Consider the following 72089-nt stretch of genomic DNA (forward strand, 5'->3'; position numbering starts at 1 on the left):
ACCACACTCTGTGCTCTCTTGTCCCTGCAGCTGTTGCCTGATTTTGTTTTCCCCCTTAGGGATATTTTCAGGGAATTAGGGAAGGATATTTTCACATTCACAGGTTCTTACCATAATCCATAATTCCCATGATCTGCTGAATGTTTTCTATTTTACATTATTTTGTCTAGGACAAAAAAAAAAAAAAAAAAAAAAAACTTTCTGGGTCTCTCTGTTGTTTCCCCTTCTAGATATGTTGATCTTAACTGAACCATAAAACAATTGTAAAAAGAATTGCCAGCCTCTAGATATAAAGGATGTCCAATAGGGCTGAGAGAGTCAATCAAGTATAGAATGTAATCTGGTCTTTGGTTCTCTCCAGGTCAAGGAGTGAAATAGTAGTAAAGAAACAATGGTACAAAGAAACTGGAAAGACATTGCTTCTGAGGATTGAAAAAAGTGTTACCATAAAAACGCAGGATAGGGCATGACATAAATAATCATGCTTTTTTTTTTTTTTTTTCTTTTGAGACAGGGCCTTGCTCTGTAGCCAGGCTGGAGTGTAGTGGCGCGATCTTGGCTGACTGCAACCTCCGCCTCCTGGGTTCATGCCATTCTTCTGCCTCAGCCTCTCAAGTAGTTGGAATTACAAGTGCACACCACTACACTTGACTAATTTTTTGTATTTTTAGTAGAGACAGGGTTTTCCTGTGTTAGCCAGGATTGTCTCAATCTCCTGACTTCGTGATTTACCCACTTCGGCCTCCCAGGCATGAGCCACCGTGCCTGGCCCTATCATGCTTATTTTCTTTATCATCTTGGAGAAGGCACATTTTTATGCTATAATCTCCAGAAATTTTTCATTTTCCCAAATTGAAACTCCATTCCCGTTACACACTAAATCCCTATTTCCTTCTATTTACTCCCTGGCAATCACCATTCTACTTACTCCCTGGCAATCACCATTCTACTTTTCTCTATGGATTTGACTGTTCTAGGCATCTCATGTAAGTGTAATATTGTATAGTTTTTCATTTTGTGGCTGGCTTATTTCACTTAGCATGATGCTTTCAAGGTTCATCCTTGTGGCACATATCAGGATTCTTTCCCTTTTAAAGCAGAATTTTATCCCATTATGTGTATACCATATTTTGTTTATTCATTCATCCATTGATGAACACTCATTTCATCCATCTTCTGGCTATTATGAATAATGCTGCAGTGAGCATGGGTGTACAATTATCTTTTTGAGGCCCTCCTTTTAATTCTTTTAGATATATATCCAGAAGTGGAATTACTTAATCATATAGTAATTCTATTTTATTTATTTATTTTTTGAGGAACTGCAATACAGTTTTCCATAATGAATACACCATTTTATATTCCCATCAACAATGCACGGTGTTCTAATTTCTCTACATTCTTATCAACACTTGTTATTTTCTGTATTTTAAAAATATACTGTCTATCCTAAAAGATGAAGTGATGTGAAGTGGTTTCATATTGTAGTTTTGATTTGCATCTACCTAAGTGATTAGAGATGTTGAAAATCTTTTCATACTCTTAACTCCATTTGTATATCTGTTTTGAAGAAATGTCTTTTCAAGTCCATTGCTCATATTTTATTGTACTGATTTTTGTTGTTGAATTGGAGGATATTTTATGTAGTCTATATAATTATCTCCTAATTTTCTCTCATTCCTTGGGTTACCTTTGCAGTCTGTTGATAATATACTTTAGTAAACAATACTTTTTATTTTGATTAAGCACACTTTATCTTGCTTTTTTTAAATTGCCTGTGCTTTTGGTTTCATATCCAAGAAATCCTATTGCCAAATGCAATGCTCTGAAGCTTTCCCCTATGTTTTCTTCTAACAATTTTATAGTCCTTATATTTAAGCCTTTGATATATTTTGAATTAATTTTTATATATGGTGTAAGATAAGCGTCCAGATTGATTCTTTTGCATGTGGCTAACCAGTTTTCCCACATCATTTTTCGAAAAGAATGTCTTCTCCCCATTGAATGGTCTTGGTTACCTTGTCAAAAATCATTTGATCCCATGTGCAGAACCTTATTTCTGGACTTGACTCTCTATGTATTTTTTAATGCCAGCATCACACTGTTTTGATTACTGTAGCTTTATGGTGAGCTTTGAAATGAGAAAGTGTGAGACCTCCAACTTTTCAAAAATGTTTTCACTGCTTTTGGTTCCTTGAGATTTTATTTGAGTCTTAGAATACAATTTTTTCCTGCAGAAAACATGTTGAGATTTCGATAGAGATTGTATTGAATATATAGATTGCTTTGTAGAGTATTGATCCTATAATTTTGTTTTTGAATGGTTTCTATTTCATAGTGCCTTTGAGATTTATGCATGCTGCTCCATGTATCAACAGCTTCTTCTCTCCATTGTTGAGCAGTATTGAATAATATTGGATGTGCCAATTTTTTTCGCAGCCACTTTCAAGATTTTTACAAATATTTTTTGCCCCTAGATTATGATGTGTCTTTGCATAATTTCTTTTGTCTTGTTTTGAGTCTGCCAGACTTCATCAACCAGTACTTTTGTCATTTTCATTATATGTGGATAGTTTTCAGCCATTATTGCTTCAATTATTTTTTTCTACTCTAATCTCTTTTACCTATCCTGTGTCTCTACAGATACATCTTAGAATTACTGATCTTACTGATGGGTTTCTGAGTATACATTTTTTTTCACAATCATTTTTCTCTCTGTTCTTCAGATTAGGTAATTTCAGTTGATCTCTTTCAACTTCACTCTTTGATCTCCATTCAGCTACTGAGTCCATCCTGTGAGTTTTTATTTCAAACATTGTATTTTCAGTTATAAAATACCCAGTTGGTTCTTTTTTAATGATTTATAGTTCTCTTATACAAACTATATATTCAAAGATCAGATGGTTGTAGATGTGTGGCATTGCCTCCAAGGTCTTTGTTCTGTTCCATTCTTCTATATCTCTGTTTTGGTACCAGTACCATGCTGTTTTGATTACGTGGTACTGGTACCATGTAGCTTTGTAGTATAGTTTTAAACCAGGTAGCGTGATACGTCCAGTTTTGTTCTTTTTGCTTAGGATTGTCTTGGCTATGCAGGCTCTCTTTTGGTTCCTATGAAGTTTAAGGTGTTTTTTTCCAGTTCTGTGAAGAATGTCATTTGTAGCTTGATGGGGATAGCGTTGAATCGGTAAATTACTTTGGGCAGTATGGCCATTTTCATGATACTGATTCTTCCTAACCATGAGCATGGAATGTTTCTCTATCTGTTTATGTCCTCTCTTATTTCCTTGAGCAGTGATTTGTGGTTCTCCTTGAAGAGGTCCTTTACGTCCTTTGTTAGATGTATTCTTAGGTATTTTATTTTCTTTGTAGCAATTGTGAATGGGAGTTTGCTCATGATTTGGCTCTCTGTCAGTCTGTTATTGGTGTATAGAAATGCTTTTGACTTCTGCACATTGATTTTTGTATCCTGAGACTTTGTTGAATTTGCTTATCAGTTTAAGGAGATTTTGGGGTGAGAAGATAGGGTGTTCTAAATATACAATCATGTCATCTGAAAATAGAGATATTTGACTTCCTCTTTTCCTAATTGAATATCCTTAATTTTTTTTTTCTTGCCTAATTGCTCTGGGTAGAATTTCCAATAGGAGTAGTGACAGAGGGCATCCTTGTCTAGTGCCAGATTTCAAAGGGAATGCTTTCAGTTTTTGCCCATTCATTATGATATTGGCTGTATGTTTGTCATAAATAGCTTTTATTATTTTGAGATATGTTTCTTTGATACCTAGTTTATTGAGACTTTTTACAAGCAATGGGGAAAGGACTCCCTGTTTAATAAATGACATTGGGAAAACTGGCTAGCAGTGTACAGTAAGCAGAAACTGAACTCCTTCCTTACGCTTAAATTAACTACAGATGGATTAAAGACTTAAACATAAGACCTAACACCATAAAAACCCTACAAGAAAACCTAGGCAAAACCATTTAGGACATAGGCATAGGCAAGTACTTCATGACAAACAACAAAAGCATTGGCAACAAAAGCCAAAATAGACAAATGGGACCTAATTAAACTCCAGAGCTATGTACAGCAAAGGAAACAATCATTAGAGTGAACCGGCAACCAACAGAATGGGAAAACATTTTTGCAGTCTACCCATCTGACAAAGGTCTAATATCCAGAATCTACAAAGAACTAAAACAGATTTACAAGAAAAAAACCAACAAAACCATCCAAAAGTGTTAGAAGGATATGAACAGACGCTTTACAAAAGAAGACATATATAAGACCAACAGACACACGAAAAAATGCTCATCATCACTGATTATTAGAGAAATGCAAATCAAAAACACGTTGAGATACCACCTCACACCAGTTAGAATAGCGATTATTACAAAATCTGGAGACAACAGATGCTGGAGAGGATGTGGATAAATAGGAATGCTCTTACACTGTTGGTGGTAGTGTAAACTAGTTCAACCATTGTGGAAAACAGTATGGCACTTCCTCAAGGACCTAGAAATAGTAATTCCATTTGACCCAGCAATCCCATTACTGGGTATTTACCCAAATGATTATAAATTATTCTGTTATAAAGACACATACACACATATGTTTATAGCGGCACTCTTTACAACAGCACAGACCTGGAACCAATTCAAATGCCCATCGATGATAGACAGGACAAGGAAAATGTGGCACATCTACACCATGGAATACTATGCAGCCATAAAAAAAATGATGTGTTCCTGTCCTTTGTAGGGACATGAATAAATCTGGAAACCACCATTCTCAGCAAACTGACACAAGAACAGAAAATCAAACAGTGCATGTTCTCACTCATAGGCAAGTGTTGAACAATGAGAACACATGCACACAGGGAGGGGAGCATCACACACTGGGGTCTGTTGGGGGAGCAAGGGAGGGACAGCAGAGTAGTGCGGAGGTCGGGGAGTGATAACATGGGGAGAAATGCCAGATGTAGGTGATGGAGGGATGGAGGCAGCAAACCACATTGCCTTGTGTGTACCTATGCAACAATCCTGCATGATCTTCATATGTACCCTAGAACCTAAAGTATTATTAAAAAAAACCAAACTCTATTTTCCTTTGAACTACCTTTCCATTTATTTCAAATAGGTTTGCTTTTACCTCATAGAGTGGAATTGTAATAGTTACTTTAAAGTCATTGTCTGATATTTCCAATATATGAGTTATCTCCTATATTCTTAAATTTTGAAAAAAATTGGATTGTGTCTGGGCCATTTAAGATAACATGTTGTTTGATCCTTGAGTCTTGTTATAAATCTGTGAAGAATACTTTTTTTTGTTGTGCTTGTTTTCATAGAAGTTTACCCTGGTTAAATTTAGAGTGGAATTTCTATTTTTCTTTTGTGGTTGGTTTGTCCAACCCATACGCACCTCAGTAGTGAGTCCAAGAATCATGTATGTTCATGTAAAGAATTAGGGAATGTTACTTTTTAGCTTTTTTCTTTTTGGGATGCTGACCACATATTACGGTCTGTACTGACTCCTTTTCTTGAATCCTTTGCCAGAAATGTGAAGTTACATTCTGAATTTGACTTTCTGCACCACTTCTCTGCTCATTTACACTATGAATGGGTCCTGCTGTTGAGTAAAGTCTTTAGAAAAAAGAGAAGTGAAAAACAAAAATGAAGTATTCAACTACTTATGAGTCATTCTCCAAGTTTTGATTTCTCTTCACAATATGCCTGCTTTTGTTAAATTTTTAGCCTTCTAGAAGTTGCATTTTTTTCAGAGTTTTTAGTTGTGATCAATGTAAGAGATAATCTGTAGTGGGCTTACCTTGCCATTGAACTGTGGCATATCATTTTATTTGCCTAGCATTATCTTTCAAAGAACAGAAGTTTTTAATTTTGATGAAGTTCAATTTACCAATTTCTGTAGCACAAACTTTATGTCCCCTGCCTAAGACGTTTTTGTTTAACCCAAGATCACAAATACTTTTTTTTGTATTTTCTTCTAGATATTGTAATTTTTTAATTGTACTTTAGGTTCTGGGGTACATGTGCAGATCATGCAGTATTGTTGCATAGGTATATACAAGGCAATGTGGTTTGCTGCCTCCATCCCCTTGTCACCTATATCTGGCATTTCTCCCCATGTTATCCCTCCCCGATCTCCCTACCCACCACTGTCCCTCTCCTAGTCTCCCCCAACAGATCCCAGTGTGTGATGCTCCCCTCCCTGTGTCCACGTGTTCTCTTTGTTCAACACCCGCCTGTAAGTGAGAACATGCGATATTTGATTTTCTGTTCTTATGTCAGTTTGCTGAGAATGATGGTTTCCAGATTCATCCATGTCCCTGCAAAGGACATGATGAACTCATCATTTTTTATGGCTGCATAGTATTCCATGGTGTATATGTGCCACATTTTTCTTGTCCACTCTATCATTGATGGGCATTTGGGTTGGTTCTAGGTTTTTGCTATTGTAAACAGTGCTGCAATGAACATTCGTGTGCATGTGTCTTTATAATAGAATGATTTATAATTCTTTGGATATGTACCCAGTAATGGGATTGCTGGGTCAAATGCAATTTCTATTTCTAGGACCTTGATGAAGCACCACATTGTCTTCCACAGTACTTGAACTAATTTACACTCCTACCATCACTGTAAAAGTGTTACTGTTTCTCCACATGCTCTCCAGCAGCTGTTGTCTCTAGATTTTTTAATTTAAGTTGACATTTAGAACTGTGATAACGTCAGGTTGATTTTCCATAAGGTCTGGGTTGTGGGTTAACATGTTTTTAATTTTCCATATGGATGTAAATTTGTTTAAAAGACTCCTTTTTTTAATAAATTGTGGTTAACTTAGCATCTTTGTTGAAAATCAGTTGATGATATATTTATACCTAACGTTGGTCTTTGTAATGTTTTTCATTCATCTATTTGATATCTTTGCTCTAATATTACGCCACCTCAATTACTGTAGTTTCATTGTAGGTCTGATATTAGATATTTTGAGTCCTTTAGTTCTTTTTTTTATTTTTAATTTTTGTGAGTACCTAGTAGGTGTATATATTTCTGGAGTATGTGGAATGTTTTGATACAGGGATGCAATGTGTAATATTTTTTAAATAATTGTTTATGCTGTTGGGTTATTTTTATTTCCATATATGTTTTAATGTTAATTTCTATTTTAAAAAAAAGCCTGCTAGAATATTCACTGCAATTTTATTGAAACTATGGGTCAAATTAGGGAAAATTGAGATCTCAAACATAGAGCTCTTCAATCTAGGAATATTGCATATCACTCCATTTACTTATTTCATTTCGATTTTTCTTATAAATATTTTGTAGTCTTTACCATATAAATATATTGCATGTTTGGTTAGATTCATCTGTAACTATTTTATATTTATTCTAGAGTTGTACATTGTAAATTTCATTTCCAATTGTTTTTTGCTAGTGTTGGTAATACAACTGTTTTATTTGTAGAAAATATGTTTGTATTAAAAATGCTAAATATTCTATTAAAAAGGTAATATAACAAAAGAATTCATCATGACTGCATGATTTATCTATTTTTTTTCATTTTTTTGAGATACTTTTAAATGTAATGACCTATTTTTACTTATTTTTTCTTTCTGTACAATAAAATTTTGTTTCACTCTGTCCTGTCTTACATTGTGTTTCCAGAGAAGTCAGAGAACGTTCTTGTCATTCCTCCCCTGTATGTAATGGTTTTCCTTTTTCTGATTGCTTCTAAGTTTTTCTTTTTAATTTTTTTCTTTATTTTTAGGAATTTGATTATGATGTGCGCTAGTATGCTTCCTTGTAGTGCCTTAATGAGTTTCTTGGATCTGTGGGCTTATATTGTTCTCCAAATCTGAAATTTTTTCATTATTAAAAAATATATTTTTCTAACCCTCTTACCCCTTCTTATAAACCAGTTACACATATTTTTTCCAACTTGATATTTTCCCATAGGCCACTTCATGTTTTTACATAGATTATTTATGTAGTTTTTATTTCCAATTGTTTTTCCTACTTGTGATTCAGTTTGGATATCTTCTATTGCCCTGCTTTCAATTTCGTGAACACTTTCTTCTTCAGTGCTTAATTTACTGCTAAATGCAGTCAGTGATGTTTTACTTCCTAAGATGTCTTTTTCATTTCTCAACATTCAGTCTTTTTACATTTCCAATTCTCTTCTGTTTGTCAGTGTTTATTCTCTATTTTGTTTCTGAGTTTCTTTAAATATTTAAATACGTTAAAATGGCTAATTTAAAATATTGTCTGCTAATTTAATTTTCTCTCTTTTTTTAATCTCTTGTCTATTATCCTTGCTATAGGTTACATTTGCTTGTCTTTTTTATGTGTAATACAGTTTGATTGTATGTTTATCTTTATAGATGTTATGTTTTTGTTGAGATGCTGTTGTATTTCTGCATAGATTATTCAATTTTATTTCAATATTTTGTTTATTTACTTGAAGGGCAGTTTCATCCTTTCAAGCCTTGTTGTTAAACTCTGTTAGGACAGATATAGCATCCTTTAGCATGGCCTTTCTAGGTTTTCTACTGAATGTCCTGGGTTTTAATACTTAACACGCTGATTTTAAGGAACTCTGATATCTCACAACCCTGTGCAAGCTTGAGGTGTTATTCATTTCTCAGTTCCCTTGTAGTTCATTATGTGGTAGTGCTTTTGATCTGTAGTCATGGTATTTGGCTTAATGCATTCCCACTAAAGTATTCTGTTACAGACTCAAGGCAGGGTCTCTGTGTAGTTTCTTTGAGCTGCTTCTCTGCACAGCACCCTTCTCTTTGACATCATCTTACAAATTTGAGCTGCTTAGTAGCCCCAAACTCAATCTCTTGTCTCCTTATATAGTAAAATCCTTAGGAACAATTTGAGTTTTCCCTGCAGTTCAGAAAGTGACCCCAAGAAGAAAGTTAATGATGCTACTATGGCTCACCTTATTTGTTGTTTTGTCTGTCAGACCTTAAAGCAATTAACTACAGCTAGTGTTCGACTTATGACCATGATTGGCTCCAACAGACCGGTCATGACACAATTTGGTCGTAAGTTGAGTAGGCTATATGTACAGTACTGTGAAATGATGTTATAAAAATCTTTAAGTCATATTTTATCATAATTTTCTTTCATTATTGTTATATATCATAATTTTCTTTGTTCATTTTATGCCATTTGTGTCATCTCTACACCATTTTGTTTCTTATTTTTACATTTGTCAGGTTTAAGTAAAACACTGCATTACCAGTACAACTGGTTTAATATTTGCAAAACATACAAAATTACAAAATACAGGTGCATACAAAAATACAAAATACAGGTGCATACAAAAATACAAAATACAGATGTAAAAAATACCATAGGAAACATTTTCCCAGTTGCAAAACATTTTCCCAATTGCAAAACATTTCAAAATATATAAACATGTACGAAACATTTTATTGGCTGCTGGTGCTTGGCTGCGGATCGTTGATGTCGTCATCTGAGGCAGTAGTTGGGGTTACCGGAGTTGGTTTTTTCATAAACATGGTGAGCTTTGTCTGAATTGTATGTTTCTTTTTTTCTTCATAAATTTCACGATATGGATGAAACACATCATGCGCCATCCGTTCAATCCTTGCAAATCATTCAATGTTTGGGTCCGTTGCTTCGAAATGTATAAGAAGTTTATTGGGAGGGGTTTGATGAAAAATATCCAAGACGCAAAAGGCAAATTGCTATACTGATTCTGGGCTAACAGTTGAAATGGTGCACGCGGAGATGGTAGTGCTGCCGGAAGCTGGTCCGCACTGTCGTATGCCCAGCTGGGCAACGTTTGCTTTGCCAGACACAGAGCAGTCGTGGCTAGCGATTGTGGTCATAAAGTCGAATGGTCGTAAGTTGCATAGGTTGTAAGTCAAGCAATACCTGTACCATGAACCAATATCTGGAAATAATTCTTTTATAAATGATTGCCCGTTTTTTATTTATTGACCTAGAGACAATTCACTCTCAGATTTCTTTTATGGATAAAAAACAAAATTTAATAGTCATTGACTTATTTTTAAATTACATTATCAAAATTAGAAATTATTCTAAAACATAATTTTAGATGGCACAAATGGAAACATGCTCATGATGGATAGAATCAATATTGTAAAAATTACTGTGATGTCAAAAGCAGTCTACAAATTCAATGCAATTCCCTTCCCGTCAAAATGCTATCATCATTCTTCATAAAACTGGAAAAAAATAATCTTAAAATTCATATGAAACTACAAGAGAGCCTAGATAGTCAAAGCAAGATGAAACAAATAGAAAAAAAATCTGGAGGTATCACCTTACCCAGCTTCAAACTACACTATATAGCTCTAGTCACCAAAACACTGTGGTACTAGTATAAGGCGCATAGACCAATGGAACAGAATAAAGAATCCAAGAATAAAGCCAAATTCATACCTCCAACTGAACTTTGACAAAGCAAACAAAAACGTAAAGTGGGGAAAGGATACCTTATTCAACAAATGGTGCTAGGATAGTTGGAAAGCCACATTTAGAAGAATATAGAAGGATCTGCATCTCTTACCTTATATAAAAATTAACTCAAGATGGATCAAAGATGTAAATCTAAGACCTGAAACCATAAAAATCCTAAATGAAAACGTTGAAAAAGCCTCCTACATATTGGCTTAGGCAGAAACTTCTTGACTAAGAACACAAAAGCAAAGGAAACAAAAACAATGATAAATAGATTAGACTTAATTAAATGAAAGGGCTTCTGCACAGCAACATAATTAATCAGCAGGATAAGGAGACACCCTGCAGAGTGGGAGAAAACCTTCACAAATTGTGCATCTGATGAGGGACTAATATCCAGAATCTACAAGGAACTTAAATCAGTAACAAAAAACAATCCTATCATAAAGCGGGTTAAGGACATAAATAGACAATTCTCAAAAGAAGTAGGGGAACACAATAATACTTACTGATTTGACTCTTGTTTTTTTATTTTTCTGTTCATGTATTTATTCATCCACTCATTTAACAAATATTTGTTGGGTTCCTACTATGTGCCTGTCACTGTGTGAAACATTGTGACAAATAAAGGGATGGTTATTCCCTGCCCCACAAAAAGAGGATATACAAATGGGCAACAAACACATGAAAAAATGCTCAGCATAATTATCAAGGAAATGCAAATTAAAACTACAGCGTGACACCACCGTACTCCTTCAAGGAAGCCATAATCAGAAAAATTTAAAAAATAATAGATGTTGGGTGTGGATGTGGGAAAAGGAACACTTTTACACTGCTGGTGGGAACGTAAACTACTACAACCACTATGGAAAATTCCTTAAGGAACTACAATTTGATCCAGCAATCCCACTCCTGGGTATCTACCTAGAGGGAAAGAAGTCATTATATTAAAAAGATACTAGGCTGGGCGTGGTGGCTCATGCCTGTAATCCTGGCACTTTGGGAGGCCAAGGCAGGTGGATGACAAGGTCAAGAGATCTAGACCATCCTGGCCAACATGATGAAACCCCATCTCTACTAAAAATACAAAAATTAGGTGGGCATGATGGTGCATGCCTGTAATCCCAGATACTCAGGAGAGTGAGGTAGAAAAATGGCTTGAACCCAGGAGGTGGAGATTGCAGTGAGCCAGGATCGCGCCGCTGCACTCCAGCATGTTGATAGAGCCAGACTCCATCAAAAAAAAAGGGCACTAACACATGCATGTTTATAACAAAAATATGGAACCAACCCAAATGCCCATTGATCAATGAATGGATAAAGAAAATGTAGTGTGGTGTGTGTGTGTTTGTGTGTGTTTGTGTGTGCGTATGTGTGTGTGTGTAAATGGAATACTCTTCAGCCATAAAAGGGAACAAAATAATGGCATTTGCCGCAACCTGGTTGGAGTTGGATGCCATTACTCTAAATGTAGTAATTGAAGAATGGAAAAACAAACATAGTATGTTCTCACTCTTGAGTGGGAGCTAAGCTTTGAGGATGCGAAGACATCAGAATGATTCAGTGGACTTTGGGTACTCCTCTAAAAGGGTGGGAGGAAGTTAAGGGATAAAGGAGTACCCATTGTATACAGTGTACACTCCTTGGGTGATGGGTGCACCAAAATCTCAAAAATCACCACTAAAGAGCTTATCAATATAACCAGACACTACCTGTTCCCCAAAAACCTATTCAAATAAAAAAGTTAACAAAAAAGATTTGACGTTGGAAACCTGAAGAGATACTGAGACTTTCATGTTGATTACAGCACTATTTGCAACACCTAAGATGTTGAAATAATCTAAATGTCCATACGGACAAATGAATACAAAAAATGTGATACACACAGACTGGAATATTATTCAGCCTTAATAAAGAAGTAAATCCTGCCATATGCAACAACATGATGAAACTTGAGGACAAACTAGGTCATTTTTCTATTTCTCTTTTATATTCTACTAGGTATAAACTACACAAAAACATTTTTCTTTTATATGCCAGATATTCTCTGCTAATACAGTTTTAAAGATCAAAGTATAGTTCAAATCATAGTTTAATACTCAGTATCTCTGAGAAAAATTTCTTGCCTCATCCAATCCTATTTTGCATTATCTCTGCTTATTTTTTATTTGTTTTCTATTTTATTTTAAATATAATATATTTGTATTACCTGATTTCTTGTACGTTTTCATGGATGGATACCCTATTATTTATTGATGGTTTTGTTACATTTTAATTATAAAAGCCTCAAGGATAGGAGTTTTTTATTCTTCACTCTTCTAACCCAAGATATTATATCCCGCATTCCACAATTGTGAACACAGAAAATAAGTTTGCGAAAAGCTTACATTAGTAGTCGAGGCCCATGTTTCTCTTGATGTTATGGCAAACTGCTATTTAAAAGCATTTGTAATTTTGCTTCATGTACTAAATGAAAGAGGAAACAATTCTATCTTTTGGTGCTTTGAGATGTGTTTATAAAAGATCAAAAGCTCCCTAAAGCACATGCAAATTCCAATGAATGTTGGAGTTCAATATAAGATGTAAGAAACAATTTTAATACCATCATTCACTTAGAAGGAACACTGAAAGAACATCCACTTTAATTCAGTTCCATTTGTTTTTCTGCTTCATGGTACAGTATAAGCATTGAAATCTGAGGCCTTTTTAAAAATGGAATTTTTAATAAGCAGTGGAAAATTGAGCTTATTTAGTTTTGTCATACAATTGGGTTGCTGATGTTTTCTAGGAATCCATAAAACAGGAAACATTAAAGGGTATACATGTTGACAAATTTTAAGCTCATTAAATTTGAGCTGTGTGTTTTTAGAACTATAGTCTGTATATATGTAATTCTAAATAGTTTTCCAGAAATTTCATAGATACACCTCATTTCAGTAAATATAAGACAAAGATGCATATTTACCTCATTACTAAATTAATATGTATAAACTCTTTTAATGTTATAAATATGGGCTATTGGCATTTTTCTGTATCTCTTTTCTTTTAATTTACATTAGAATACAATGTTTTTTTTTCCAGAATTCTAGGTAGACTGTTATAAATTATAGTCATTTAATAGAATTTATAGAACATTTGATACAAAATATTTTCTTGAAAATACAAATTTTATTACATATTATTTAGTTTGTAGTTGAAATGTAATGACAATGTATTGACAAAAATGAAAACCAAGTTTTACCATAACATTTATTCACATAATAATTGGTAATCCACAATAAAACTATGCATCTACATTGATTCTGAATTAAAGAAAGCAATGTGTATAAAAATATATTCTGTATTTCCTTGAAAACTCAGAATATTTTTCTAAGCTAAGCTCAACCAGAAACAATCCATATATGTCATTAAAATGTCTCTGATTTTAAAAGTCACACTGAACTTTCTTCACTAGCACTTGTCAGGCTGAAGGGGATTAAAACAAGTCTATTAAGATTATCACTTTTTTGTTGTTGACATTTAGGGATTGGATTATAATTGTAGATCTCCATATGTACCTTATTTTACTTTTTTTCAAGAGTAGTACATTGTAATTGAATTGCTTGCAACATCCTGACACCCAAAACGGAAGAGAGAAAGGATATTTTACAACTTAGATTGACAGAGAAATAAAAACTCATACAGATGAACTAAGACCTCTGTAATGATGACAGTTACAGAAAGAATTAACTTTTTGTTTTGGATTTCAAAACAAATCAGCTTCAGTTTGGGTTTGAATTTCTTGACAAGAAAGTTTAGTCTTTCTTTAAGGAGTTTTCTGGTCAATAGCATCGTCTAAATCCTAACTGTGGCTGTCATTTTTAACATCTAATGCTTGGTCAGATGCCAGTTAATATAAACATTGAATGGAGACAGCCTCAAGATCCAGACTGATAGTACTGATGACCCAGGTCAGAAAAGGTGTTAATTTTTCCCCAAGTCTTGACTCTGCTCCAGTCTCAAGGAATCTGTTTGAATGACATGTGCCTGCTCTTCCTTTAGTGGATGGTGCCCAGGTGAAGAGAACTGCCAAAAGATAAATGTTACATACCATATGGTAAAAGAAATAAGAGACATATGACATTTTGAATTTCAAAAACTTATATGATTTTTTAAACACACACAAGGATTTTTTCAAAAGTAGATTTCTGGAAATAAACTGCTTTCTATACATAGTAAGAGTTAGGGAATTTTGCCAGTAAATAGTTGACTACTTTCCTGCCGTTGGAGATGCTTATTGTGTGATTTTATTATACATGTAAAAGGCCTTTATTATACATGTAAAATGACATGATTACACCTTATAGTTCTATAGCAGCAATGATCTCATCCTAGAAAATTGTTTATGATGGTATAGAAGTGCTTAGTAACATCTCCAGTAATTTTTGGTCTTGGTTGCTAGATGGATGAGTGAAAGGTCAGTATTGAAAAGAAGACATAGTATAGGTTTTAGAGTCCACTCTGAGACCCAGTTCTTTTATTCGTTGAATGAAGATGACTTTTCCACAGTTGAGGTTTTATAATAAGATTCTATTGTTATTTATTTATGGAAATACCAAATATCAGTTTTATGGTTTTATATTAAGTTAAACCATAGAAAATTGCCATTTTGTGGGTTGAGGATTGTCAAACATTAACAATTTCATGTGGTTCAACCAAATATTTGGAATGCTGTAGAATTATTTTTAAGGTTTACAAAGTCCACATTCACACACATCTGCTTATTATGTGCCAAATGCTTTGCTAAGCACCTTCCAAAGGTGAGCACTTTAATCCTGACAGAAACCCGATTATCAATATTATTCCCATTTTAGAGATGAAAAATTTATAACACATTCTTGGAAACTTTGTCAAAAATGATTTCACTGTAGGTGTGTGGATTTGGTTTTGGGGTCTCTATTCTGTCCATTTGTCTATGTGTCTGTTTTTATGCCAGTAACATCCTGTTTTGGTTCCTATAGCTCTGTAGTCTAATTTGAAGCCAGATATTGTGATTCCTCCAGTTTTGTTCTTTTTGCTCAGGATAGCTTTGGCTATCCTGGGTCTTCTGTGGTTCCATATACATTTTAGGATTTTTTTTCTATTTATTGAATAATGTCACTGTTTTTCTAATAGGGGTTGCATTGAAGCTGTAGATTGCTTTGGATAGTATGGACATTTTAACAATAATTTTTCTTCCAATCCATGAACATGGAATTTTTTTCCTTTTTTTCCTTTGGTGTCCTCCTCCAATTTTCTGTCATCATTGTTTTACAGTTTTTATTATAAGAGATCCTTCACTTTTTAAATTCCTGGGTATTTAATGTTATGTGTGGTTACTTTAAATGGAATTGCTTTTTAAATTTCTTTTTCATATTTGTCACTGTGGGCATATAGCAATAACACTGACTTTTTTTTTTTTTTTTGAGACAAAGTCTCATTTATTCATTCAGGCTGGAGTGCAGTGGCATGATCTCAGCTTACTGCAACCTCTGCCTTCCAGGTTTAAGTAATTCTGATGCCTCAATGTCCTGAGTAGCCAGGATAACAGGTGTGTGTTACAACATCCAGCAATTTTTTTTTTTAATTGGAGACAGGATTTCACCATGTTGGGCAGGCTGGTCTGAAACTGTTGGCCTCAAGTGATCCATATGCCTCAGCCTCCCAAAGTGCTGGAATTACAGGCATAAGCCATCATGCCTGGCCTAGGAATAATACTGGTTTTGTATGTTGATTTTGTATCTTGCAACACTGATAATTCTTAAGTCCCTTCTAATAGTTTTCTTGTTGTAGCTTTAGGTTTTTCCAAATAGAAGATCAATCATCTGCAAACAAGGATAATTTTTTCTTCTTCCTTTCCAGCTTGGATGCCCTTTATATTGTTCTCTTGCCTTTTTGCTCTAGCCAGGACTTCTAGTACTGTGCTGAATGAAGGTGTTGATAGTGGGCATCCTTGTCATGTTCCAAATCTTAGAGGAAAGTCTTTCAGTTTTTCTCCAATCAGTTTGATACTAACTGTGGGTCTTCATATATGGCTTTTATTATGTGGAGAGCTTTTCAGAATGGTTGAACTAATTTACACTCCCACCAACAATGTATTAGCATTCCCTTATACACGGATATTTTTTGACTTTTTGATAATAACCATTATGCAAGATGGTATCTTATTGTGGTTTTGTTTTGCATTTTTCTAATGATCAGTGATATTGACCTTTTTTCATATGATTGTTAGCTGCATGTGTGTCTTCTTTTGAGAAATGTCTGTTCATGTCCTTTGCCCATTTTGTAATGGGGTTGATTTTCTCTTTTACATTTGTTTAAGTGCCTTATAGATGTTCAATATTAGACCTTTGTTGGATGCATGGGCTGCTAATATTTTCCCTCATTCTGTAGGTTGTCTGTTTACTTTATTGATAGCCTTCTCTTTTCTTTTTTCTTTTTATTTCTTTTCTTTCTTTCTCTCTCTCTCTTTTCTTTCTCTTTCTTTCTTTCTTTCTTTCTTTCTTTCTTTCTTTCTTTCTTTCTTTCCCTTCCTTCCTTCCTTCCTTCCTTCCTTCCTTCCTTCCTTCCTTCCTTCTTTCCTTCTTNTTTCTCTCTCTCTCTCTCTTTCTTTCTTTCTTTCTTTTTCTTTCTTTCTTTCTTTTTTCTTTCTTCTCTTTCTTTCTTTCTGTCTTTCTTTCTTTCCTTCTTTCTTTTTCTCTTCTTTCTTTTTCTCTTCTCTTCTCTTCTCTTCTTTCTCTTCTCTTCTCTTTTCTTTCTTTTTCTTCTTTCCTCTTTTTTGAGACAGATTCTCATTCTGTTGCCTAAGCTGGAGTGCAGTGGCAGGATTGTGGCTCACTAACCTCTGCCTCCCAAGTTCAAGCAATTCTCCTGCCTCAGCCTACCAAGTGTCTAGGACTACAGGGCATGTCACCATGCCAAGCTAATTTTTGTATTTTTAGTTGAGATAGGGTTTCACCATTTGGCCAGGCTTGTCTCAAACTCCTGACCTCAAGTGATCTGCCTGCTTCTGCTTCCCAGAGTTTCAGGATTACAGGTGTGAGCCACTGCGCCTGGTCCTCTGTTAATAGTTTCTTTAGCTGTGCAGAAGCTCTTAAGTTTAATTAGATCTCACCTGACAATTTTTGCTTTTGTTGTGGTTGTTTTTGGTGGTTTTGTCATGAAATCTTTGCTTGTTCCTATGTCCAGGATGGTATTTCCTAGGTTGTCTTCCAGGGTTTTTATAGTTTTGGGTTTTACAGTTAATTTTTTAATGAATTTTAGTTGATTTTTGTGTTTGGTGTAAGGAAGGGATTTAGCTTCTATCTTCTGCATATAGCTAGGCAGTTATCCCAGGACCATTACTGAATAGGGAGTCTTTCCCCATTGTTTGTTTTTGTTGGCTTTGTAAAAGATCAGATGGTCGTAGATGTGCAGACTTATTTCTGGGCTTTCTATTCTGTTCCATTGGTCTATGTGCTGGTTTTTGTAACAGTACTGTGCTGTTTTGGTTACCGTAGACTTACAGTAGTTTGAAGTTTGGTAATATGATGTCTCCAGGTTTGTTATTTTTGCTTAGGGTTGCCTTGCATATTCAGGCTCTCTGTGACAAATCCGTAACCAATATCATGCGGAATAAGCAAAGGCTAGAAGCAATCCCCTTGAAAACCAGCATAGGATAAAGCTGCCTTCTCTTGCCACTTCTATTCAATCTAGTATGGGAAGTCCTAGCCAGAGCAATCAGGCAAGAGAAAGAAAGCACATCCAAATAGGAAGAGAGGAAGTCAAACTATCCCTCTTTGCAGATGACATGATTCAACACCTAGAATACCCTATAGTCTTGGCCCAAAAGCTCCTCTAGCTGATAAACATCTTCAGAAAAGTTGCAGGATACAAAATCAACGTACAAAAATCACTAACATTCTTATATACCAACAACGGCCAACCTGAGAGTCAAATTAGAAACAATCCCATTTACAATTGCCACAAAAAGAATAACATACCTAAGAATATAGCCAATGAAGAAGCTGAAAGATTTCTACAATGAGAATAAGAAACACTGCTCAAATAAATTGGAAAGACACAAACAAATGGAAAAGCATCCCATGCTTATGGCTAGGAAGAATCAAGACAATAAAATGGCTATGCTGCCCTAAGCAATTTACAAATTTAATACTATTCCTATCAAACTATGGATGACATTCTTCACAAACCTAGGAGAAGCTGTTTTAAAATTCATATGGAACCAAAATAGAACACAAGGAGCCTATCCCCAGTTTTTGAGTTTTTTTTTTTTTTTTTTTTTTAATCATGAAGGGATGTTGGATTTTAACAAATGCTTTTTCAGTATCTATTGAAATGATCATATGTTTTTCATTCTTTATGTCTCTTTGTACTATATACAAAAGGTAGCATACTATAGAAAGCATTTTGTGTTTTTAATTATTTTTTACTCATCAATATATGATGAAATATATTCCATATAAATTCATCGAGATCTTCCTTATTCTCATTTTGCAGCTCCATAGTACTCCATTGTATGAAAGTACAGTAGTCCCCTTTAACCACAATTTCTAGTTTCAATTGCCTGTGGTCAATTGGGGTCTGAAAATAATAAATGGAAAATTCCAGAGATAAACAATTTATAACTTTTAAATTGCCTGCTTTTCTGAAAAGCATGATGCAATCACTTACCACGTTACTTCGTCTAGCTGGAACGTGAATCATTAATCATCTCTTTGTCGAGTGTATCCAAGCTATACATACTACCTGCCTGTCAGTCACTTAGTTGCCATCTTGGTTATCCAATCAACTGTTGCAAAAATCTCATCATGCAGGCATTTTATCACGTGACATCATCATCATAAGAAGAAGGATGACTATATTACAATAAGATATTTCACAAGAAAGAAACATTTACATAAGTTTTTAGTATATTTTTACTACAGTACATTGTTATACTTGTCCCATTTTATTATTTTTATTAATCCCTTAGGGTGCCTAATTTATGAAGTAAACTCTATCGTGTATATGTATAAGAAAAAAGCAGCATAGATAGGCTCCAGTACCATCTGCAGTTTCAAGCACCCACTTGCAGTCTTGGGACATAATATCCTCCTTAGATGAGGAGAGACTTCTATATTGTATTTTATTTAATCACTCTATTATATTTAAAATTTTCGGTTACTTGAATATGTTGCAGTTACAAACAATACAGTAAAGAGTAACCTCATTCAAATATATTTTTAAGAGTATAACTTCACAATAAATTCCCAGAAGTAAAATTTCAGAGTCACAAGGTAAATGCATATATTGTTTTGTTAGATATTGTCAAATTCTCCTACAAGTAATTATACCTGTTTACATTCTCACTAGCAATATGTAAGAGTCATATGCCTTATTTTAATGAGAAATCTTTAAAGGTGTTATCTCCTTTGTTTATGGCGCTTAAGCAGAGTGTTTTTATAGTGAAATTGGGGTTATTACTATAGACTAATGAATATGTCAGAGTATACAGAATCATAAACTAATTAATTAGAACAAATGAGGAGTCATTTTTTTCTGGAGTCTGTGCCTCTACCATATGCCTACCCTTCCAATTTCTATTTGCTCCATTCATTTTAACTATTATATACTTACATAACACTCACATTGTGGCATCTATGTTATAATTATTTTAGCAGTATTGTCCCATTTAATTCTCAGAAAAAGTCCCATGAGGTAGGTAACATTATTCCGCTTTTACCGATGGGGAAATGAAGGCATAGAACTTTGAATTCAGCTGTTAAAGTCCCACCCCTAATAAGTGGAAATATAGGGGTGGGACTTTACCACTGTTCTTTCATTGGCAGTCAAAAGAAATACAGAGTGACAACAGCTGGTGAAGGAGTTAAAACAATTCAGGTTTCAGATGATTTGCTTCTGATGGTCATTAAATATACCTGTGTTTTATGTTTCCATAGAAGTAATCAAGGGAGGTCAGTCTGTAAAAATATGAAATAGTATTATTTATTTCCATTCTTACAACTATCGTGTAGTTTACTTAACCTGGAAATCTCTTGCATAAGAATAAGATTTCCTAAGTGACAGGCAGGCACTGCTTATTAATAATAAAATTCATGCCTGTAACTCAAAATAAATGAAATAAATAAATAAGAAACCTCAACACATACATGTTAGAACTCAATTAAGAGTGCCACTATTGCGTGGAACCCAGATTTGCAGGATTCAGACGTTGTAATTTATAAAGATTTTAGTAACTGACTCGGCCTTTTCCATGTTTCTAAGATTCTTAAAATTTGGTGATCTAGTCTAATCATGGAACTTATCATCATCAAGCTTTGTAGAGGATATTGAGGCAGATATTCTAAGTTACTCTCATAAGACTTCCCAGCAGGTAATGGAATTGGAGTAGAACTCAGGTTTCTTAACTCCTATGTTAGCACTTTTTCTGCAACATCTGCCTAAATTTCCAGCCTGCATCTTCATTGCTAGCTCTCTTTGTGTTTGATAGACAGTGGTAGGTGAAATAATATTATGGATTTCCACTGCTCCTCCATTATTTTTACTTACACTCTCTCTATTCAGTCTACTTTCTTTGCTGTTGTTTTGTTAAAAAATAAACAACAACATTTTCCTGAGATTATTGTAGATTTACATGCTGCTGTAAAATAAACACAGAGAGATTCATGTAGGCTATACCCAACTTCTAACATTTTAACATTCTGCAAAACTATAGTAAAATATCACAACCAGTGTATTGACCTTGATGTTTGAAAGGTAAAAGTTAAATAATATTAAGAGAAATAGATTCTTGTGTCTCCCAAGCAATACAATAGAGGAAAATTCATTTTTTAATGAGAAAAGTATATTTGTGGTATTTTATTCATTTTTATTTAGCACAGTTTGTTTAACCATTCACCCACTGAAGGACAGATGGGATTATTCATTTTTGAGACATTATTAATAAAACTGGTGTAAACATTCATATACAGGTTTTTGTGCGAACATAAGTTGTTATTCTCTGGTTTAAATGTGCAAGAGTGCAATTTCAGGATTGTATGGCAATTGGATGTTAAAGTTTAGAAGTTTGAAGAGTGGTTATATTATTTTAGACGAGATCGGGCACATTCAGGCTGGTATGGCCATAGATGAGAAGGGCTGTATTGTTTTAAATTCCCATTAGCAGTGCATGAGTGATCCAGTATCTTTATATCCTTGCCAGAACTTAGTGTTGTCACATTTTTTTCTTATTTCAGTAATTTTGATAGATGTATAGCAATATTTCATTATGATTTCAGTTTTCATGTCCCTAATGCCTAATGAAGTTGAATGCATTTATATTTGTTTATTTGCTCTTTGTATATCCTGTTTGATAAAATATATGTTCATGTCTTTCCCCCATTTTCTAGGTTGAAAGTTTTAAAATTGTTGAGTATCTGAAGTTCTTTATATATTCTAATACCAGTTCTTTGTCAAATAGGGGGTGTGTGAATATATTCTCACAGTCTATATCTTAACTTTTCATTCTTTCATCATGAACTTGGGCAGAGCAAATGTTTTTAATTTTGATAAGATCTACTTATCAATGTTTTCATTTATTGATTCTGATTTTAGTGTTAAGTCTGAGAACTTTATATCCCTGGATTATGAAGGTGTTCTTCTATGTTTTATCTAAAAAATGTATAGCTTTTAGGTTGACACCTAAGTTGAGGACTCATTTTTAGTCCATTTTTATATAAGGTGAGAGGCTTAGGTTAAGCTACATTTTCTTCACTATGGTTGCCCATCTATCCATATTTGGGTGAGTCTACTTCTGAGTTTTCTATTATGTTGCATTGATGTATAAGTCTGTATTTCCACCAATACCACTGTGCCTTGACTATCATAGCTACAAACAGTAGCAGGCCTTTCTATTGGGTAGAGTGATTATTACTACCTTATTCTTCTGTTTCAAAATAGTTTAGCTATTCTGGCTAGCTTGTGCCTTTCCAAGCAAATTTTAAAATAAGCTTGTCTTTGTGTCCAAAAACCCTTCCTTGAATTTTGGTACAAATTAATCAAACCTATAAATCAATTTGGTGAAAAATGATATGTTCCATGTCGAGTTTTACTCTCTATGAATGTGGTATGTCTCTCCATTTATTTAAAGCTTGATGAATAAATATTTATCACTGAAAGCAAGAGTGAACACAATAGGTTTAAGTTCTGATTATGCTTAAAATCAAAATCTGTAACAATCTGTGTTCCCTAATTATTAGGTGAACTTCAGATTATTTTTATTATTCTTAAAAGAATAATGCACGATAGAATATATACTTAAATTAATTTTACCATTTCTGTTTTGAAGGAAGAGGAAACTGATCGTAGGTCTTAGGACACAAAATTGTTAATGAACTCAATATCTGTATCAATGGGCTCAGTGCATAGCAGTTGTGTGTCAGTGTTAATTCTGTACAATTTGAATTATAATCTTTTATATTTGTATGTAGTCTAATTCATGATTACACATAGGGCACTATTATTATAAACTAATTGAAAATTAAACATTCCTGCTCTTGGATATGAATATTTTAGTACTTTGATTTTGCTGTAACAATTTTAGAAATAACGTCCTAATAATTTAAATATACATTCTGCTGATATTATGTCATTTTATTAAATGGGTGGAAACTATTTCATTTACCCCTTTACTTTTTAGAAACAAGTTTCTCAATGACATATGTCAGCATTTTGGAAAATATATGATAATTGTATATCTCTTGTTTTTTTTTTTTTTTTTAAGAAGTNTTTTTTTTTTAAGAAGTGTCTAGATTTTTTCTCAAATATCATACCTTGAAAAGAACCTAAGTTCTGATATGAACATCAGAAATAGATAACCAGTATTTATATGTAAAAAGAATATGCTATTATGCTGTAAATCAACTTTCTGGAATGTACTCAGTTTTACAAAATGACTATTGTAAATTTATGAAAATTCTCTCAGCTGTTGATATTATAAACTTGCAACAGTGATAATTTCAGCTCATAATTTAGTGAATTATATGTATTATAAAGATTCCAATTTTATATTTTGCCTTTATGCTACAAAATTTCATGGCAATTTAATCAATTTAAAACGTATTTTAGTGACTACTCAAATTCAGCTATCTCTAAGGTGCAATTGCATAATAATATAATAGATAGTCAAGAAAATTATGTAACAGTTTAGGACAGAAACTGAACAATGAAGATCATATCCAATTGAAGCCATGACCAGAATTAGGTAACCAATAATGTAATTTTCAAAATTAGCACTTTTTAGGTTATGAATTTCAGAAATATTTCTATAAAAATATAGTTTCAAATTAGAACCTAAAGATGAAACTGTATTTTTTTTCTGTTTTATACTTGACATGAAGGGAGAAAAAAAAAATGAAAATTTGACCCAAAAGCAGCCTAGGTATCAGTTGAAATGCTATTATTCAGATAACTGCCAATAATTGTCCTATACATTTTCACCAGTGCCTGTCCTACCATTGCTGTGCTTTGATTTTTCAAGCAGCTCTCTTCACTGGCTATTGCCCATCTTGGGTCAGTTGTGGGCACCTCAATCAGCAGCAGCCAGCCCATAGCTGGCCAGGCATGCTTACAAAACAAGGCCTCTACCTGGAATTGAGTTAGCCTTGGGAGGTGAACCAGCAAGTCCTTAAAGTAGATTTAGTTTAGAAAGCTTGGGCAAAAATGCTCATCATCACTGGTCTTTAGAGAAATGCAAATCAAAACCACATTGAGATACCACCTCATGCCAGTTACAATGGCGATCATTAAAAAGTCTGGAGACAACAGATGCTGGAGAGGATATGGAGAAATAGGAACACTTTATGCTGTTGGTAGGAGTGTAAATTAGTTCAACCATTGTGGAAGACAGTGAGGTGATTCATCAAGGACCTAGAAATAGAAATTCCATTTGACCCAGCAATCCCATTACTAGGTATATACCCAAAGGATTAGAAATTGTTCTATTATAAAGATACATGCACATGTATGTTCATCACGGCACTGTTTATAATAGCAAAGACCTGGAACCAACCTAAATGCCCATCAATGATAGACTGGACAAGGAAAATGTGGCACATATACACCATGGAATACTATGCACCCATAAAAAATGATGAGTTTGTGTCCTTTGTAGGGACATGGATGAATCTGGAAACCATCATTCTTAGCAAATTGACACAAGAACAGAAAACCGAATACGGCATATTCTTACTCATAGGCGGGTGTTGAACAAAGAGAACACATGGATACAGGGCGGGGATCATCACACACTTGGGTCTGTTGGGGGAGACAGGGGAGGGACAGCAGGGGAGTGGGAAGGTTGGGGAGGGATAACATGGGGAGAAATGCCAGATACAGGTGACGGGGGCATGGAGGCAACAAACCATATTGCCACGTATGTACCTATGCAACAATCCTGCATGATCTGCATATGTACCCTAGAACCTAAAGTACAATTAAAAAAAAAAAAAGAAATGTTGGGCAAGCTATAGTTAAGAGGGAACAGAAGGTATTTTAAAAAAATCAGGGAAAATGCAAAGTAGAAAGAACTGGGAATGACTGGTGATCTAATTAGGCAAAAAGAGGAGACTTCACAAGAAGGAGATGATGCTATCTTTGTGTCACCATTGTTGGGAGTAAGCTTTGAGTTTTGCTACATGTAGCCTTACTGTGACCTCGTCTTTACATTAAATATCAATGACTCATCAATGAAATGAAACACACTATTTGATACAAGAGAACAGCCAGCCTCCTGATTATTCTTTTTTCTCTTATGAACATTATTCTCTTCACTAGACTTATGCATATATACAAAGACTGTATTTCTCCTTATTAGAGATCCAAAACAACTGAAATTCATTTAAATCTACACTCAGATTTCAGAATCTCTAGGAAATGTATTCTCAGTATCAGTGGATTTGTGGTGAGTGTTTCAATTCTGGTTCATAAATTGGTGCCAGATTTCTTGCACAAACTCACCTTAAGATCTTTCAAACATGGAACTCACTTAATGAATCAGTATGAATTTGTCACTAGTCGCACAGCTGTTGGCCTGCTTATTTAGCTGAAAAGACAGTCTGTAATACACTCAATTAGCAGTAACTAATGATTATTTGAGTAGTCACTGTTAGGTACCTCACTAATGTGCACCCAGTTAAAGCCTAATGAGCAATGACAAGAAGATTTTTCAACATTTTATAAAGTTGGTAGACACCGTTTGTACTGTACTATTGAGCATTTACTAGGTTAAGGCATCTTAATATTTTAGTTTTCCCCTTGCTTCAATATAGCAATAGTTTACTTAATCCTACTCTACTTTCTGTTTATACTTTTTAAGATAATAAAATAATTTGAAATTGTGGGAATGTACATGAAAACTGTATTACCTATATTCAAGACCAAATGCAGAATAAATATTTTTCATGTGCTTTTTTTTTTTTTTTTTTTTTACTTTTTTTTTTTTTTTTTTTTTCTTGTTGTCCTTAGACAGTGTGCTATGGATCATTTGTGATGTTCTGCCGAATTCCTATCAGGGTATACATTTTATTTTTTCTATAACAATATATATGTTACATTAGCAAATTTTGTTAGGTTTCATGTGGTAAAAAAAGATGAAAAACACAGAATTATGGCATTCAAGAGCCAACAAAGATGGCAACTGATTCATCATTAGTGAACATTTCCTTCAGTGTAAGAAAATAGTTCCACTCCTATGCCTATTACTTCAGAAAACGGCCAACAAACATAAGAAGATGATCAAACTTATAAGTAAACAGTGAAATGCATATTAAACCAAAATCAGTTATCAGTAAACACTACCAGAATGGCTAAAGTTAAAAATTAAAAGACAGTATCCTCTGGAACACTCATGTACTGATGATGGGAGTATGACCAATAAAACCACTTGGGAAACTGTTGGATGTTATCTACAGAAATTGAATGTATGTGTACTGTAACCTAGCAATTCTGTCTTAGTTATATGCCTAAGAGAAAATTATTTCACACATGCATAGAGATATTAACAAGAATATCGCATCATTTGTAATACTCAAAATCTGGAAAAAATCAAAATGTCATCAATATAAATACCTTATGAAATATTCATATAAGGGTAAACTATACATCAACAAACCATAGCTCTGTAAAAAAAATGGATTAGTTTTTTTTAGAGAAATGCTATTTTTTTCTATTAATATTTTTAAGAGCTAATACTTGTATAGTACTTTCCATGTACTGTGTGCTTTTCTATATATTGAATATTGTTAATTGTTTAATTTTTTTAAAACTCTATAAAGTATGTGCTTTTAAAATTCCTGTTTTACATATGGGAAACTGAAGCATGGATATTTTAACTTGTCTTAAATCACAGAGCTTTTTAACATAAGAAAATATGTAAAACGGAACAGATTGCTAATGGAAATTCCATTACCAATACTCAACCTATGAAACAGTAAATGAGACAGTTGGACCTTCGCTGAAATGAGCTGAAATGCATTCCAATTGGATAATATTTTATCTTCATATAACCAGAAGCATATGTACAATAGAAATGCACAATATTATGTAGTATATGAAGTGTGGCCTTGCTGATCAATGTGAGTTTTTTGAAAAACTCCAGGTCTTGACAAATTATTTGATCTAGAAAACTAGAATGTATTTTGTGATTACATATTTTTAACATAATATGAGCTATAATTCCACTAAACCTGTAATTATCGTGTAACAATACACATAATAAAAATTGACAAAAATCACTTATAACATTTAAAATTTCAAATTAATACAATTTCCGATTATTTTGCACTGAAAAACTCAGTCAAACCTTAGTAAAGCCATTGATCCCAAACTAAATTATAACATTAAGGTATCTCATTATTAAGTGCTCCTGCTTAAGTGTGTTAGGAAAACAACTCAAAAAAACCTGTGATTAGTAGATAAGCCTCCGCACTTTTAAGCATAACAACATTAAAATTGGTGAGCAGAGGTAGGTTACCGGTAGTGGGGAGAGACAAAACAAAAGAGTAAGTAGAGCAAAGGTACAGAGAAAGATCATTGGAAGGTACAAATAAAGGAGAATTATCTGACATAAATAGATTTCAAAAATAGTCATTTTCATTCTAATGTAAATTATTACAACATCTTTTTTGTTACTAATACCTTAATAATTAATAATTCAATTAATAAATTTTATTGGAAATAAAATTTACAGTTTTATCCTTCTCCAATGAGCCTTTATTGTTTCATGGTCACACTTGAAAAATCAGTATATACATATTTTTATTTCCTAACTTAATGATAGTTTGAAGAGTAAAAACAAAGTCCATACAAACTCAGTCTCTGAAGCTTTCTGTAGTAACATTGAAAAAGTTAAAATTCTTTTAAATAAAAAGGCATATTTTCTTCTGATAGTTGGAATGAGTAATAATGATCAGAAACAGAATCATGAGCAAGCTAATTGCATTGCTCACTAGTTTTCCAATCTCTCCCTCAATACATTCTTCCATATTGAATACAGATTGTGTTATTACATGCAGTAGGTCTTTCTGGCTGGTATCACAGCATTGCACTTTTCTGACTTCCAACCTTTTTTCTTTTTGAAAAAATGTGAGCTAAAATTCTTCATTTTGAAGTTTATTTCTCACAGTTCAGGTTCATACTACTACAATCATTCATTATTTTTTTCTTCTGGTTTCTGTGAGTTCTTAAGATTCGATCAGCAAGTTTTATGCTTCCAAAATATGTTAGATCTTTCATAAAGTAAATATCCCAAATTTCATAGGGGTTTTTGACTTAAAAGCTCAAAAGCCATACATTTCTTATAATCACTTTTATGCACTCTTTTTAAGGTTAACATTTAACTCAGCTTAATATAAAATGCTCAATGTGCAAAAATGCCTTGAACAGATTAATATCTGCTTTTCAACTCTTAGTGTAAGTATTGATAAATTAACACTAACGGTTTTCATTTGGCCATTGAATCCATTTTCATAGTCTGGAATAATTGTGTTGAGAGCATCAAAAATGACTGTTACTCAGTTTTTAAATGAAATAAGCTATCCCCACCATTTTGTGATGTGACTTCCATGTCTTTCTAACCTGGCTTTTCTAATTGTTTCAGCAAAAGATTCCATACTTTCTTTATTTCATCTCTAAACAGTTTTATCAGAGATTTGAATATTTGTCCATCTTCTATGTGTATATGCATATCTCTACCTCCGTGACAACTTACCTGTTTCTGTGTTTCCATTTCCTGGGGGAATGAAGTGAAACTAAAATGCCCAGGGAACAAATTGGGACTAAAATGCTTATGATTATTTGATGATGGCTCAATATGACTTACAAGACCTTAGGTAAGATTACACATATGCTTTTGTCTTTGCCTACTTAACATCATTCATTACCTTTCCCCTCTTGGCCATTTTCCCACTTATGAACTAGACATTCTGCATTTTGTATCCTTCTTCCAGTAAACCTTGGTTTTGACTTCAAGCTTATGCACAAGCTTTTGTACACTGGAAGAAGGCATATACCTTGAACTCTTCCTTCTCTGACCTTCCATTTCTACCTGCCAAGATATCAACCTAGATGCTTCTGTAGGCAATAAAAATATATTCAATCCTCCAAGTCTGAGTTGAAGAAACGTTTTTTTGTTTTGTTTTGTTTTGTTTTGTTTTCTTAATAGGATAATGTATCCTCTGGAATTTTCAGGCCAGGAAGAATATTGTCAAATTAACTGAAAAGATAGTGGTATGTCAAGAGCTGAGTTATGGCTACCTGTTCCACTACTTCTGTCTTAAATAAGATAAATGACCACAATCTATGTGACCTTCATCTCCTGGACCACATTTTCTTCATCATAAAATCAGAGATTTTGAATTGGAAGGGCCTCTGAGGACCCTTCCAATTCTAACATGATGGTTTTATAATTTTAAAAATATTATAGCGAATTATTACTTTTCTGTATTTTTCCTTATGTTTCATATATATTCCAGACAGCTTAATGGTTTTATTTTTAATTGCCTAAAGAGGCTTTAATAATGAAGTTACCCTGAATATTTGATTTCTCAACTTAAATATAGCAATAATATTTAACATTTATTGAGGCCTATGATTCCAGACACTTTATACATGTTATTTCACATTGATTTTTGTTCACCTTTCTAAACTAGGAATGATAAAAAGTTCACATGAATGTTTTTGATATTTCTGTACAAGATCAGAGGCAAGCTCATTATGGCATTGTCAGTAAATCAATAGTGCTGAAGGCAGCAGACACGAAGGGTGAAGGACTTACCACCGGGTCACTATATACAGAGACTGGATATTAGTAAAAAGATGATATTCTTTTGAATATTGTCATCGTAGTAATGCTTGATGATGTTCTGTTTTAAAGATTAATGATTTAATTGATATCTTAAAGTAGACACTGATAAATGCCCTTGTGTTCAGAGCAAAAATATTGATCAGAGAAATGGTGGAAATCATAGTCATGGGCTATTTTTAAAAATAAAATTAGGAATGTACCTCTCCAGAAAAGGTACAACAATAACAACAACAAAAATATGGCAGAGATTAATTTACAGTTCCTATCTTTAATCTATGCTTTGCAAATTCAAATGCTTACAATTTGCTGGGCCACTTGTCCAAGGTCATACAGCATGGTAGCGTAAAGTTTGATCTAAAGAGGTTATTCAAATACAAAGTATTTAAAGTTAAAATATATCTGAATGTTTATGCCATATAATATAATGAATATCATGGTCTGTATTTAAAACTCTTTTGAAATAAGCAAGAATTTAAATGAATGAAATATATATATATTATATGTGTGTTTATATATATATGTGTTTATATATACTTTTTAAGTTATCAATATTATTTTCTTTAAAGTATTTAACAATTTTGTTGATATATACATTCATTTATCCATCCATTAATAGATCTGTTCACACATCTATTTGACAAATATGGAATAATTACTATGTTTCTTTTTCTTTCTTTCTTTCTTTTGAGATGGAATCTCACTCTGTCACCTAGGCTAGAATGCAGGGCCCTGATCTGGGCTCACTGCAACCTCTGCCTCCCAGGTTTAAGCAATTCTCCTGTTTCAGCCTCCCAGATAGCTGGAATTACAGATATGTACCACTGTGCTCAGCCAATTTTTTGTATTTCTGTTGGAAATGCAGTTTCACCATTTTGGCCAGGCTGGTCTCTAACTCTGGTCTCAGCTCAAGTGATCTACCCACCTCTGCTTCCCAAAGTGCCATGATTACTATGTTTCTAACATGCAAAGTCTCAAACATATAATATATGTAAATATCTCAGGAAATCAGAATATTAGAGTAATAATATTTCTGTTTTCTAATCTTCAAAAACACTAGTTATTTATAGTAGCACCTTGCCCTCACAACTCTACTCAAGAAGGTAATACAAGTAGAATTATTTTTATTTTATATATGAGGATGCAATCATAGATGGATTTGAAGACTTAATCCAAATTACAGAGCAAGGTAACACCAATACCAGGAATTAAACCCATATATTTTCACTCAATCTTAGTGAAACTTCTATGGATTATTAATGTAATAAAAACAAAGTTTATAATTTTTAACTTATTTCAACCCCATATATGTGTTGAATGACAGTCATCCAAAATAATGGTCTTATAGTAAAGCAGTTTTATATAGAAAATATATAGAGAGAGTAAAGCAGTTTTATATAGAATCACACACCTGAATAATAACCAAAACCAGTAATCATTATCCACACGATAATATAAAGCACTTGAAAAGTGGCTGTTGTGTCTAATGAGCTGAATATTTTATTTTATTGCAATTGATGTAGATTGAAATAGTCACATATGGCTAATGACAACTGTATTAATCATTTCAGGTTTATAGTCTTTGGCATCTGTTTCTAAACTATGTGGTGTAAATGTTCATTTCATGTAATTGAGTATACCACAGAATCTGAGGCTTGAATCATTCTAAGAGATGATCTACTCCATTCACTTTCAGACTTTGGCAGTGACTTCCAGTAAGAAATTAAATTTGAGACATTATGCACACATATGCATGCATACACTCAAAAGTTTCATGAAGACAACTATTGTCTTTAGTGAGTTGCATACTGATGTTTTAATACTATTACATTTAAAAAAGTGTTATCTGAATTTCAGAAAAGATTGCTGAGATTACTTTTACAAATAAAGAAATTGTGTCTCAGAAAGGTGGATAAACCTCCAAGTATAGCAAGAATGTAAGACATAAAACCATTGTTCTACATTTAACACATTGCCTTAAAAATAAACATTTGATTTTGTTTGTCTTCAATTTAGAAATATGTACTTATAGTTGTAAATGAGCCACTGAATATGTCTGCTGTATTAAGCTCCTTCCTCCATGAAGCATGTTTATGGACCAAATGCATTTTTCTTTACAAAAATTTAAAAGTATGAAGTTTATGCACTACTCTACAAGTTTCCCTTTTGCTGTTTGCCCAGTGGAAGACTACACATGGGATTGCCACTTTGATTGCTATGCTGTATTACAAACTTTGCATAGGAAAGCACTTCAGGAACTAAACCTTAGCACATCTGAAATTTTTTACAAATAAGATCCTAATTTCCACTGAAAATCTGAGTCATCTGCTATTCAATATTTCCCTATGAAATTGAAACTAGGGCCAGTGATTAAAATATATCTCACTATCTTTTATGTATCCCAAAGATGCTAAAGAAAGAACAAACACTGTCAAATAAACAATGACACAATGGTTTGTCACTTAGAATTTCACACTTATCGGAAGAGCTGTGTTAGATGAATTTATTTGTTTTTTAAAATTATATTCAATTTTTCTTTATTTAAAAAATAAAGGAGTAAGTTAAGTAATTCCCAAAACTTCTAAAAGAAAGTATGGGTCTGACACCTTAGAATAGCAGTTGACTCAGTGTCATAGATATGGATTTAAAAACATTACCACCAACTTGGCACCGTGGTTCACATCTGTAATCCCAGCACTTTGGGAGACCGAGGTGGGGATATCACTTGAGGTTAGGAGCTCGAGACAGCCTGGCCAACAGGATAAAACTTTGTCTCTACCAAAAGTATCAAAATCAGCCAGGCATGGTGGCAGGCACCTGTAATCCTAGCTCCTCAGGAGGCTGAAGCAGGGAAATCTCTTGAACCCTAGAGACGGGGGTTGCAGTGGGCCTAGATGGTATCACTGCACTCCAGCCTGGGCTACAGAGAGAGATTATGTGTCTAAATAAATAAATAAATAGGTAGTCATGAAGGCTTTGCCTATGCCTATAACCTGAATGTTATTGCCTAGGTTTTCTTCTGGGGTTTTTATGGTGTTAGTTCTTATGTTTAAACCTTTAATCCATCTGGAGTTAACTTTTTGTAGATGGTGTAAGGAAGGGATCCAGTTTCAGCTTTCTGCATATGGCTAGCCAGTTTTCTCAACACCATTTATTAAATAGGGAATCCTTTCCTCATTGCTTGTTTTTGTCAGGTTTATCAAAGATCAGATGGTTGTAGATGTGTGGCGTTGCTTCCAGGACCTCTGTTCTGTTCCATTGTTCTATATCTTTGTTTTGGTACCAGTACCATGCTGTTTGGATTACTGTAGCTTTGTAGTATATTTTGAAGTCAGGTAACCTGATATCTCCAGCTTTGTATTTTTGCTTAGGATTGTCTTGGCTATGTGGGTCTTCTTTTGGTTCCATATGAAGTTTGAAGTGTTTTTTTGTTTGTTTGTTTTTTTCAATTCTGTGAAGAAAGTCAATGGTAGCTTGATGGGAATAGCATAGAATCTATAAATTACTTTGGGCAGTATGGCCATTTTCACTGTATTGATTCTTCTTAACCATGAGCATGGAATGTTTTTCCCTCTGTTTGTGTTCTCTCATATTTCCTTGAGTAGTGGTTTGTAGTTCTCTTAAAGAGGTCCTTCACATCCCTTGTTAGTTGTATTCCTAAGTATTTTGGTCTCTTTGTAGCAATTGTGAATGGGAGTTCACTCATGATTTTGCTCTCTGTTATTCTGTTACTTGTGTATAGGAATGCTCGTGATATTTGCATGTTGATTTTGCATCCTGAGACTTGGATGAAGTTGCTTATCAGCTTAAGGAGATTTTGGCCTGAGATGATGGGATCTTCCAAATATATAATCATGTCATCTGCAAATAGAGAGAATTTGACTTCCTCTTTTCCTAATTGAATATGCTTTATTTCTTTTTCTTGCCTGATTGCCCTGGCCAGAACTTCCAATATTACGTTGAATACGAGTGGTGAGAGAGGGCATCCTTGTCTTGTGCCAGTTTTCAAAGGGGATGCTTCCAGTTTTTACCCATTCAGTATGATATTGGCTATGGGTTCACAAATGCCAAAATAGACAAATGGAATGTAATTAAACTAAGAGCTTCTGCACTGCAAAAGAAACTGTCATTAGAGTGAACCGGCAATCAACAGAATGGGAAAAAAAGTTTTCAATCTACCCATCTGACAAAGGACTAATAACCAGAATCTAAAAAGAACTTAAACAAATTTACAAGAAAAAACCAAACTACCCCATCCAAAAGTGGGGGAAGTACATGAACAGACACTTCTCAAAAGAAGACATTTATGTGGCCAACAGATATATGAAAAAAAGCTCCTCATCATTGGTCATTAGAGAAATGCAAAGCAAAATGGCATTGAGATACCATCTCATGCCAGTTAGAGTGGTGATCATTACAAAATCAGGAGACAACAGATGCTGGGTAAAATGTGGAGAAATAGGAAAACTTTTACACTGTTGGTAGGAGGGTAAATTAGTTCAATTATTGGGAAAGACAGTGTGGTGATTCCTCAAGGATCTGGAACTAGAAATACCATTTGACCCAGCAATTCCATCACTGGGTTTATACACAAAGGATTATAAAACATTCAACTATAAAGACACATGCAAAGGCATGTTTACTGCAGCACTGTTCACGATAACAAAGACTTGGAACCAACCCAAATGCCCATCAAAGATAGACTGCATAAAGAAAATATGGCACATATACACCATGGAATACTATGCAGCCATAAAAAAGGATGAATTCATGTTCTTTGCAGGGATATGGATGAAGCTGGAAACCATCATTCTCAGCAAACTGACACAAGAACAGAAAACCAAACACCCCATGTTCTCACTCATAAGTGGGTGTTGAACAATGAGAACACATGGACATAGGGAGGGGAATATCACACACTGGGGCCTGTCAGGGGTTAGCGGGGATAAGGAAGGGATAGCAGGGGATGGGAGGATTGGGGAGAGCTAACATTAGGAGAAATAGCTAACATAGATGATGGGGTGATGGATGCAGCAAACCACCATGGCATGTGTATACCTGTGTAACAAACCTGCATGTTCTGCACATGTGCCCCAGAACTTAAAGTATAATAATAATAATAAATAAATAGATAAATAAATAAATAATAAAATAAAAACGTCACTACCAATAGCAACACTTTGGTACTCTGTCCTGTTAGAAACATTGAAATAAACCCAACCATGAAAAAGTGCTTATCTTATATCCACTTAATTTTCTTCATAGCTATTCTGTGGTTTTTGTTGTTTGGACTCTCTTGATCTTACCAGACAGTGTCAATGGGAGATTTTCAAATGGCAACCAGGATTCATAGTTTTTCTTCAATTAATCTATAAATGATTTGTTATTTAAAATGTATAAGGATAATCTTTGTCCAGTCATGCCACCAGAAATAAGTTTGTTTATGTACAGTGATACCTGCACCATGGCTGCTAACTGGTTGATAACAATAGTGAGGGGTCAGCAATTTTAGGATATATCCTGATTATAGATAGGTTAAATGTTTTAAGAATGCAAATCTCAGTAATCGTTGTAGATAAGGTAGACTTGCAGTAAAAAAAAAATAGGTAATCTACCCAGCCTTAAAGTATCTCCCTAAAAGATATTTACTAATCACAGGGGAAAAAATAATATTTACAATGGGAAACCCTATAGATACTTCTGAGTGAATACTGTCAATATTATTATTGGTAAGAAATAGTGACATCATGAACTTCTTGATATAATGGAATTAGAAGAACCTACTCATGAAAAAACATGAGAAAATCTGAATTGAGGAACATTCTACAAAGAAGTACTTTTCAAAAGTGTTAAGATCATGAAAGATAAAATAAGAGCAAAGAATTGTCATAGGTTGGAGGAAACTAAGAAGAAAAGCAATTAAATATACAATTGGACCCCAGAGAATATCATGGAACAGAAATAAGATATTAATAAACAACAGGGGAAATTTGTATTAACTTTAGGGAAATCCAGATGAGGGGTATATAGGTACTCTTATTTTTCCAACTTTTCTATATGTATAAAATTAGTTTAAAATTAAAAATAATAAAAATATGCATTGTGGAATTGATGAATTACATAATTTGGGGAGGCATTTTTTATAATTCAAAAATTTTTTGGATATAATACTTTTCTTAGAAAAATGACAAACATCTTTACAAATATGTTACAGTTGAAGTATTATATGTTTAGACTTGGCAATCCTAAAATAGAATTCAATTCAGTATGTAAGAATCTATACTATCGTTCTATAGAACACTCCGCTATTCACTTTTTTTTCCTGAAAGATAACACATTTAAGCTTTTCCTTCTAACACAAGCTAGTACCAAGTTTTAACTTTTATAATTTGCTACACATTATTGTAGCAACTGGTGAAAAGGAATTTCTAAACCAGTCTAATAATTATAAATACAGTTCAAAAAATCTGTGAAAGGAGCATGGAATGTCTGCCAATTTTTTTTTTCCAGAAAAAAAACTGAAAGCTTTTTTTCAATAACTGATTTATGTCTTCAAAATGGCATATTCTTAGAGAATAACTGAGGCAGAAACTTACTTGAAGAGAGAGGAGAGTCTTGCTGCTTGCCCCAATCCACTTTCTGGTTTGTGTATAAATATATTACATGGCTTTAAGAATCCACTGGCTTTTTACATTTGTCCTTCAAAGTGATGCATTTTCTTGGCTTTTAATGTATTGAAGTATATAAGTTAAAAGATGTCAGGTTGACAGTCTCTATGTAAAATCTGTCACTGTTTTTCTCATTCTCTATCAAACAACAAGTATTCATTCTGACTAATCAAATAATAGGTTTCTGTGGATAAGTGAATTTTATAATTGTAGAGCCAGAGATTATAAAGACTGCAGAGTTCTCTGCTACCCATTTTCAAGGTTGATTTTGGCATTAGTTTTTTGAGCATCTAATAAGAATAATTAGCATTACTATATTTACTGTGCACAGCATCAATTATTATGCTGCATTATTTAATTTAATATCTATTAGGCAAATAACATTATTACTACAATATTAGAGATTATAAAACTTGTGTTTATAAATATTAAGCAATTTACCTAAGGTCACTCAGGCAGGTTTCAAACCTAGGAAATGTAATTTCAGAGCCCACATCCTTAACCCCTGCACCACATTATAAGCAGGAGTTTAGCATTCAAAGATGGATGAAAAAGTAGTGTAGCCTTTAAGAAGTTCAGAGATGAAAGGTTAAATCCTCTTGTTTATACAAAACAAGTGTTGTGGAAGCAATGAAGCTTGAGTGCCTCCAGTTAACCATAAAATTAACTAGAATTTGCATTTCTTCCCAGGCCATGCTATGAGCATCAAGCTGTGTATCTAGCTATTACTGCGTAGCAAACTACTCAAAATTCATCGTCACTTAGTAAGTGTTTATGATTGCCCGGAAATCTGTGGGTTTTCTGAGAAGTGCTTGAGCTTTGAACCAGCCTTGGCTAATCTGAGCTGGCTCACTTATGCATCTAAGTTCTGATAGCATTGATGGGCTCTGGGTTGCCTTAAGCTCATGTCTGCCTATTGAATAGCTGTCAATTGGGGCAGAGAGAGTAATTGGGCCTCATGCCTTTAATCATCTAACAGGCTAAATTAGCCTTGCTCACATCATGATCCAGAACTTTAAGTAAGAATGCAAAACCTCTTGAGATAAAGGTTCAGAACAGGCAAACCATCATTTCTACCACATTTTATTGGCCAAAGCAAGCAGCAAGGATAGGCTAGATCCAAAGTGAGGATAAATAAATTCTGTGTTTTGATGAGAGTAACAGCAAAATCACATTTCAAGGGATAACTGAAGAACTCAGGGTATATTTGTAAAGAGCTTCACACACACACACAAACACATACACACATACATACGCACACACACACACCCCACTTATGTAATGTGTCAGTCTTTTATATAGATAGTTTATGACCTCATCACCTGAATGAAACACTCCTTCCTGAACTGCACAATATTCTTCCCTTTTACTTTTCATCTGTCCACACATACTCTAGATATTTTATATGAGAATCCTCTAATATTGATCTGCTTTTTGGACACAAATAAAATACCTCAATTTGCAGTTGTAACTTTTATGTTAAGGTGAGAACTAGAAGGTAGACCCTGGAGGCTGATCAGTTAGTCTCAAATGTTCTGTGTAGAAATGTTGTGGGTTTGATGACAGTAAGAAGGCCTTTCTGGATATTTAAGATACCCTGCACTCCAGGAATACAGGTCATACGTGTAGGCCTGCTTTAGCATAGCTTATTTGCCTGAAGAATCAGGAAAGTTTGGTATCACCTACTTTCCACTGGCTTAATCTCTTCTTGAAAGTGGACAAGGTTGGTCTGCCTCTGCTAAGTGCCCTGTATTAGTTAATTTATACACAATGCTTTGTGTGACTGCCAATAATTACCATGATTGAGATACTATTCTGACTTTATTGATAGAAAAGTAAAGTTTAGGGCAGTTAAGTAATTACTTAACTTGGATGCAGTTAATTTTTAAGCAGAGTTTGAACTCAAATTTATTTAACATAAAAGCTTATTTCCTAAGAATGAAGTGGTACTGTGGAGACCTTGGGCCAATTGATTAGAATAATTTACAGCTCTGTTTAAGAAAAACAAATATATAAAGTCATATCTGGCCTGGTGAGGTAGATCACGCCTGTAATCCCAGCACTCTGGGAGGCGAGGTAAGCGGATCACTTGGGGTCAGGAGTTTGAGACCAGTCTGGCCAACATGGTGAAATCTCTTCTTTTCGAAAAATAAAGAAAATTAGCTGGGCATAGTGGCGTGTGCCTGCAGTCCCAGCTACTCGGATGATTGAGGCAGGAGAATCGCTTGAACCTGAGAGGCGGAGGTTGCAGTGAGCCGCTAATGCAGCATTGCACTCCAGCCTGGGTGACAAAGTGAGACTCTGAATCAAATAAATAAAATGATGGAAACTTTAAAAAAAAAAAAAAAAGGTCATATCTGCCTTACAGATTCAAAGCTTATAATTTATGATTGAAGACAATTTATTATTTAATGGTGGAACATAATTTTTTAGATATTCTGAATAAAATCTAGGCCTCAACTTTCTATCAGAGTAAATTGACCTGTTACTTAGCCTAGTTATTTTTGCCTCCTTTTATTTATCCCATGTGGCTATAATAACTACATTTTTTACTCATTTTTTTGGATTCTGCATTTTCTCCTTACAAACTAATCACTGATTTGTAACACTGGTTGAAATGTGAAGTAACATTTCATTTTTATGGAGAAATCTCACATCTTGAGCATTCATATCTTAAAATATCATTCTTGTTTTGTTTGTTTGTAGTTGTTATTTAGTTTATACAGATATTTATCCTAAGTAGTAGAATGTATTTTAGCCATATAATTCAGCTATATGGACTGGTAATGATTTAGTTTATTTATTATAGAACGAGGAATCTAGCTCATAGAGCTTGTTAATGTAAGAGTGGATGCCTTTAATAGCTATGTTGATCAGAACAATGAAAAATGTAATGGAATTTTTAAATTAAATACTTCCTCTGGTTATAAAACTATTCCATACTGGTTATTGAATTAGTGAAGATTAAATAACAAAGAATACAAATAAATTCTAGGAATTCTACATCCCGAAGTAATTAATAATATTTTGGGATATTTTCTTCCTGTATTTTTGTATAATTTTTTTAAAAATTGCATAGCTGACAAAGATATAAATATCTATACTATTTTTTCTAGAAATAATATAACATAAGTGTTTGCAGTATAACTAGGTTAAAGAGTAAAAAAAATCAAGGCATGAAATGAGGGAAGCACATAGTGTTAAGTTCATCATTAGAATGAAAATTGTATGAACTTCATTTTCATTGACCAAAGGATCATTTATAGAAATCCTGCTTTTTAGGCATTAGTACAAATGTGGAAACTTGATTTCTATCCTTTAAGGAACTCAGCATGGCCAAATTACAATGTCATGTGCTGGCTCACACATGTAATCCCAGCCCCTTAGAAGGCTGAGGAGGGAGGATTGCTTGAGCTTAGTAGTTTGAGATCAGCCTGGGCAATATATCAAGACCTCATATGTACTGAAAATCAAAACAATTATCTGAGCATAGTTGTGTGCACCTGTAGTCCCAGTTACTTAGGAGCCTGAGGTGGGAGGATTGCTTGAGTGCAAGAGACTGTGACTGTACTGTGGTTGATTATGCCATTGCACTCCAGACTGGGAGACAAATCAAGACCTTGTCTCAAAAAAAAGAGAAAAGTGAAAAAGAAAAGAAATGCAATAGTAGAAATATATACACAGTGGAATAGTATTCACCCATCAAAAAGAAATAAAATCCTGTCATTTGCAACAACATGGATGAACCTGGGAGACATGTTGCTGAGTGAGATAAGCCAGACACAGAAAGATAAATACCACCTGATGTCACTCAGGTGTGGAATCCAAAAAAGATAATCACATACAGTGGTTACAAGGGGATGGAGTGGTTGAAGGCCAAGTGGGGAGATGTTGATCAAAGGATACCAAATTTCAGCTAGACAAGAGGAAAAAGTTAAAGAGATCTATGATACAATATGGTGACTATGGTTAATAATATGTTGTATTCTTGAAAAATGCTGTGTGAATGTAAAGTGTTCTCATCACAACCATGATAACTGTGAGATAAAGTATGTATTTGCTAACCAGATTTTGTCATTTCATTTCAAAACATCATACTATGTGCAGTGAATACGTACAATTTTACCTGTAAATATAAAAAAAAAACGAAGCTCAAAAAATAATAGAAATATCTGTAGGGCTCTTGAATAACACAGAGGTTAAAATATTGTCTTGGAAATCAGCTATTATTAAACAATAGCTGTAACTTGGGAATCTCATCAATCATGATTTTGTGTATATATTATTTTGTTTGAGAAACAAACACATTGTAAACATAAGTTCTCGCTGTAATACATAAAAAAAAAATCCCAGTATTTCATGAAAGACCCAGAGGTTTTAATGTTTTACTATTTGCAAAGAGAAGCCATAACATGCGCTGACCTTTGTGATACTTTGCAGTGTTTATGGGGTTCACCTCATTATTTCGCTTCTATTCTTGGTAATCAGGGGGTTCCAACTTATTCCTCATTTTTTTCTGTTTTTTTTTCCACCTCCTTTTTATAAAGCTGAATTCTGACAAATGTTTGAAAAACAGATTGCCATCTGTGAAAGGAAAATTTTCTCATCCACCAGTGCAGATACTGTGAATGGGCCATCAGGGAAATGTAACTGGTGTTCTTCTAATACAGGGACTGTTGATTTTTTTTTTTCTTTTCTTTTCTGATATACAACATAAGCCATTGTATGACTTTAGTAAGGGAAGAGGTCATCTCTTTTGGTGAACAGACAGTTTTAATACAGCTAAAGGCAACAACAAAGTGTTAGAAATTAGATTTTCAACAAAGTTGAACTGACATATTCCAGACTGAAACACGCATTTTGTCAAAGTGGATTTACTGTTCCGCATACATCTCAGCAAATTCACACAAAACAGTAGTAGGAAAATTATCACATCACCATTTGTATCTCACTGGGTTAGGGGTTATGACATTACGCAGGAGACACATTTCAATATCACTCTCCCCCATCTCTCTCTGCTTCTCCCTTCTATTCTAATCTGGGACCAGATAGTTACAATGTGTCTAAATTTTCTAAAGTTGAGTTTCTCTTTACGGGTAATCTGCATGTTTAATGATAGTGTTTTAGTGTCTATTAATAAAATGTGTAGAAAAGTACAGGAGGAAGATTATTGGTCCTGCTATAGTCAAATTAGCAGTAACTTAAATAGGAAATGATGTCATTAAATCTAAATTTAGCTATTAATAACGTTCATACATTCAACATTGATATTTACAAACCTTCATTGAGCATTTACTATGCACTCAATTCTAGAAATGAAATAATGAATAAGACACAGTCTTTACCTCAAAGTTCTATCAATGGTGCTCTGAATACAGGTAGCCATTATATTTTGTTAATAATCCTTTAGGGCCAGGGATGGTGGCTCACGCCTGTAATCCCATCACTTTGGGAGGCTGAGGTGGGTGGATCATGAGGCCAGGAGTTTGAGACCAGCCTGGCCAACATGGTGAAACCCTGTCTCTACTAAAAATACAAAAATTAGCCAGGTATAGTGGTGGGCACCTGTAATCCCAGCTACTTGGGAGGCTGAGGCAGGAGAATCGCTTGAGGCAGAGGTCGCAGTGAGCCAAGATCACGCCATTGCACTCCAGCCTGGGTGATAGAACAAGACTCTATCTCAAAAAATAGTAATAACAATAATCCCATAATCCTTTAATAGGTATATTAAACTGTTCGAAGAAATTATATATGCCACTTGAAGATGCTAAATATGGGGTTTGGATTCTTGTCGACAGTTATTTAACAGTTAAAATTTATATGATCAGAAATATATTTTGGCCAGAAAATTCTAACACAATGCAGAGGGCAGCTTAAAGGGTTTTACTGATGCTGAAGTTAGGAAGGCTGGCTAGAGGCTTTTGTTCCAGTGGCAGCAGGGCAAAGTCAAGGCTATATTCATTGTGGTTGGAAGGACATTACGACTATAAGAGAAGAAGAAGAAAGGATAGAATATTTGTATTCTCTGAATACATGAAGTTGTTAATATTTGGAAAAAAAAGTGCTTCATAGGACACATAAATCTGTTATACATATTATTTTTTGCTAAAGATCCAGGCAGCTTTCTTAATATTTAGCTTCATATATAGCTTCTGGTATAATTTTTTGGCCTATAACCTTATAAGATCCAAATGTTTTGGGTATTCTGAAATCACTTGCCTATCAATTGAATACTTATTTCTCAGGTTAGTCTTATGTGCACTGGTGGATCTTAGACTAACTTAAGCAATGTAAATATATATTGTTGATTAAAATGAATGTTATTTATTGTTTAGTTATTTATTGATTTGGATTTCCAAAGTAAGTATTCCTTTAACATTCAATTTTACCTAAAACTATTTTATATTTAGGTATAATTTTGTACTATGCAAGCATCATTTTGTAACTACTGTATCTGAATTTTGACCATATTAAAGATTAATTTCAATAAAATCCTTTAAATGAAAGAGGGCTAACTAGAATTAATCACTATAGTATTCATTTATATTTATTATTTAAATTTTTAAATGGAAAAATAATTTTTAAGAAGGTACTCATTATTAAAATTTGCTAAAAAATAAATAGGCACATAGAGTATCCTGCTGTTCTTAACATTCATTTTTGTTAGACTGTAACATAAACGTCCTCTTTTTTCCTTTATTATAAATATAAATTCCATATTCATTTTCTGAAAACTCATTTTGGAAAATAAAGGAAAAATGCTTTGTGTATATTATCTAACCCATTTTCAAGTTTTCAAAAATTAAATAACATGACAGACTATAACTTTTTCTTCACTTTGGCCATGTGCATGTGTTCAGGTCTCACTTGGTGACGATTCAGGTGCTGCTTTGTGAGTCCACTCAAACTGTTGGATACTTAATTAGTAAGCCAACAAGTATATGTTTGAATGCTGTCTATGTAGGCAGCATTGTGTTAAGTTTTTAAAAATCATTTCATAATAAATTCTCTTTTTTTGGCTCAAAGAGAGTAGCCTGACCTTGTTTGGTTAACTGCTGGAGTTCACTTATTCAGAAATGTGTATTTTGTGCCTACCAGATATGAGGTAACATGTTAGATATCAAGAGTCTAGCACAGTTAGCAAGAGAAGGGAATGTATAAAGAGAGTAACAATGCCTTGATAAGTGCTGTCACAAGGAAGAGAGAACTCTTTGATCCATAGAGGAGAGTGATTAACTTTGCTTAGGAGAACATGTCTAGTTCTTTAATACTTTAATGTGGTGAAAAATCCACTGCAATACTTATAAAAGGTTGGTGCATAAGGAAGCAAGGAATAGTTAAAAGCATTGTGTCAGAAAATGAAATGTGAAAACTTAAAGCAACATTTTAAAAAATGCTTGTTTTTTACATGCGTTTTAAATTGTAAGATCAAGTGTAAGACCCACATAAAGTGAGTTCTGTTTTCATTGAATTTCGGTCCTTGTCTTGGAAGAAAATCAACTAACAGAATAAATGTAATAAAAATTCGGACCCCTCATTGTCATAAGCAATTCGAAGAGGAGACGTTAATGTGAAATAATTGTATGGGCATAATAACAGAAGCAGTCCACCATTCTGCATGAGTGTGTAGGAAAGCCTAACTGTAAATCTTGCAGTAGGCAGAGAGAGAAACACTTTACCTGGGACTAGCCGATTTAATTATTATCATTGAGAAAGTTACGTAACCAACTCATGCCTTGCTTCCTTTCCTTATAAAATTAAAAATATTTTAAAAATACTTCCATATCCAGTACTTTATTATTTTCATTATAAGAAGGAGAAAATCAGTGGGGTTTCAGAAGCATTGTAGTGTGGAAAACAAATATAGAAGAAAAATCAAATCTTCAGTAGCAGAATTATCAGTAATTTAAGAATGTAGGACAATACCCCAGGAATTACAGAAAAATAAAACAAATATAAACATAAATATTTTTCCTTAACTGCTCCATCTTTATTGCTATAATCAATGTTATTTTAACTTTAATATTTTTGTTATTTCATGGCAGATACTTTATTCTGACCTAGTTATATATTATGTTAATCTATTTTAAGCTTTTATTTGGAATGTGATCCATATTAAGACTAAGGAATTAGTTCGGGAAATATAATGTTAAAAAAAGAAGGCAAACATAATATCAACATTCATTGTCTTGACATATACACTTAGAGTTACTAGTCAATGCTTTTTAAGGTCAATTAATCAGTAAGGTAGTTAGTGCTATACTCCCTGCATTTTACCTGTGAGTATACTGAGACACAGAGGTATTAAAATACCCTTCTTCTCTTTTTCTCTTCCTACTACCCTTCTGTGATAATCCAGTGAGTTTCATCTCTGTAAATCCTGCAGTATTAAGGAAAAGCATTTTGCTATTGTTGGATTTGAAAACTGTTCTAAATATTCTCTGTTTTTAGGCAGTATACAGTGTAGTACTGGCCATAACAAATACCTGCACATAAACCAGTGTTTCACCAAAAGCCTCTGAAGTACTGTAATTTTTTCTTATTTCTCCTTCAATATACATAGCTCAGGTAGTCATCCTCTAAGAAAGACTACTTCCTTGAGTCTACACCTTTGCCTCAAATCTTTTCACTTCTTTAGTTAAATAAAACTAAATTAATACTATTTAATGTCAAGGTCACCACCTGCAGGGGTCTGTCCTGCAGACCCTGACTCAGTGACAGATGAATGAAGTACACAGACACACAGGTATTAAGCCTTACCATTTTGGCTGAGGTTCTGTGGCCCCTTATAGACTCCCTGGAGAGCACTGTAAACAGTTGCAACTGCCTGCCCTCCCCAGCTAGTAAGACTTACATTTATTTATTAAAGTTTAATTGACAAAGGCTTGAGTCAACACTACTAGAGTGAAAGATTAAAGCGCAAGTTCTGATGCCTAAAGCAAACACCATTAGTAGATAATATCCCTGGTCAACCTTCCCCTGAGAGGACCATCCAGCTCAAAGGTTAGTTTTAAGACCACATGAGTTAACATGTTAGGTAAACTCCCCACATACCTTAGCTATTTGCTTTACTTATTATAGACTGCCTTCAGCCAAAACTTCTACTGAAACTATGAAAAAACCCTTAGGTCTTCCAAAAGGGTTTGAGACTATATTCTGTAATTTTCTCCAATATTATTCCCTTAATATTTTTTGCCACCACCCTGAGTGAATTCCCACAATTTAGTTTAAAATAAAGTCTTGTTTTAAAATTTATATGTAGTCTGTTGCAACTGTATTTTCCTTTCCCTTCACCCTTTTCACAAATTAGCTCAGTATCCTCACTGCTCACTGACTGTCTTGTATACTATTGTCATGCTCACCTCTGTGCTATTAATCTTATTTCCCTTTTTTAATGGCATATATGTCATTTCTCTCAGCTCCAGCTCTATTCTTAGTTCTCAGACAGTCATCCATGACCAAAGTGTCTCTTCTGACTTCCTGCAGCCAAGTACCTGGATCTAAACACTGCCTTCCACTTCAACGTGGAAATGCTCTTGGCCTTTTCCCTTTCCCAAGCTTTTAGAAATGGAAAAATAGGGCTCACCTATTAATAAAATCATATGCTAGAGATTTTTAGAAGCTAAACCCATACTTGCTGTATATAAACTAACAAAGCAGGAATCCTTTCTTTGGAAATATTCCCACTTGATGCTGTAGTCATTATACCTGGGTATGGATTATACTTGAAGTAAAAGGTATTGAGATTTTTGTGTCTGTGTGGTTGATAAAAAAATGCATACTTATTTTTCATGCTTATATATAGCAGTACTATGTGGTATATCATGTTTGGTTTTTGCCTCTGCAGTTCCCTCCATTAGTCTACTAGTTCTTGTACCTTGCATTCCATACTACATTTCTTTGCCAAGGAGATATATATGCCCAAGAAGATGAGTTTCTAAGTCATTTTGAGCATATGTTAGCCATTTCAGTGTTTTACCTTAAACACTCAGGTGTAAGTGGAATTTTTGTATTGGATCTCCCATTAAACTGCAAATGGGAGCATTCAGCAAAACATTTGGCTGTTAAACATATGCCATCACCTATCACATGCTCTCTTTTTCTAAATTTTATTCTTCCTATTATATAGGTTGCTGAATTTGCAGCTTCTGTCTCCAGGAATTTTATCATCACAGCAAATCCACTGAAAATCTCCCTGCTGAGCATTGTTGCTTAAGTTTGTAGCTTCTTTGATTAAATATGATTCAATTTGTGTAGTAGGGATTGAGCTCTTATAATTTATAAGGAAAGGAATAGGGAGATATCTGATAATCAATGCAAAGAAATATGTCTGTATGCTGTTTATTAAAAAAATCATTGTTTTCTTGTATTCCAGATGGCATCATAAATGTTTAACTTTTTTTTTTTAATGTTTAACTTTCAATGCAGTGCTACCAACATTTCCCAAACACCTGTTATGGTCAAGGTACTGTGCCAGTCACCATGGAGTGACAGGGATGAGAATGACATGGTATCTGCTCCTGAATAAGCAGAGTAAGTGACAGACATAGGCTGAATTGTCCAATTTCACTAGGCAAAATGCAACCAGTATCAGAGTAAGATGATTAGTGGGAGTGGAGATCAGCAGGGAAAGTAATTGGTTCTGCTAGTGTAACCCTTGGTCACCTTCTCATCACACAAAAGGGGGGTATAAATAACAAAACTGTCATAAGTTTAACCAATAAACTGAAAACTGTAATGGTTCCTCTAGTCTCCTAAAAATATCAAACATGAGTGTTTGCTGATGTAACGTATAACACGTGTGGCTGCATACCCTGAAGAACTAATATATTTCTTCATTCACAGCATACACCAAAAAATAAAATTTGAAGTCTAAACCTTAAGTTATACACCATGTGTCATTTCAGTGTTTTAGTGGTTCGTAAAACACATACCTTGCAGTACATGGTGTACCTCTTCTCAATTCTCAAGGTTTTATTTATATTCCCAAAATGGAGCAGAGTATCAAGTTATTTTATATTTTTGAAATAGAAAGTCTGAAATAGCATGTGGAAAGACAGCACAATACACACATATATTTTATTTACTTAAAAATACTTCTCAGGTTACTTTTGTAGGTCACCTAATCTAAATATAGCTAGGTCTCTGAGTTAAGATTACCAGTGAAGATCACATATTTCAGAAAATAAAAGTGAGAAGAGCTGCTTCAAGTCTTTTTGCTCATACCAGCCCCACCATAGCCTGTACATAGTTCCTGTGAATTTTGTTCCTGAGTTGTTCGTTGACAGGATGATGAGAAATGATTTAAGAAATCTTTGTCTTTTACATCCTTTATTAGTTGTATTCCTAGGTATTTTATTCTCTTTGTAGCACTTGTGAATGGGAGTTCGCTCTTGATTTCACTCTCTTTAAGTCTGTTATTGGTATATAGGAATGCTTGTGATTTTTGCACATTGATTTTGTATCCTGAGACTTTGCTGAAGTTGCTTATCATTTTGAGAAGATTTTGGGCTGAGACGATGGGGTCTTCTAGATATACAATAATGTCATCTGCAAATAGAGACAGTTTGACTTCCTCCTTTCCTAATCGAAAACCTGATTCCTGGCCTCTCGCCACTGGCCCCACCTTCACCAACTACCGGTCCGTGGGCTCCATCCAGGTGCCCAGCTACGACACCCTGCTGGTCAGCCAGTGTCTACGCAGGCGCCGAGGGCTCTGGTTCCCGCATCTCCGTGTCGCACTCCACCAGCTTCCGGAGTGGCATGGGGATTGGGGGCCTGTCCGCGGGGATGGCCAGGGGTCTGGCAGGAATAGGAGGCATCCAGAACGAGAAGGAGACCGTGCAAAGCCTGAACCACCGCCTGGCCTCCTACCTGGACAGAGTGAGGAGCCTGGAGACTGAGAACTGGAAGCCGGAGAGCAACATCCGGGAGCACCTGGAGAAGAAGGGACCCCAGATCAGAGACTGGGGCCATTATTTCAAGACCATCGAGGACCTGAGGACTCAGATCTTCTCAAATACTGTGGACAATGCCCGCATCGTTCTGCAGATTGACAATGCCCGTCTTGCTGCTGATGACTTTAGAGTCAAGTATGAGACAGAGCTGGCCATGCGCTAGTCCGTGGAGAGCGACATCCATGGGCTCCGCAAGGTCATCGATGACACCAGTGTCACTCAGCTGCAGCAGGAGTCAGAGATCAAGGCTCTCAAGGAGGAGCTGCTCTTCATGAAGAAGAACCATGAAGAGGAAGTAAAAGGCCTACAAGCCCAGATTGCCAGCTCCGGGCTGACCGTGGAGGTAGATGCCCCCAAATCTCAGGACCTCGCCAAGATCATGGCAGAAATCCGGGCTCAATATGACGAGCTGGCTCAGAAGAACCAGAGGAGCTGGACAAGTACTGGACTCAGCTGATTGAGGAGAGCGCCATAGTGGTCACCACACAGTCCGCTGAGATTGAAGCTGCTGAGATGACACTCACAGAGCTGAGACGTACAGTTCAGTCCTTGGAGATCGACCTGGACTCCGTGAGAAATACAAAGATCAGCTTGGAGAACAGCCTGAGGGAGATGGAGGCCCGCTACGCCCTGCAGATGGAGCAGCTCCACGGGATCCTTCTGCACCTGGAGTCAGAGCTGGCAGGGACCCGGGCAGAGGGACAGCTCCAGGCCCAGGAGTAAGAGGCTCTGCTGAACATCAAGGTCAAGCTGGAGGCTGAGATCGCCACCTACCGCCGCCTGCTGGAAGATGGCGAGGACTTCAGTCTTAGCGATGCCCCGGACAGCAGCAACTCCATGCAAACCATCCAAAAGACCACCACCCGTCGGATAGTGGATGGCAAAGTGGTGCCTGAGACCAACGACACCAAAGTTCTGAGACATTAGGCCAGCAGAAGCAGGGGACCTTTGGGGAGCGGTAGGCCAATAAAAAGTTCAGAGGTTAAAAAAAAAAAAAAAAAAAAAAGAAATCTTTGTCTTAATGTAATTTTTGCTTGAGGTACCTTTTAGAATATTCCTTGGTCCTCTACGTGAGAGCTCAAAACACTTTGTTCAGATCTAAGTAATAAGAGACGCTGCATAAAATATAGTTAAGAGTGAGGACTTTGGAGCTGACTGCCTTGATTCATAATTCCAGCTCAGCCACTTATACCTGTGGGACCATGAGTAAGTTCCTAAGCCTCTCTATCTTCTGGTCCTCAGTTTCCTTATCTTCCAAATGGGGATAATAATGACTATTTTCTAGAGTTATTGTGAGGATTTAATGAGTTAATGTATATAAGGCATGCAAAGCAGTAATTGGCATATAATATTCTATAATTATTTTTTATAATTTTAAATTTTGTTAAAAATTATAGAGTTGATATACAGGTTTGTTACATGAGCATATTATGTGACGCTGAGGTTTCAGGTACAAATGATCCCATCACCCAGGAAATGAGTATAGTACCAAATAAGTGTTTTTTTCGCCCATGCTTTCCTCCCACCTTGATAGTCATTTTCAGTCTCTGTTGCTCTGTTGCTTCTATCTTTATGTCTATGTGTATTCAATATTTAGATTACTCTTACAAATAGGAAACATGCAGTGTTCAGTATTCAGTTTTCTGTTTCTGCATCAATTTGCTTAGGATTATGGCCTCCAACTGTATCCACATTGCTGCAAAGAACATGATTTCATACTATACATATACATATACATATATATATATACACACATATATGCACATATATGTATGTATACACACACTATATATATATATAAAATATACACTATATATATATATATATATATATATATATATAATATATATAAATAAAATCTTTATCCAGCCCACCATTCATGGACAAGCACCTAAGTTGTGAGCCTTGTCTGGTGAGGGAGAGTAAAGCAACTTACTACTCTTGGGCACCCTGATTGTGGCTTCTACTGGGGCTGTGGTAGCTGACGCTGAGCTGCTCTGGGGTGCAAGGCCTGTGGAGGTCCCTGTAGACTTGCAACTCTCTATCTGTCTAGAGAGCTACGGATGCCATGTTATTCTCTCATTTGCAGTATTGCACAGGTCTCTGTGGAAAGTGTGGATCTCCTGCAAGTTCTCACTTACCTTTTCCTCCTGCTGGGAAGCCTCTCCTGACTTCCTCACTGAACCCAGATAGGTTACTGCCTAGGTTTGCTCTTTTCTGTTCTCTGTCTCACCTTGCTGCCTTGATGCATGCCAATGTGTTTTCTTAGATCATTGGCTTGCAGGGTCATTGTTTACTAGCCACCTTTTTCCCTCTTCATGACAGTGGTGCACACTAGCTGATTCTGTGCACCATCTTGACTGCCCTCCCATTATTATTTTTAATATTGCTATTACTGCTATCAGTATGAAATGTCACAACACATCGTTGCACTCCCTGATAAATAGTAAATTTCTTGGGAAAGCAAAATTATTTTTCTCTTTTTGCTTTGATGTCAAAAAGCTGTGACTCAGTGTCTGTGATAACTTTGGTAACTTGTATCGGATGAGGGCTTTATATATCTGTGCTTGAGTTTCCTTCTTATTTCAGTCTTCATTGTTTATATGGATTTTCTCTAGATTTGTTTTTATACCTTTATTTGTATTTTTCTTTTTTTTCCCCATTTATTTTATTGCATTTTAGGTTTTGGGGTACATGTGAAGAACATGCAAGATTGTTGCATAGGTACACACGTGGCAGTGTGATTTGCTGCCTTCCTCCCCATCACCTACATCTGGCATCTCTCCCCTTGCTATCTCTCCCCAGCTCCCCACCCCCCACCATCCCTCCCCTATTTCCCCCCAACTGACCCCAGTGTGTAGTGCTCCCCTCCCTGTGTCCATGTGTTCTCATTGTTCAACACCCGCCTATGAGTGAGAACATGCGGTGTTTGATCTTCTGCTCTTCTGTCAGTTTGCTGAGAATGATGGTTTCCAGGTTCATCCATGTCCCTACAAAGGACACAAACTCATCGTTTTTGATGGCTGCATAATATTCCATGGCGTATATGTGCCACATTTTCCCTGTCCAGTCTATCATCGATGGGCATTTGGGTTGGTTCCAGGTCTTTGCTATTGTAAACAGTGCTGCAATGAACATTCGTGTGCACGTGTCCTTATAGTAGAACGATTTATAATCCTTTGGATATATACTCAGTAATGGGATTGCTGGGTCAAATGGAATTTCTATTTCTAGGTCCTTGAGGAATCGCCACACTGTCTTCCACAATGGTTGAAGTCTTCCACACTCCCACCAACAGTGTAAAAGTGTTCCTATTTCTCCACATCCTCTCCAGCATCTGTTGTCTCCAGATTTTTTAATGATTGCCATTCTAACTGGCGTGAGATGGTATCTCAATGTTGTTTTGATTTGCATTTCTCTGATGACCAGTGATGATGAGCATTTTCTCATATGTCTGTTGGCCTCATGTATGTCTTCTTTTGTAAAGTATCTGTTCATATCCTTTGCCCACTTTTGAATGGGCTTGTTAGTTTTTTCTTGTAAATGTGTTTTAGTTCTTTGTAAATTCTGGATATCAGTCCTTTGTCAGATGGGTAAACTGCAAAAATTTTTTCCATTCTGTTGGTTGCTGATTCACTCTAATGACTGTTTCTTTTGCTGTGCAGAAGCTGTGGAGTTTGATTAGGTCCCATTTGTCTATTTTGGCTTTTGTATTTTTCAATTATGTTCTATGTGTAAGGCGACTCAGATTCTTCCTTAAATTATGTAGTATGATAAACAACATGCACAAAAAAGCAAGCAAGCTATTCAAATTAATCCTGAATAATTTTAATAACATATTTGGATATGAAAGTAAAAATAAAATACATGTTTTGAATGTCTAACCTTCTATTTTAAAATCTTATAATTATACCGTAAGATAAATATAAAGTGAAGGCATCAGAAATGTTTAGAGATGGAGTGAAGTGCAGTGTCAATCTATCTGATTTGTTTTGCATTCCTGTGAGATTCTGGTCACAAAAGCTTGTATGTGAACAAACTACAGAAGAAAACACAAAGACACTGGTAAGTTGCAGCCACTACAGATGATCTGCTTATATATAGAAGGGGTAAATAGTTGAGTTTTTGGCTATTAAATTTTGCTGGTCAGTTGTTGCCTCCTTTTGAACAAGAAACATTTCATTTACATTTTATTATGCCGTTTTGAGAAATTGGTTTTATGAAAAAACATATTTCTTAAAAATAAGATTGGTAGCTGTTTATGAAGTGGCTAATTATATTTTTTGTTGGTATGAAAGTCTTGGTTAATGTAAGAATTTGGATGTTTGTGATCAGGTTATTAATCTTTTTTATAAGTTGGTAAAAATTACTACACTTGTTTATTTTCTCTTTTTCTGGCAACCTTATTGGGGTAAAAATATAAAACATTTTGCCAGTTTATGTCTTCTATTTTCATAATGATCTACAGTAAAAGACTGAAAGAATACAATGATAATTTTGAACATTTAGACATTCTACTTTAGTGTTCCTGGTCAGTGTATACACTGTGAAAGATGAAGACCATGAGCAATCACTTGTCTGACGGTCTCATATTGAGAGTTGTAGTTTATTTAGCTGAAAATCTCTCAATTGAGTGACTGATGTGCATCCCTATTTATCTTGCTTCCTCCCCCTCTGGGATACCTGGGAAATCCAAGAGCTTTTGGTGTAGTAGCAACTACTATTTAAGGGAAATAAATGAGTTCTATTTTCAAACACTGAGAAGATGGCACTTTACCTATGTTTTAGGTTTTCAATTCAACAAATTAAGAATTTATTGGAAGGGCCTGCTTCTTAGCTAAGGAATTTATATGTCAGAACTAGAATCTCTGAAGTAAAATATTTTAACAAGACTTAAGGAAATGAATACTTTAGGCATGGTATTATATTAGGTATTGAGAAAGTATGCATAGAAAGAGAATAGAGAGCTGGAAATTAGAAAAGTAGAACTGACCATTGTGTGTTATAAATATCATGGCCATGCTTGAGAATGTGATGAAGAGGGTTTAGGAATTTTGGTGTGCATTAGAAAATCAATGTAAATAAAAGATTATACGCTGAGTAGAGAAAATGCTTCATAGTTGATTTCAGAAGTATGAAATTCTAATAAAGTAGATGGTAATTAGTGCTTCCAGTTATAAGGATAGTGAGCATAGGCTGGCATCTTCCCTCTGAAGCCAGAAATTTGGTATGAGACTCTTCAAATGGAAGAGGAAGCCAGACCTTGCAAGCATTATCCTATTTTTTTTTTTAAATCTGTATGTTGTCCTAGTAGAGAACAGTTCGCTATAGTTGACATTGACTTTGTATAGACGAGAGGCCAGCAAATTGTGATCTGTAAGCCAAATCTGACCTGCCATCTATTGTGTAAATAAAGTTTTACTAAAACGCAGCTGCATTCATTTTTATATATTGTCTATAGTTGCTTTCGGATTACAGTGGCAGAATTGAGCGGTTGTAACAGAGACCTCGTGATCTATAAAGCTTAAAGCATTTATTGTCTGGCCCTCTGTAAAAAAAAAAAGTATGCTGACTCCTGATATAAAAGCAATGCAGAAATCATGTGTTGAATGCTCAAACATATTTAATATTTAGGCAAAGCTTTCAAGAATTATTTTTTTTATTTCTATAAATTTATGCGGTACAAATACAATTTAGCTATTTGCATAGATTTTGTAGTGGTTAAGTGAGGTAATGTAGGGTATCCTTAACCCAAGTAACATACCCTTCTGAGTCTCCATTTTGTATCATTCCACACTCTATGTCCGCCTTTCAAGAATTATTAAGTCCTATTGCACTCCAAATCTTTCTGCTGGTTCGTGAAGAGTGGGTGATAATACCAAAACAAGCCAGAGAATCATCTTTAAAAACTGTTAAGAGAGTTGAAAAGTGTAGCCAAGACAGTGGAGGATATTCTTAGGGTCTCCTTTGGTTTCTTTATTATAATGTGTATCAAAAAGATTGTTGACTCTGATTAAAATATGTTAGAAAAACAACATAAAAGTGATAATTTAGTCACAGGGTCATGACATTTTTACATTCATACTACTCACCCGTATTCCAGGGCCTGCTCCCTCCTTCGTCCTGAGAAGTTCCACCACAGTACCAAGTCTCCACCCTCCCATCAACATCCCTTGATGTGAAAACTCGATAATTACTATTTTGTTATATCTAAGTGTAGTTATATAAATCACACAAATAATAGCATTTTACTAGGAGCATTTGACTAGCGTTGGGTCTAGGCCATATTAATTGGGTTTTGAGCAAAACACTTATTCTTTCTTGGCCTGTTTTCTTGTAAATGTATGGCCCTTTTATCTAAGTTTTTTTTTTTTTCTCTCAATCACTTACTTTCACTTCATAGTGTTATAAACATAACGTGAGTTGATACATGTAAAACTGTTTTGAAGAATATAAAATTCCATTCAAATATAAATTGATATCACAATGTTTCTTATTATGTTACAGAGTGGCACCTAGGACTAGAATAACCCTGAGGTATCTAACCCAAAATAGGCAAGTACACTGGTGTCATCTGATCCAGCCAGACCCAAAGATGGTTAACTTTGAGGAGCCTTTGGGACAAGAAATTTTAATTATTTATGTCCACTTTAGTCTGGCTTATGCATCCAATTTGAACTTCTCTCCAAAATTGGTGGTGATAGAGACTCATTCATATGGAATTACCTGTAATGCATTTTGCTATCATGTGTTTTAAAGATTTGGAGGAAATCATAAACATAGACCTCTATAACATATATGCGGCATAACTCATAGCTATTTATTTAATTGAATAACAAAAAAAAAGAATGGATTCATATTTACATGGGATCATGGGATTAAGGAGGAGGAAAGTGAGAGTCGGAGAGGGAAAGTCAAGAAGGGACCAATAAAAGAATGTCAAATGTGCAGAAGGCAAGTAAGCAATAAAAATATTGAGGAGAGTATAAAGGAGAATTAATAAGAGAATGAAGTGCCTGATGAGTTAATATTAAGATGTCTAGATAGTTGATAACACATTAGACACTACAAATAAAATGTGTGTGTTATAGCACTTGTCGATTAATGAAAATATATCGTGGGCATTCATATAAGATATTGAAATATCTGTTTTCCCACTGGAAATAGAAGGAGATTTATTTAAACACAAGCCAGTATATTCTGCAACATCAATAAGGATATAATAAATATGCTAATTGAATCTGGGCTGAAGCCTTTTTCATTTTGTCAACTCCTAGACTACAACTTAATTATGAGTTCTTTGTTCTTTTCCCAAAATACAAGCAGAGTCTTCTTGGTATTATGATTCAAAGGCATTTAACACTGAGAGTAGCTATATTTCCAGGTTTTGTAGTCTAAGGAGTTACACCATCATTGAAAACATTTTAGTGTTCTTTACATTATTGTCTTGGGATGGTCTATGCTAATCTAGATCATTTTATCACTATAGCAACTAAAGAGCTATAAAGTGAGCCACCTAGAGAAACTCATAATAAAATATTAAATTAGTTGTTCTTTTAAGGTATAAGCTGCATCTGAAAAGTGAGTAAGGTAGTTTGTTAGGTGCAAGCATTTTCAGAATTCACTGGGGTACCATTTAGCACATTAAAGCAGTTCTTCCAAACTGCCCAAGAGGTCTGAAAAAGTGAATTAGTTTCACAAAGTGCCTGTTTTTTACTCTGGGGAATAATTGAAGAGAGCAATCTGGTTGAATAAATGGCATCTTTCTCTCTATGTCTTAACAGAATGATTGCAGTCAATATAAGATTTTCCCATTGCACCAACTAGGGTGGGGAGAAGTAATCTAAAACTTACATCTAAGGTTTCCCTTGCCAAAAGCTTCTAGCTGTAGATAGTCATCTTGGGATAGCCAATATTAAGAACTTTTGGGAATCAAGGAGATGAACTAGATGGATGAACTGTGGAGATTTTATCTAGAACGAAATATCTTTCACTAACAGAAAAGAACCTTCTCTGATATCCTAAAATTGCAGGTGGTTACTCGAACATCAAGATCTAATGGGTAGATTTAATCACGTTTCCAAATCAAACTAACAAGAGAGTCAGGTTACAAAAAATAAAAGTGGACGTTCTGTTAAAGTTAATTGAATGAAAACCTCCCAGTCACTGGATATATGTAAAATTGCAGTTCCCAAAAATTCCATGAAGATTGTTAAAGCTAGTATTGAAATTTTTCTATTTTCTATGATTAGGAAAGTTCTTAGTTATGTCCTTGTTATTAGGAATTGTAATTACGTCACTAATATTTGATATTATTTACCATTCAGTTAATTACCAATGTTAGAATGATAAACCTACTAACACATGAAAAAGACTGAGAGAACCAACTGGGAACAGTATGCTGCAGAGGTTAAATGTGCAAATTCTGAAGCTTTTCTGTATATGATGAAAATTTGGTTTTACAACTCACTATCTAGGTGAGCTTTGGCTTCATTTAAATTTTTTAAGTCTTGTTTCTATAAATGTACATGATATTCTTTTGAGATGGAGTCTTGCTCAATTATCCAGGATGGAGTGCAGTGGTGGGGTCTCAGCTCACTGCAGCTTCCGCCTTTTTAGTTTAAGCTGTTCTCCTGCCTCAGCCTCCCAAGTAGCTGGGATTATGGACACCTGCCACCACAACCAACTAACTTTTGTATTTTGTAGTAGAAATGGGGTTCCACCATGTCTTGAACTCCTAACCTCAAGTGATTTGCCTGCCTTGTCCTCCCAAAGTTCTGGGATTACAGGTATGACTCACCACTTCCAACCAATAATATTTTTTAAAGTTGTTTTGACTATTAAGTTAAATGATGCAACCAAAGTGATTATCACAGTGTCTGACACATAGCACTGATAAATGTGAACTAATATTGTCATTAGTACCATTATTTATTGTCTTTTCCCCCATGGATTTTCAGGACTGTTGACAAATTTTGCCACTGGCATTTATGTTGGTTGAATGAATCAAAAAGTAATTTTCTGTTTCTTAGCTAATGAATAGATGATGACTAATGTCTTTGTATGAATTCCTTCATGAGATATAATGTTTCCTCCTTAAAAGTAAATTTAGGGCTAATGACTAATAAAATACTGAAGTAAATCAGGCTACTTTGCTTACAAAGCCAGAACACATAGTATGTCAATATAGATGATAATTTAATGTCTGGTCAATAAGCAGTGGCCAACGGGTCATGGACCCTATTAAACTTTTTATATGTTAATGTTTTGTGAAATTGATAATTCCTAGGTGCTCTTTCTCATGTTTCTGGAGGCACATTTGCCAGAATAAAAATATGACCACTGCTTTCTATTAAATTATATACACCTTTCACAGCTGTATAAATCTTGGGATAGACCTATAGAACACAAGAAAACCCTTCTCATGGAGGCAAGCTGAGTTAGGCTTCTCTTTAACTGATATATAAAAAAAAAAAAAAGAGAAGGTAAGGATGTCAATTCACAGAACCTGGGAACAGTGGTAGATGTGTGCTAGTCAGTGCAAGAGCAAGGTATGAAAGCAGCACAGGACTGAGACTACTGAAGAAGATACTCACTCACTTACAAATTGTGCCTACATCAGATTCCAGTGTCTACATTCAGATCAAGGTGATATTTTGTTTATACCCACAGGTTTGGGAGCATTTAATTTTGCTTATAGTAGTTAATTTTTACATACATACAGTAATGCAAATTTGATGAATATGTATGAAAAACAGTGATTACTTTGCACTGAAGAACTGAAGCATATTCTGATTAAGAAATCAATGTTTAATGGAATTTTGAAACCAGCATGAGTACTATGGGGATAAATGTTGTTTCCATTATACAGATGAAGAGATTGAAGCTTAGGTAGGTTAAGTTCATTGCCACATAATTAGTAAATGATAGAGTTTGGGCTAAAAATCACACTCTGTTTTGTTTTCTGTTACACCACTTATGCCTGTTAAGGCACTTTTATTTATGAGGGTGCAGATGCCTCTTTGATATATTTATGTCCTTTCCATTGGAAAGATAGATGCCCAGTAGTGGGATTGCTGGAACCTATGATAGTTCTATTTGTACTTTTATAAACAGCCTCCATATCGTTCTCTGTAGTTTGCATTCTCACCAACAATGTATAAGGCTTCCTTTTTCTTAGTATCCTTGCCAGCATTTGTTGTTTTTTGTAGTTTTGATAATAGCTATCTTAACTGGTGTGAGCCAATACCTTGTTGTGGTTCTGATTTGCAATTCCCTGAGGATTAGTGATGTTGAGCATTTTTTTCATGTAAGTAGAAATGTTAGATTCTAAAATAAGTATGCAAATTGTCATAAAGTTTGGTAGAAAATATTGTATTTTTTGAGTACAAAACTTTATTTTATTTTTATAGTAGTAATATATGTATATTTAAGAAAGTTGGTAATATACTGAATAGCAGACAAAGAATGAGAAAGACTACTCTGTTTTGGCCTTCTTTCTGCTTCATTCCTTGCTTATCATCCTTTCTTAATCCATCTGCATCATCCAGATATCCGAATGCTGGAGTACTCAGGGCTCAGTTCTGGGATGTCTTCTCATCCCTGCTTACATTTTTCTTTCCAAGTGACTTTGTCAAGTATTATGTCTTTCTAGAATATCTGCATGCTGGCTACTCTTAAATGTGTATCTTCAGCCCTTAACTCTTAAGAAATTCTAGATTTGTATGCCTACCTGCACATTTAACATATTAACTTGCACTTTAAACCTCAAACTGAACATGACCATAGTCAAATTCCTGATCCTTCTTTAGTTTTCCTTATCTTCTGCCATCCAGGTACTAAAATAAAAACACTTCGGGTATCCCTGAATCCTCTATCATTGGTTTAGAACCAATTTCTGGGAGTACTGGTTGAGAGCTGCTTCCCAAGAGGTGTTAATTGTCCTGTATTTCTGACCTGCCTTTCTGTCCTAGCCACCAAGGTTCCAGAAAAAAAGGCCTTCAGGGACACAGATGCCGATAACCTGGAAATGGGGCAAGGAGAGTACACTGCAAGGTCTGAGAAATAGGAGTAGGTGCACTGCCAACATCTGCTACATATATTTAAACAATCTTACATTATACATGCATTTGCTATGCTATTGGAGGGTGCTTTAATTATTTAGGCCCATATTTTGGGAAACAAAATGTATAATGGAGTACAGAGAAGTCCAAAATGAAAATATCTGCAGTCCAAAAGTTTACGTCTGAATGTGCTGAATAAAGTAACTTATCAATGATATTCAACAGATGGCTTCATTATTTTGCTGGGGACTAGTAAAACTGCATATGACATGACTTGAGAAGAACTGTTCAGTATCAAGTCTGTAGTTTCACTACAGTTTTGTATATCTTTAAAAACTTTTCCACCATTAATTTTCAGAAAGAATTTAAAAATGATAAAGCAGCTGGAAATTTTTTCGTGTCAAGAATCGAAATAATTATACCTATGAAATTGTCGATACAATTATTTTTCCTCAGTAAGCATGCTTAATAAAATCACTTACAGAGAGTATAACTTCAGATACTATAGAGTTGCAGATAGCAGTACCATGAACAGTAGAGCTAAGCATTAATCTACAGTTCCCAATTTCCATCACCATTTCATTACCATTTCACAGAGCTAATACTGCTAAGGCTGCTGCTATTAAGGCATCAAAGGACCTTGGAGAGCGTCTGTCCTCAGTTTTACAGCTGAGATTTTTTATTCACTTAGCCTTTCCTATGTTTGATTTAGAGTGTCTGAGTCATTTGATCATGTAAGGTGGCAAAACTCTACTCTGCTTAATGTTGAATATTTAATAAGGAGACAGTTAAGGAAACCTGTGTTTACTCAGTTAAGGTCCACTACTCTGTGCTTTTGCTACAAGAGAAGGAAAAAAGGAAAATAACCAAAATGAACCAAAGGTAATTTCTTCATTAATAGTTCAGAGGACATCCCTGAACAATATATCCAAAAACTTTTTCCCCTTTCATTAATAATGTTTATGTCTCATCTGTGAAGAATTACTGATAAGATACTCGTATCAGATCAGCCCTCACAGTTCTTAAAAGTCTGTATGCCAGACACTTAGAAATATTTGGACTAATTAAAGGGATGCATAAATTACATGGATCTTCAGACTATAGGTGAGTCTCTCTTTAGATTGAAAATAATAACAAGAGTTTATGCATGTTAGTAATACTTGGCATAGCAATCAGAGCCCTTCACTGGCAATGCTCTTTTTGTCTGAAAGGCAATAACTGTAGCAATAGGGCTGTCAAATAATTCCCCATTTGTTTCAGTGTTAAATAATAGAAAGTATATCATTCATGTTTCTTTGTTCATATGTGTGTATCTGTGTGTGTGTGTGTAATTATGTATTAGTCAGTAAATATAATATTTGTTGAATATTGACTATTTGCTAGACACTATATTAGATATAAAAAATATGAAACATTAAAATAAAAGTCCCTTTTAATGTAATAGCAGCTGTCTGTTGATTAATGGTTAGTCTAAGCTGAAACACAGTGAGACAGAGATTAAATTTAAGTCTCCTAAAATTTATTACAGTCAGTCATTCCTATCCATTGGTTGAATATTGATGGGTAACTGTCATTTGGTTGAATATTCCATGGGTAACTGTCATTTCAACCAAGGACCAAAAATATTCAGAAAAAACAAAAATAAAGCAATAACAATAATACAAATAAAAACCAAAACAGAATAACAACTACAGTTGACCCTTGAACAACGTTGGTTTGAACAGCACAAGACCAATTATACACAGATGTTTATCAACCAAATATGGTTCAAATATACAGTATTCATGGGATGTAAAACCTGCATATGTGGATGGCTGAGTTTTCATATATGTGGGTTCCACAGAGACAACTGCATGATTTGAATATGCATGAATTTTGGTATACATAGGGGTCCTGGAACGTATTCCTTGTGTATACTGAGGGGCAACTATATTAACATAGCATTTATCTATTTTCATGTTTTTATTTTTAATTTGTGTGGGTACATTTGGTATTATAAGTAATCTAGAGATAATTTAAAGTATACTGGAGGATGTGCACAGGTTGCATGTAAATACCACATCACTTTATATAAAGTACTCAAGCCTCCATGGAGTTTGTTGGTTTTGGAACTAATCTCTCATAGATACCAGGGATGGCTCTATATATTTTCTATTAATCTGTGTATCTTCTCCAGTTTTCCCATATGGTGTGTGTGTGTGTGTGTGTGTGTGTGTGTGTGTGTGTGTTTAAGTGTGTTCTACAGTGGATAACATTTGGAAGGTAACCTTGATGCATTATTAAAATTTTATAACTGAACCTTTATAACATATCTACTCTAAGAAACTTTTTAAACAAATTATTTTGCTGCATTTGCATATAGTGCTTTGACACATAAAGTCTTTTGAAAATAATGTATTTTATATTGGCAATAAAACTTTATGGTTTATATATTCACCACCATGATAACTGTATGATACACATGAACAAACACATAGGTAGAGCTTATCATAGGTGTATGAATAAGATAATACTAATATTTACACTTACCATGTGGCAGGTACTGTCTAAATACAGTAGCTATATTAACTCATTTAATTTTTACAATGGTTATATACAAAGGATGTACTAGTATTAACCCTGTTTTATACATGAAGAAAGGGAACCACATACAGATTAATTAACTTGTCCAAGGAGATACAAGTAATACATGGAGTTGCAATGAATCCAAGGAAGCTAATGCTTACGTCAGCATTTTAAACCATTGTTTTGATTTCTATACATATAGTGTGTGTCTGTGTCTGTGTGTGTGTGTGTGTGTGTGTGTGTCTGTGTGTGTGTGTGTGAATGTTTAGCATGCATCTAATAGTAATAGGGAAGAGTACTAATTTCCTGGAATTGCTGTTATATAGACCTGAATTCATATTTTATCTTTTCCTTTTTCCAGCTCTGTAGCCTGGAAAGTGTTTGCATTCTGTGTGTCTCAGAAGATATAGTTGTGCCTATCTGAGAAAGTACATAGAATTACATAATACACATGTATGGTAGAATATACACAGCATGATGTTGTGCCATATAATAATAGATATCCTTCCTTTAATTTTTGGCATTTCCCAATACACTATATTACCTCTAATTAACCAATATTTCTTGATAATGGTGTTCATGGAAGAATTAATGTAGTTTTAAATTCTGGATTTGTATTTCAAGTCTGCATTTTGATGCAGTATATACAAATAAAATACCATAAAATGTTACGAGATTATTTTTTAGCTAATAGTATTTGTATTAAAAATCAAAGAAAAAATATTATAAAGAGAGAGAAAGAGTGAGAGAGAGATCACATATAAACAGTAAAATGAGCATATGTTTATATAAGCTAAAATTTAAAAGAAAATAGACCTAACATATATTCATGGAATAGTTTCTTTCTTTTGTATACTTCATTTAATTAAATCTTTATGGAAAACCTATATTTCAGTCAGTAATTGAAGAGAATAAGTCAAATGGGCGTTTCTTAGTTTATAAAATGAGGCTAAGACATTTTATTTAGATGGTTACAAAAGGGGAGAAAGTGTCATTTTAGATTGGAATAAAGTCAATTTAGATTTTGTAGATCATGAAATAGCTATTTGAATTTATCAGGGAGATTGTTCCATGGGTAACTCTTCTAGGCAAATAATAACAAACACTGTCAAATAAAACCTAGTGATACAGATTCTCTCCCTCAGATAAGTTGTTTTCCTTTTGCGTATGCCCTGGCGTTGATTTATGCAATACATAACCGCAACTGAGTTTGGAACTAGAGAAGAGATTAAGACAAAGGATGGTGATTCTGTGAAGCCTGCTGATGCTTGTAACCTCTTCTCTCTGAGCCTAGAGTAGATTCTGATTAAGACCATATAGTATCCCAGATATAAGCTATGAGCCTAAAGTAGATTCTGATTTAGACCATATAGTATCCCAGTATAAGCTGTGAGCCTAGAGCAGATTCTGATTTAGACCATATAGTATTCCAGATATAGGCTATATATTTCTTAAGCTTCTAGGTCTCAGAAAAAGCCGAGTACAGTCACGCTTCCAACTGTCAATTCCAGAAGGGAGAAACTTAGCTTCTTTGTTCACAGTTATCACCGTATTTCTCTTTCTTTATTGTGTGTTTGTATTTCCTTTTTCTCATGCTTTTCCCCATTCAGTCCTCTAGTGGTCTTTCTGTTTCCTTGTCTCTTTCTTGTCTACACAACTGTAAAAGTGGTAGAAATTCTTGGTTCCTGTGGGATAATGGAAGCCAATTAATCCTAAATTTCCCATGCATGCTCCAGAATCATACAGATCGATGGAAGAGCATACAAAATTCTATTTTAAGCTTTTATATTGTATGACTCCATACCCGTATTCATTTCCTAGGTGTGTTCTAACAAAGTACTGCAAACTGAGTGACTTAAAAGATCAGATATTTGCTATTGCACAGTTCTAGAGGCTAGATGTCTGAAATGAGGGTGTTAGCAGAACTAGGCTCTCTCTGAATGCCGTAAGGGAAAATCTGTTCCATTCCTTTCTCTTAGGATCTGGTGTGTACATTCTTTGGCTTTGAGGTGCATCACTCCATTTTCTGATGGTTTTGTCACATAGTGTTCTTCATCTTTGTGTCTTTTTCTCTTCTTCTTATGAGGACATCAGTCATTTTGGATTTGGAGTTTACCCTACTCCTGTATGACGTCATTTGATTACATTTACAAAGACACACAATTTCCAAAGAAGGTCACATTCAAAGGTACCAAGGATTTGGATTTGGACCTATGCTTTGGTTAGTACAGTTGAACCCCTAATGACACCTGTGTCAAACTAGCAGGTAAAGGACACTACACAATAATTACAAGTAAGAGGGGAGATTGAAATGGGAAGCACCACAGCCAGCTTTAGAGAATCCGCCTGAGCAGAGTCAGGCCAATGGCACAGAAAACAAGAGTGTCATAGCGTAGATACAGTGACAGAGCACAGGTAAATTCACTTGCAGGAAGAGAGACTCTCACCCTGGTTGTAAAATTGCTATGTCAGATCTGAGAGGAGATTGTTCACCAAATGTTACATTTCATCAAAGTGCTATGCGTTATACCTTCAAAGCTTTGGCTACTTTATGCAGTGGTTCAGATGCTGTTCTCAGTGTGCCTTCACAATGTCAAAGCAGCCACATCCAGTATGTTATCAGCAGGACAGAGCATTCTGCTAACAATCACATCTGTCTAGAGTAAGTCCTTGTTATTTACTCAGGTCCGTGTATGTGCTATTCATATGTCAAATTACCTCTGTACCCCACTGAGACATTTGTTCTACTTCTTGCTTAAATAAAATATTGCTATTCAAGACATGACTAAATAATCATCACTGTCATTCTTGGGATATAATCAAGGGAGACAATAGAGAAAATTGAAAGATAGTAGGAATTTAAGGATTAAGCAGTAATGAAGATATTGGAGGATTCTGTGGTATAAGAATATACCCATCTTTGAGACAGAAAAGGCAATGGAGGCTTTATTGACTCTCACTAAAAGACTCAGATTGTCTCAGAAAGGGGAAAGAAAAAATAACATAATTTGGGTGGCAAAAAAAAGGGGAAATAAAGTACTTGTAGAAAAAAGAAACAAAAGTTATACCAAGATAAACCATAGAAGGAATTTCAGGCCAATTCCAAGATTTATTATCTATGTGGGAAACCCAGGAAAAAACTGAAAACTCAGAGATGAAGAGAAAAGCAGGTGGGTGTTTATCCTCATAGCCAATGCAGAAAATAAAGAAAATTCCACTAGTAAATGGTGGGGAAAATGTATTTACTATTTGAGGTTGCCAAGGAAATCTTACTATTTTGTGTAGTTTATTGCACTTAGTGCCAGACATATGTGCAATATAGTATTTTTAGTAAATTAAACATTTGAGAGAAAGTTTGTGATAAACATCTATATCCTTAGGTCAGACTCATGAATAATTGCCATGGATTAAGGTAATGCATGTATAAGTAACAGCAAAAGCCACAATTACTTTTGCACCATGCTAATATATTATTAAAACCTACTTAGTTTGAAAATTTTATTGGCTGTCTTTGCTCTTGCTTGGCCAAATAGCCTAAGTAGCAAGGAAGTGAAGTTGCTGATCTTGTAATACATTAAATCTCATATTGAGGTCAGCTTCTGTTATAATTTAAAAGATTCTTATTTTATGATCTTATCTATGCAATGAGCAGTGTGGTACACTTCTTTTTGTTTAAACTTCGTTAGGAGTAGCATATGCTTTAAAATATCAACATAAAATAACTGAATAAAACATTGGTCACATAAACTACCAAAAATTATATTATAGTGTGTTTAGCCACAGGAGGGAAAGCTAGTTTTCACTGTTGAATGATGAAAAGGAAGTACTACTTTGCCTATAATGATGGAGTAGATTTTGCCATTATGAAGACTACAATGAGATCTCATTTCCTGTATTAAAGTGGCTTCAAAATGTTTGACTATGAACCAGAATAAGTAATGTTTCACACTACAGCCTACTTCTGTCTCTCTTTCTCTCTCTTTCACACACACACACACACACACACACACACACACACGTACAAAATCAAAATCTTTACTAAATAATTGCTTTTTTTCATATGCATGAAATTTTGTTTCTCTGTGTGTGTGATCTGCTCTATCCAATTCTAGTTTATTTTATGATATAAAAAATTCTGATAATCATTCCTTAAATTGATTTCATAACTTATTAATGGTTCATAGTATAACTTACAGTTTGAAATACACTGGTTCACACATACCCAAAAGTCATCGAACATGGTATGTGCCCTCCTGTGAATATTCCTCAATCTTAATACAGTCTCTGTACAGCAGTCACATAATGGACAATAACGAAAATGATGAAACAAAATATACCCAAGAGAAGAAAAGAGCAAAGTATCTGTGGAGGTTTTTTTCTTTCTTTCTTTCTTTTCTTTATGGTAAGAAACAAAGGTGACATGTACCTGAGAGGAATAAAAGCTCTATGTCTGTATTCCATACTGTGACTGGAGTGGCTCTTTCAGTACGATTCAGAATAATAGTATTTCAGAATGTAAGAATACATGCTAACTTCATGACTAGAGTTCTAAACCTTAAATCTTTCTAATTTTAAGTAAGTTTGTTTTTAGTAGGGATAAATTATAAATTAAATTTATTGCTGAGGATAATTGGTGTGCTCAAATTTCAAAAAGGTATTTTAAATATATATATTGTATAAGGGCTATGTTTTCAAGAAGATTCATTCCTAAAAGATGTTAAATTTAAGGTATGCGTGTAGACTCAGACTGACTATTAATTTTAATGCAGTGCACAGAATTTATAATTTATATTAATCCAGTCTGTTTTTAAATATTCTCACAAAATTAATAGAAAGATTAAGCACATAATAAGAGGTCAGTTGAGAACTAATACCAGATTAATCCATAGGAAAAGAGGGATATTATGTCCATAGGGCCATGCCCAAGAATATGTATCACAATTCCTAAAACTCTGCACTTAGACATATACATGATTGAATAAACAACCATTGAAAAAGAACAAGTACCCCTTGGAAAATTACTTCATTAATCATACATTCATGGATGTACTCAAAATAATTGTTTGCTTTCTACTATCTAAATGAAATAAGTATGATGTGAGAAAGAGGAAGTTAGGGGCTGGGCACGGTGGCTCATACCTATAATGCCAGCACTTTGGGAAGCCAAGGCAGGTGGATAACGAGGTCAAGAGATCAAGACCATCCTGGCCAACATGGTGAAGCCACATCTCTACTAAAAATACAAAAATAAGCTGGGCGTGGTGGTATGCACTTGTAGTCCTAGCCACTTGGGAGGCTGAGGTGGGAGAATCACTTGAACCCGGGAAGTGGAATTTGCAGTGAGCAGAGATCACGTCACTGCATTCCAGTCTGGTGACAGAAAGAAAAAAAAAGAAAGAGGACGTTAGGGAAGAAGTTTGAGAGTCAGATGAGTTATATTTAGTATAGAGGGTTCTTTCCTGCATAAATGGAAAAAGACAGACAGAAACATGGATACAGTTATTTAGGAATGTATTAAAGAATTAGAATGTTTCAGAGCAGTAACAGTAAAGCTCCAAATTTGCATAATTTAGTAGAAATGCTTTCTATTGAGAACTATTTTTCTTTCTCTAAAGATTGCATGAAACAGTTTATAATGTCCAATATGCCCTTATCTACAAAAATTATTCCCATTTTTCCTAATCATGTACACTCTAATCTCTTTATTTTAATTTATTGTATCAAATATTCAGAAATAGATTTTGGAGGATTTAATAGGAATATTTGCTCCTTACCAGATAAACAATCCTAGAAACAACAAAGTTTGAAGGAAGTGTAGGAGAAACTCATTTCATATATTATGAAGTTATTACAAGAATCCTGAACTAGTTATAGAATGAAAAGTTTATTAGTCAATATTTATTGAACTCCTATTCCTCAGTCATGTGCTAGATAAACAGATATATACAGAAAAAAGTCAGATAGTATTCTTTTCCCTGAAAGAATCACAATTGGATGAGAAATTTTTATGTTGTACCACCAGGTTCCTCTTTTGACTCTCTTGACAGTTTTGCAAGCAACCATATCACCCCTGGAGAAATGAAGCTTACATGTCTGACAGACCTAGACAAATAGAATCAGTCATATGTTTGGCTCTGATCAGATAGAGTTATTATGCTGACAGCAAACTCCTGGCTTTGTATTTATTTATTTCCTGAGTAATGTCATTAAAACCGTGTGTACACTGACAACACAGTATATCATAATTAAGAATCTTGTTCAAATGTATAATCCCATCTATGGCACCCTCAGGAATAAATGATCACTAAACTTCATTTATCCTGGAATAAAATTCTATTAAGAGTCTATGTGTATCATAATAACTAGCTCTGTGCCTGACTCATGGTATGATTGACTAGTATTTGTTTCATTTTATTTAAAACTGGCCTATAATTAAAATATTTTAAGGACATTGTAAAATTACAGAAGTTGGAGAAAAATGTTGTCCTCATTGAATTTAGAGCTTCTCATGTACTGTCCCTAGACCTGTTCTATTGTTTGCAAGATATGGGCATGAAAGATAGCATGATTGAAGTATGTGATTTTTGGTATTTCTGCTGTTACTCCCTTATTCCACAACCATAATAGACATTGATAATCAATCACAGCACTCTTTCCTATTGACCCTTTCAATATCTTCAAAATAATGTCTAAGATTCCTTCTAGAGATTTGCCATTTCTGACTCTTAACTATGGGCTTTGGATTTAAGAGGCCTGTGTTCAAACCTGAATCTTGCTATTCACTAGCTTAATGTTTTTCAGAAAGCCATATGGCTTCTCTGATCTTTGCTTTACTCTCCTATAAAGTATGGTAATAACTGCTACTTCATAAGGCTATTTGGAAAGACTGAATGAGTTAACACTTGTGAAGCACATGGTGCATAATCATTGAAAATAAAAACAAGTGACAAATAAATTATAACTTTTTTTGTTATTTAGGAGACCTTATATATCACCAGGCACCCAGAACTTATCACATCATAGTATTTAACAAACTGTTACATTTGTCACTGTTGATATTCTAGTAGCTATAGAATATTAATGAAAGTACAGATCGTAATCTCATCCTAGTGTTTAGCACAATGCTTGACCACTGGTTGAGACAAAGTAATACTTGTTGAACAACTGTCATGGGCATACCACTCACCTTTTCCATGTTATTTTTGTTTTATCGTAATTTACTTTTACTTTAGAGACAGGGTCTCACTGTATTGCCCCGGCTGGTCCTAAATTCCAGGACTCAAGTGTTCCTTTCTCGTTGTCCTCCCAGAGTGCTGGAATTACAGTTGTGAGCCATCATGTCAGGTCTCCCACTGTGATTATTATTCAACTTTTCACTTCCAAACAAAAAAATTAGCAAGGCATTTCAATACATTTGGTTGCAATGATAATCTAAATTATTTTCAGATGATAAATTAGACATATTCAAAATTACTACATCTAATTTGCAGTCCTTGCCTGGCAAAGGAGAGAGAACACATGCTGGCAGAGGAAGCTTTTAAAAGAGCACATATAAAATGTCCCTAACGTTTAGTGATTCAGTAAACTTAGATTTTAAGATCTTCTATTATCTAGTCATAAAATATTTATTTTGATCAGATTCCTTACATTCTGGTACTATGTTTTTTCTTACGTGCCAAGAAATTTGCATTTTAATCTAAGATACATATATGAGATATCATTGTATTATAGAAAGTGTATGTAAAGAAAATATGGTTATTACAAATCCCTTCTTTGATATACCTCAGAATTCCTGAATAAAGTTGGAATTCAGAATGAATACATTAATAAATACCAAGTGACAACAAAAAGGAAATGAATACCGGAAGTATTATATATATCTTATCTTGAAAAGCATAGGTGTTCCACTTCTACCTTGGCTGTCTTACTCTGACCCTGCCCCAGAATCTACTCCCTCCTTGAGCTACAGTCTGCAAAAGGCAGTGAAATGTCATAGATGGTTTACCTAGCTGTTGCCTTATTTCAATAGAAGAGTATCATATTACTACCTACAAAATGGTACGATTCTTGATATGTAGTAGACCTAGCGATCTTCCTTGTATTTCTGAAATCTAACTACGCAGCTCAACATTTTCTACTATTTAACCTAGTGAATGGTACCCTCAGCCCTCAGTGACACAATATCTTATTACAGCAAAAATACTGGAAACTTCAGTGACTTAACACAATAGAAATTATGTCTCATTCAGTTCATTATCTTAGATGGCTGAACAATTTGGCAAGGAGACCTTACGTCACAATCTTTAGCATGTTTTTTTTTGGGGGGGGGCGGATATAGAGTCTAGCTATGTCACCCGCCCAGGCGGGAGTGCAATGGCAGGATCTTGGCTCACTGCAACCTCCACCTCCAGGGTTCAAGTGCTTCTCCTGGCTCAGCCTCCTGAGTAGCTGGAATTGCAAGTGTGCACCACCACACCCACCTAATTTTTGTATTTTTTGTAGAGGTGAGGTTTCACTGTGTTGGTCAGGCTGGTCTTGAACTCCCTACCTTGTGATCTGCCCACCTAGGCCTCCCAGAGTACTAGGATTACAAGCATGAGCCACCGCACCTGGCCTAGCTTGTGGTTTTCAAGGTTGTCATGGTCATCTCCATGCCAACCAGGCAGAAGTAGAGGATTATATGCGCAAACATTTATATATGTTTATGTTTTACTTTCTAAAACTTAATCTCATGGCACCGTATAACTTCCAGAGAAAAAAGAAATATAGTTAGCTGTGTCCCTAAGAAGCAGAGGCAGTGTATTTTGGTAAACATTTTGTATTCTTTGTAATAATAACTGTATTTTATTTCAGAGGGCTAGAGTGTAGACATATGGCCTATATAATAAAAATTATGTATACAGGTAACAGTGGGTGGGTCTATAACACACGCTCCTAAAGGTTAAGTGACTGCCTAAAATCATAGAGTGAATTACAAGATCCTAGGTGATCAAGGCTCTAGATTCCAATTTAATATTCTTTCTAACATGTTACCTTGTAATAGAGTTGTAATTTTTCATATTCAGTCACTCCCAGAAGCCGTTCTGCAGTGAATGCAAATACTAAACAGATCTTAAATTCTGCAGTTAATATAAATAGTTATTGTAAACAGGAAGTCTTCTATGTTCACAAAGTTTTATTAAGAATATTTTACATTGTTTTCTTTTGATGCGATGCTAATAGGACACAGCTGAAACTATTTAGTTTAATTAGAAGTCATTTAAACAACACTCATTTCATTTTTCTTTTATTTGTTGCTAGTAATTTAGATTGTGAGCCCACTGGACAGGAATTGAATTGAATTGAACATGTTTTTGAGTGTCCTTTGAAGCTACTTGTGGTAAAAAATAATCTTGATATAACATATCCATTATAGCATTATTGAAGTGTTTTATATGTTTCACTGCACTGCATGAGTATGGTAAATGAATTAAAAATATACATAATTAAAGGGGAGTGATGTCAGCAAGAATGAAAAATAGGAAGGATCAGGCTGCACTTCCTGACAACAGAAAATTCAGTGGGAAACTATCCATAGCCCAGAGCATAGTTTTGAAAAGCCCAATATTTCAGAAAAACCTGAGGCACTGGCATGTTCTGTAAAACTGAATGACAACAAAAATAGAAAAGTAAGAAGAATAGTGTCACTTCAACTTGCCACTACTCCCACTCCTCCAAGTAGGCACAATGCCAGATGAAGAGGATTTCCCTGAGTTCATGGTTTCTACAACAGAAAAAGAGAGCCAGAGCAGTTAACCAGTTTCTTTAGTGTTTCGAGATGTTTCCTAAGAAGCCCATGTTGGTCTTACCTCATGGGGAATATTGTGGATAATAGTATGGCTAGATCATCCAGGGTAAGGTATCAATAAAACAATCAGAAAACACTGAACATAATGTCAGTGTTACAACCTTATATGTCAGTAATTACTGTCAGTGTAGATGGATTAAATTCACCAAT

At 34.7% G+C, this 72089-nt stretch overlaps 1 pseudogene; it reads left to right on the forward strand.

The window, feature by feature from the left end:
- The first annotated feature begins 9786 nt into the window (after positions 1 to 9786).
- On the forward strand, positions 9787 to 49416 carry LOC108317782 (annotated as a pseudogene).
- The last annotated feature ends 22673 nt before the right edge of the window (positions 49417 to 72089 follow it).

This window comes from Cebus imitator, unplaced genomic scaffold (genome assembly GCF_001604975.1).
Source record: "Cebus imitator isolate Cc_AM_T3 unplaced genomic scaffold, Cebus_imitator-1.0 Scaffold207, whole genome shotgun sequence".
Lineage (NCBI taxonomy): Eukaryota > Metazoa > Chordata > Mammalia > Primates > Cebidae > Cebus > Cebus imitator.